The following is a 72,089-nucleotide window of genomic DNA, read 5'->3' as shown; positions in this document are numbered from 1 at the left end:
CATATTCTGTGGGTGGGGATTATTTAAATTAGTAACATTTTGACATCATAAAATCCGGAAAAATTGTGTTGTAGTCAAAACGAGCCGTTCGTTGTAGTTCTTGAAAAGGGGATTCTGTAAAATATATCTCCCTTTAGAGTTGACTTTGAGCTTTGTAATCTTGCACTAACTAAAGTGAAAAAGCATATTAGGACCCCTTTAAAACGCTGTGTTAAAATGAAAATGCACTAGTGTGGACATAGCCTTAGAATGCTGAATGCATTAGAAATCTGTTTCCCTTGTCACTAACAAAGGGATTACACATTTTATTTATAGTGTAAATTCTGTGTTTGTTTTATTCATAAATTGTTTGATGGTTGACATTTTATGATTTCCCCATTTTCAGCCATAAATTACTTCACAAAGGCCATTCCTGAGCTTTAAATGACTCATTTTATTGATGAAACTAAAAATGCATGTCAAAGTTTTTAGTGCAGAAAGAGGGGCGCTTGGCGGACATACAGTACACATAGTATTTACTCATACACACAGCCACACACACGTCGTACAGACGCACACAATGTCCCGTAAATCAGGGCCCCGGGGGAAGCCTGCTGCTGTTAACTCCTTAAGCAATTTAATAGGCCTATTTGGGCGTGTATTTATAGAATGATTTAGCACGTGTTGATTTCCTGCGCTTGTTTACTCTGTCATCTTCACAGAAAACCTTTATGGACTTTAAAGGTTTTCGGTAGCAGTAGTTGACAGGCAAAGAAGTGAATTCAAACTTGTATGAACTGCATGTGCCACAAAAGAGAGTTTGTGGGACCGCGACATAATCAGTGTCTGTCCTCACAAGTGTGGCCAAAACCACCAACTCTTTAGTATGTGTTTGATTGCTTTTTAATTGCTCTTTATGTACATAAACACACATATAGAAGAGGATCACTATAATTAAATGCCCTAACATTTTGCGTTAAGCTGCATGAAGCCTCCACATGTAATTTTGGCCTGTGTGGTCACAACATTCCTGGAAGTTATTATAGAAACACTCATTCATACAAATACAAGTGTTTTAATTTCACATTTTCAGGGTTTCTCAGCTCTATTGATTTATTTGACTCAAAAATTAAACTGTAAATTGTTACGCACATTATGTTTGCTCTTGACCTGATTTGTCAAACTGAATAAATTACAACCAGGTGTAATTGTAATGCTTCTAGTAGGTCCCTCTTTCACTTCTTATTTTCTCTCGTTACAGAGCTGGCAATAGTGTACTGTATAGTCAAGAAGCGTACGCTTGTATGTGTGTGTTATGTGTATGAGAGGTTATTTTTGAATCTTCATTGACAGATGTTCCCAATCCAGCTGTGACAGCCTCTACCCGCTCTGCATTCCATGTCAGACACGCACACACACACACACACACACACACACACACACACACACACACACACACTCACTCACTCACTCACTCACACACACACACACACACACACACACACACACACACACACACACACACACACACACACACACACACACACACACACACACTCACACTCACTCACTCACTCACACACACACACACACGCACACGCACACACACACACACACTCACACACACGCGCGCACACACACACACACACACACACACACACACACACACACTCAAAGGAAATGCTGGTATGTAGCAGGCATGATTTCTGTTGTAACAGATGAGCTGATACAGCAGGTCTGACTCTAGTAATCCCTGAAAGTGAAAGTATTATTATTATTATTTTCATATTTTGTTGTTTTTATATTTATTGTTTTGGTTATTATTAATTGCATGATTTCTATGTCAAAGCATTTACGATGCCTCTGTGCAATGTGTTTTATTATATATTACACACGGACTGTGTTGGGCACTTTAGTGGAGAGTGGCCAATAAACACCCTTTCAATCAAAGAAATGGACACAGCAGACAGCGCTGCTTAAAGCATCCAATCATTGAGACGCAAAGTGGACAGGAGGAGCCAGTGTGTATGTTGGGAGCACACCTGCGACCACCCAAATTTATTGCCTATTTTCGTAATTGTCAGCTGCCATCAGTAGATGAGAAGAAGCTGTTCTTTTATCGGCTGGAAGTTTATGTGTGCGTCTGTATATCGTCTCTGAGCATTTGGTGCTGTTGGACCTCTGAGAGTCTGCTAGCTTTTGAAGTGACTGATTTCTGTCGGCAGTATTAGGAGAACTTTTAGAACGTTGTAAGATAAGAACTTTTGTTGGATTGCTCATCATGATTCATTCTAGTGGTCAACCCATGTGTGTTTTACAGAATGCAAATAAGACATGATAGCATGATAGCAAATGAGAATTTGAAATTGAAGAACATATTTTACACAATATTTATTCAGTATTCACAAAAAAGGTGGAAATATAAATGATCTGTTCAGAAAGCTGACAGCAATGAACTGCCATTTTTGTTAATAGGTCCGATATGTCCCAAAAAGGCTAAATATCAGGCTGACATATCTGTCTATTACTAGTCCAGGGAACAAAAGCTAATGGAAACTTGTATGATTTCAAAGGTGAGGAAAGAAGTCCTTTTGTACAACCAAAATCTGGAAGTGTAACAAGCATTTGTAATGCCTATTTTTGCTATTTCTTGCTCACACGTGTGATTTCTTTCTGCCTGGTATTGCGTTTTACTTGCTCTCTGTGCAGCAGGGGGTATTGCCTGTACTGTATAAATTTGCTTGCCAAATTTGGATCTAACCGCTCATTACAGAGTTAGTCCATCGCCTTGAGTAAACCACCATAAGTGGCTGTACTGTGGTTTTAGGTGATATAAAAATGAGCTGAAGCAGAACAATAATGCCGTTCTGGCCAATGAAAAAGAAATAAAGACCAATTTAAGAAATTAGCTTTTAATTTGCACCTCTTGATCACTTAGTTTTTACAGTTGAAATCATTGCATGTGTGATTAATAAACATTTACTGTATATTGAGGCTTTGTAAGCTTTTGATCATTGGTCATACATGTATATCCGGCTAGTTTCTTTCAAGCAAGTTTTAGTCAGACGCTTGTTGTTTATCATTGTTTCTTTGTACGAGTGTATATGAATGTGTCTCCTGTGTTTGTTCCTTGTTTGTGCCTTTGATGTGCATGATGTACACCACATGTATCTTGTCCCTCTTAACTTGTTTATCTTTGTGTGTGTGCGTGCGCGTGTGTGTGTGTGTGTGTGTGTGTGTGTGTGTGTGTGTGTGTGTGTGTGTGTGTGTGTGTGTGTGTGTGTGTGTGTGTGTGTGTGTGTGTGTGTGTGTGTGTGTGTGTGTGTGTGTGTGTGTGTGTGTGTGTGCATTCCCTTCCTGTGGGCCTCCAGACCAAAGCCTCCTCACAGTGAGAGAATAGACTGGTTTATTGGAGGCCTGTCAGGCTCAGACTGAATTTACTGCCCACAGACAATGTTTATCACTCAACAGAGGGTAATGTGAGCAGAAAGCGCTGCAACCAGAGAGGGAGGGATGGAAATAAAAGACGTGAGGGAGGCGGCAAAGCAGATCCAGAGCCGGGGAGGGCTTTCTGGCCCACTTCTCACTATAGCTCATAAATCTCCAGACCCCATCCTGAGATATGTGTACTTACAGAGAAAGTGAAGAGAGGAAGAGAAAGGGGCGGTGAAAAGCAGCATGACACCTTTCTATGCTGTGCTTTATTTTTTGCTGAAGCATGGACTATTTTTGTATCTCTCTATCGTTGCGGTGTTTGTGTGTATGTGTGTGCGAGTGGGACTTATTTTTTATTTTAGTGAGCTTGCAGGAGTATATTTAATACAATTTTAAACACCGCTTACTAGCCTTAATAGAGGCATCAATCGCACGAAAGATGCCGTTACAAGACCTGGTTCCCTTAAACGTAGAAAAACATATTACCTGTGTAGCATTATCATGTGTCCGTCAAAAAAAATGTGACTGATATGATGATCATTTTATGTTATGGCCAACTGTTGATACTGCTAATTGCTGATACTTAATGCACTATATAGAATATAATAGAATAAATTAGAAACTGTTCAAAAGTCAGTAAGATTTTTAAGGATATTTTAGGTCTTTTATGCTCACTAAGGCTGCATTTATTTGATCAAAAATACAGTACAAAATGTCATGTAAAATATTATTACAATTAAAATGTTTTAAATTTGTTTTCTATCTTAATTTATTATAAAATGTAATTCATCCTGTGATGACAAATAATAAAATGTTCAGCATCATTCCAGTCTTCAGTGTCACATGATCCAAAATATATATTGTTGAAAACAGTGGTGCTGCTTACTATTTGTGGAAACCATCTTTTTTTCCAGGATACTTTGAGTAGAACATTTAAAAGAACAGCATTTATTTGAAATAGAAATATTTTGTAACATTAAAAATGTATTTACTGTCACTTGTTCTGATCAACTTTTGATTCAGTCCTTGCTGAATAAAATAAAAAGAATAATTTCTTAAAATCTGAATGATCCCTATAACTTTTAAATTATTATATTATATTATACTATATTCATTGCAGAATGTGTCCGGTAAATCCAGCCATCAAGATGTTGTTTTTGAAGTAGGGAAGTCAGTCAACTGTTCAGTGTCACACAAAAAAATATTAGTTAAAATTAGCATTAGTTAAAGTGAAAAAAAGACTATCTGCTTCAAATCAATGCAAAATAAGACTCTTGCAGATAATTAACAAAATATGCTAATATTGTCCGATGGTCACCGATGTATTGTGCATCCCTAGTTAATCTGTTACCAATTCACTTACTGTGACATCTTGTTGTGTATTGCCATATTAAGTTCTCTGAGTTTCTTGTTTGAGTTTCTTTGTTGTGCCTGATGGCTGGTGTGAAGCCCTGTGACCCAAATGCCGTCCTCCCTCACACCTCACATTCACACTTTCACACTCCACGGCTGCTGACATTTTACTGCGGCGCAGACGGTGTGATGGCCAGACCGAGTGTGAGGTGGATCGTGGGTGTTTAGTGGAGTAGCTCTCAATGTCACTGAGGTTTTGTATGAATATTATTTATCCTTCATTTTTCCTTTTCTTTGTAATTTCAAGCTTAATGTGTGCTTTTTTCTCTGATATTAGCCTTTCTGCTGCTCAAACAGTAGAGCATGAGGCTAACAACACCAAGGGCATTGGTTCGATTCCCAGGGAAAGCAAGAACTAATCAAATGTGTACCTTGATGTCAGTGTAAGTTGCTTTGGATAAAAGCATCTGCCAAATTCATTCATGTAAATGATATTAGTATTAATATTTTTGTTTATGCCAAATATGCATACTGCATTTTTAACATGCAGTTTCATTGCCTACTTTTCCAGCTTATTATCTGTTTGTATTTCCACCTGTATCGTAACCTTGTCTAGTTGTAATGTAAACTCTCCCTTCACTCTCTTTCTCTCCTCCTTCGCTTCTCTGGCCGTAGGGCTCTCGATCCACTGAATAATGAATGGAGGTAGGCTGGGTTGATTAAAACCACACATCAGTCTGACCTCATTTAGTGAAGGCATGACTCAATGACAGGAACAAGCAGTGTACTCTTAATGACAGATTACTCCTGACTGTGTGTGTTACTGTAAAGGGATAACAATTTTACGCATAAACTCACGCACAAATATAAAAGTATATTTAAAATACTGTCCATGTGAAGCAATTAAACTCATTGAAATATTTACTAACACCTTTGTACATATGCAAGCTAACCTCTAACTGTTTGGATCATCAAGTGAAAATTAAGGAAGTTATACTGTGTCCAAAATCCTGGTACCAATAACTCACTTTTTTTGTAGAAAAGTTTTTAATGATGCAAGAAATATGTACAATATTAGCTTCAGGAGAACTTGTGGTGGAAAAAAACCAACAACTTGGTTTATTTTCTCTTGCACGTGTTGCATAACGATTTGCTTTATAAATATTCCTGACAGTTTTAAGCACGGGGTGTTCTGAAGCTGGATATTGAGGAGTAAATGGTGACATTTCTGCTAGAGCTAACTTGTGTCTCTGCTTGAACTTGAAGTCACTGGTGCGACAGCAGATACAGATTTGTCAGCGGTTGACAGCAATAAGCTGTGAATTCCTCAAACAGCTGATTGTGACATCAAATCCATCATTGATTTCTGCTTGTATTTCTCATGCATTCAGAAAATTTCCATTTTGAATATGGAACGAATGCCCATTCCATTTTCAATTGGTAATGAATGGCAATGTGACGCCTTGATTTAGGAACAATTTCATATAATAAGCGGCTGGTAAACCTATTGCCAAACCCATTTGCCACCATGTCTTTATCAATCCTGCCAGTCCAGCAGCTCACTGGAATGTACTGGAAAGAACCGAATGAGGAGGCTGTCAGGAAAGAGGGAGGAATAAGCCGCCTCTTTCGTCTACATCAAAAAGAAAAGTTCATTTGCTAATCATTCGTGGCACATGGAGCGAGTTCCTTTTCGCTAATTGTGTCCAAGAGTTGCTATTAGCATATCTGCTTTGATTTTGTGCTCTGCCCTTAGGCAGCTGACAACGGCTGTGCTTCTTCTTTTTTTTAAATTAAGACTGACAATTAGAAACTGCTAAAATAAAAGTGTACAAAATGACTAATTTACATGTACTTTGGGGCCGAAGTCTGAGATTATTGAATGCGTGAAGCTTGTGTGAATCTAGCTAATTTTTTTCACAGGTCAGGACAACCAAACTGTACATTTCAACATCCAACACAGATTGAACATGCATACATTTTAATAGTGGTTAATAGTTTGGGGTGAGTAAGATTTTTTTATTATTATTATTAATACTATCATACAGACATTAAATGAATCAAAACTAGCAATGAAGACATTTAAAATGTCACAATATATTTCTGTTCTTTTGACATTTCTATTTAACACAGAATTCTGAAAAACAATGTATCAGAGTTTCCACACAAAAAATATTAAGCAGCACAATTAATAATAATAATAAGAAATGTTTCATCATAGAATGATTTTTGAAGGATCATGTGACACTGAAGAGTAATTATAACACTAAGAGTAATTATGCTGAAAATTCAGCTTTGACATCAAGGGATAAATTGCATTTTAAAATAAATCAAAATAAACCATTATTGGTTTTATTTTTTATTTTGTTGTCACATAAATGCAGTCTTGGTGAGCAGAAGAGACTTCTTCCAAAAACATCTAAAAAAATCTGAACAACCACAAACCTTTAAACTGTAGTGCAGCACAGATGGGTCAACAGAGAAATGTTCTCAGTAGAGGCCTATTAATCTTTTGAGTTTTGCAAAGCACATGCAAATATTTAGCTGTTCAAATTAGTTATTGTTGCTCAATCATATAATGTACTGAAAACCTTGATTAAATCACATAATCACAGGAAAAATCAAACTGATCTTTGGAAGTCTTGTATTACAATGTATTGCATCAATCCCATCCTTGACATCATACTGATTCATGGCCAACTGATTTAGTCATAATTGTGCCTGTTAATTAGTTTCAACTTTTTTATTTTCGAAAGCATACCAATATGTATTGATTGCTTGAGCGTTAGAAAACTTTCAGGTACTTTTTTTGCTGAGCAGATACCATAGTCTGAAGAGTTAAGTTTACTGTAAGTTCAGAGATATCTGAACCTTAAAAAGTCGAAGGAAGAGAAAAAGTCTCTGCATGAATTTGCTAAGCTCAGCCCTTTTGAGTCTCAGTGTCTTGGCTTGAAGACAAAGTAAAAATTGTGTATTGACATTTACAGGAGTGTTTTTCTGTGTTTTGGATCAGGGGGAATTGGGAACGTTGATGTTTTGTTTTTGTTCATGTGCTTTCTTCCATTTATAATTAGTTGAGAGAATTCATGTGTGTGCAGTGAGTAGAAAACTTATTTTTTTTCCAGAGCTCTTATCATCATGCTAAATATTTCCTGAACTTTTAATGAATTTGATTAGGAAGTCGTGTACTCATTCACAGATCCTAAACAGAGATGCTATTGTGCAACCTTATTATCATAAGAGGCTAAAAAATGAACACAACTCTCTTCTTTGTGCTGATCCGTGTTCAGGAAGGTAATGTAGAGATTCAAACTGTTACTTGACCCTAAACAGAACAAGGGTAAAGTTAATCAGAAGAATGCTGTGGTGTTTCACTTTTAGTTTATTAAGTGTATTAAAGGGATAGTTCACCCAAAAAGGAAAATTCCTCATTACCCTCATGTTGTTCCAAACCTGTATGACTTTTTCTTTTGTGAAACAGAAAAGGTAATGTTTTGACTGGCACTGTCAAGATTCAAGATAATTATGAAAAAGCGCCAAAAGTTAAATTGCTAATCAAATGTGGTACCTTTTAATGTCTCTGTGTAAGGTTTAATGTCAACGACGTGTGGTCACAACACGCGTAAGAACCAGTGCCAAATGGTGTTGACGCATCATTTGCTGTCCATTTCAGATTTGCAGAAGCTCTTGTATGACTTCAGAACATTTAAAATGTAATGTAGTCATATAGACTTCCATATTTGTCTTATTTGTCATTTGGAAGCTTGACCGACACTGTTCCCATTCACTTTCAATGGATATTCTTTAAAAAAATCATATGGGTTTGGAATGACATGAGGGTACATGAGTAAATGATGACGAAAAATTGATCTGTGAACTGTTCCTTTAAGGTTTACAACCTTTTTATTTTCCAACCGTTAGTATTCCTACCACATTTTCCATTGTTAAAACTGTCATTATGTTAATGTTGTAGTAACAGACATTTGACTGATTTTGCCTAATTATTTAGTTTCCTCAAGCTGTCACTACATGTTCTTTAACAAGAAATATTGCATAGAAATGCGTTGCATGTGTATGCATTTGCATGGGGATTAAAGGGCAAATCTGTTTTTATTGATCATGTCCACTACATTTGTTGACATTACTAGAGACAGGCTTGCCATTAAAAAGGCACTGACAATAAGCCATAACTCTTGTTTATAAGTGGACTATAGAATCACATGCAGCGTCCAAATAAAAAATTAGCTGTAATTATTCTGATGAAATATAGTGTAGCCCAATGCACATATTCTCCAGTCCAACTTCCGTCTCATCCAAACGAAATCTGGTCTGCTGTTTTCTTAGACTGGAGTTTGGAGACGGGAAGTGCAGTGGCTTTCGGAATGGGGATCAGAATGGCTGGCCAATTGGGCTGGGGGTCAGTGTGTTTGTTCCTGTTCATATCCCACCCTCCCAACCCCCACATGGGTTGTTTGCAGCTGCTCTGGAGAATTAGGGGGAATCCCAACCTAACTAATTGTATAAACTGCTGGACTCGCATGAAGGAAGAAAAAAAGGGCTCAAAATAGAGCGTGTCCTGATAATGATTGAAGATTGTTTTAGAAATCTCGAAGAATGTGACATCTGCATAAAACATGTGAGCGTTGTGTGTAAGCATTGTTTGAGCACTTTAGACGGTTGACTTAATTAAGTGATCTACAGTGTCTGTTATCATGTTCGAATTGTTTTGAATGAGGTCAGCGAAGTTGTGTGTTGAAATTCTTTCCACATAATGTAAAAACAGCATTATTCATTTGAAGGCAAATGTGAGTTATTCCTTCAGAGGAGGACCCAGATGTGAGAGCTGGACTGTTGATGAAGGGGGGTGGTTCCAGATGGTCCACCCGGGTCTGGTTAAATATTATCAGTCCACTGGCCTCCCCCACTGCCTCACTGAGCCTGTAATCCATCGTAACTACCCAGCCTTCTTTCATCTCCTCTCTTTTTCCCCCTTTTGCATTTCCCTCAGAGGAGTGGATTATAGGAGGTGCTCATTCTGCATGCAAGAAGCACACTCGAAATGGGTAGAGCGGGAGATCTCTTTATATCATGCTGTCAGATACAATGTGAATTTTGTGAACATTCACCCGCTGCATGTACTGCAGATGTGGAAATACATTGTCTTGTTAGTTCCAATGTAACATTTGACAAACATATTTTATGCACTGACTACCAAAATGTTGCCATGTAGGCTACCTATTTATTAACAGTTAAGAATGACTTGTCTTAACCCAGAAACCAAGCACCTAAAAATTAGATGTCCGCCTTCATAATATATAAAAATATTTTCATGTAAGTTGATACGATAAGTTTTCTTCTGACCATTAGAGCACTTTTAGATATATAAGAATAAGAATAAAATAACTGTGATACATAAACCACTCTTTAGAAAGCAGCATCAAACCATAATAATGTCAAATTCTATCCAATCTATCAACTTATTTTTTTATTATTGCACCTTGTCTAATAGTAATAACAATAATTAATTATTTAATTAATAAATAAAGAATTATGTGTGTTGTTGTGCTTGTTTATATATTTTATTTTACACTTTTGTAATATTTATTATTATAATACAGTATGTATGTCTTTTTTTTTTTTTTATGTTTACACTTTTTTACACAAAACCTAAAAGTTAACCAATAGCCAAATCGCTATAGGCATTGTTTTAGCAAACTCTCATTCAGTCTAGCTTCATTCTGGTAACAGCCTTTTTTCACGATCCAGTTGAAAGTCCTGTTTGAAATACGTCAAATAACAGAATTAAAATGGGTTGCAAACAGCAATTCATGCTGACTTCTCTGCTTTATATCACTGTGACATAAGTAGCATTTCTTGCAAGTACATCTATTCCATGCCTTAATTTGATGTCCAAACAGCTCATTAACATTTTCTTCTCTGAACCTAATCTCTTTGTGGTTGTTCTGAAGCGCTCAGCCTCTCAATGCTCCGTGAGTTGCGGTCAACCCACCCGTTCGCGGCCCCTGTCTGCCCCTGTCTTCCAGTGCAAGTGCATGAGAGCGCTTGAGGAATGCTGTGTCTCTTTTGTAATTGTATCAAGGGGTGGGGGAAAGATGGGTTAATTACCCTCTCAAAGTGGCCAGTGCACTTGGAGAAGAGGGTCAAACAAGTCATAATGGCGCATTTGCCAGGCCATTGTGAGGGTACTGTAGCAGAGCGACTAGCTCTTGTTCCTGCTTCAGAACGCTTTAGGGGGCTTTCGCTGATTAAAGGGGGGATTTGCGTCGGTTGCTTTCATGGGTCCTTGGCTAGGAGAATCGATATGTCAATAGGCTCAGTATCTATATGCAAAGCAGGGGTTTGGCCAGCACATTCAGGGCTTTTTGATATGCATGGAGCTTAGGCTTAAGCCACTGGCAGTAAAGACTGAGCATTATCACAGAGGCCGCTTGATGTTCTTATGTGTGGTGATACGGGGTCCTCCGTGGGGAGTGGGTCTGCTTTGATAAGATAGAGAGCTGGTGGCCTGGAAGGCTGGTTGTGGCTCTGGTCTGCCGTTGTGCGTGTGATGACTCAGAACTCCTTTAAACGGAAAAATCACTGGCTTTTGTTTTGGCCGCCCATCTATGTAATGTACCAGATTCTTCCTGCCCGGGGCCCATCATCACAGCGCAGTCCCACTGAGTCCTTTGTGTGTTTTTTCTCCATGTGAAAGGGAGCCGGAATGAAAAATCAAGAGCGAGAGTGTCGGGGGTGAAGGTCTTTCCTCTAGGGGGTGTCAAGGTAATGGGCCTGTTTAGAGAGAAGCGCCCTATCTGTCTCTTGGCCTCTCAATATCTCCCTGTTGTGATGGGAGTAGAGATGATGGGGCTTTCTTTCATGCCGTTACCATCCGCAGAAGATGGAGTAGTGTTGGGACACTGGTCGGGGTCAGCGGACCTCCCCCACCCTGTACTCGACTCCACCTCGCTCTTAGCCTCTTTGAAATGGTGATGATGATGGGGTGACCCCCGCTGCCCCCTGATGCGATACCCTCAATGAGGCTTGGGTTTGGTAGATCATTCCACTGCCCCCGCTTTTCCCTCCCCAGAGCTCCACAGCAACCGCTGCCCCGGTCTCGGACGCATTTGTCATGTCCAGACCCTGCAAGCTGCACCTCTATGGGGCTTTTGTTCCCCAACCTGCTGGCTAAGCAGGGGATTTTAGATGGACCATTAACATTTGAACCAGCTCGGCACATTTCCCTATTACATTCGATCTGCGCTCGGGCCATTACTGGTGAAAAGACTGAGAATTCTACATATAGGTCACTAAACATTGCAAAAGACCAACGATATCACGATAGGAGATGTTAAATGTGAGGTTGTTAAGGAGACTATAGACTGTAGATGACCTGTTGATTATTATTATAATAATCATACTGTACTACAGGAAAAAAAATTTATGTACACATTACACAAATAATTTTTAGACAAATCATACTCATATCTTCCCTGAACATACTCAAATGACCCAATACAAATAGCCATATGTGTCAGTGAGCTGTTCATCTGTTGTTTGAGTCAGTAGGGGTCAGTAGGTCAATAGGGTGTTATGATGCATAGCAGGGGACAGGTGAATTCGACTTGATCACTCATGCCGCACTTTAATCTAAGCAGATGTCCGAATAATATATCACATTTGTTTAGAAAATAGAGATGCATTAAAGGGATAGTTCGCCCAAAAATGACAATTCATTTCAACTGTTTTTGTTCATATACAAAACATAAGCAAAGCCAATGGGTCCAAAACATCAATAAACACATTTTGTATGGAAGCTTATTTATGCCACATAAGATTTTTTTATATATTTGGTAAATCATAATTATGACAATATTAAACTGAGATACTAAGTCATAATTATGAGATGAGTAGAACAAAATTAGACTAAAGGTCAAAATTATGACATGAAAAGTAAAACAGACATTGTATGTCATAATTTTGACATTTTAATCTCATAATTTCACATTTATCTCTCTTATTATTATGACAGTATCATAATTGTAACTATCTCATAGTTATGTCATAGTATCTCATCATTTCAATTAAGTTTGTATATTACTTTGTGTCATAATTATGATATACCCAATAGGGGTGTATGTATCAACATATCGTGTCACATTATATACCGCAATACAAAAATGCAACATGTATCGTGGATAGTGACAATCTGTATTATATATAGTTAACCCAAAATGAAAGTTTACAGAGTTTTAGTGTGTCAGCACTACATTAAACTATATGCTATATATAATGTTGAATATAATGTATAATAATTCAATGGGGGAATATTTGTGGGTCCTGATAATGCCAAATGTCTTATGTTATCAGTAAAAAGTGGCCTACATTATTTTAAATATATCTAGTCAGTGACAAAGTGCAAGCATATTCGTCTAAAATAATTCTATATTTTCAGCTTCAGAATCATGAATATTTTTATTCTGGTGTCACCATTGTCCGGTGCATTGGGTTACCAGCACCAAGTCCAAGCTTATTAAACAGTCATTTTTTTGTTAACCTTTTACCGTGTGTCTTTGGATATCGCAATAATATTGTATCGTGAGATCAGTATCGTGATGTACGGAATCGTTAGACGCCTAATTCCCATTATTTTATTTTCTTATGTGGTGGAAATGGGCTTTTATACCTTGACTCTCATTGTATGGATAAAACATCACTGAGACATTTTTCAAAATGTCGTCTTTTGTGTTCCACAGAAGAAGAAAAAAGGCATACAGTTGAAATAACGTGAATTTTATTTTGAATTATCACTTTTAAATCTGACAAAAAAATGATGAAAGGATTGGATTGTGTTTAAAATTTCTAATGTCTGTAAATCTATAATGACAATGTAAATGTCCCACATACTCACCCTCAAGTACATAAACCCACATTCACAACAAACAACTCACCATAAGGATAGTAAGAGGCTGGATCTATTCTCATCACTTAATCCTTGACCTTGAGCCAAGAGTAATGAGACGGGACTGCTCAAGCAATCAGGATCATCAGCGGCCCTGCGGACCAGTCAGTAGCCTTCACCCGCTAACATTACACATCTGGCAGAGCGGTTCACGGTAGCTAATCTCCACCATGTGTTTTACCACAGATGTAAGCATCAGCTGGCAAATAGTAACAGCATAAAACCTCTCAATGCATTTATATAGGACCATAATTTACAAAGAGCTACGCCGTTTGATTATTAATGGCTATATAAGGAATAACCCTCTCCAACTCGGTTGCAGGAAATTGCTTCAGCAAGGTTCAAAGAAGAGTTAATAGTGTGCATGTCCGGAGATTGCGATCAAGGTTATGTCACTCAGATTAAGCGCACTGCCTATGTGATTGCATTTTATAGGAAAATGGTTCACTTTGTTGCACTTTATATGCATTTTTATACAGCTGGAGTTCAGAAGCTGTCACTGTTGAGAATGTTGAATGGTATCATCTCTTGACCTTTGTTGGTGTTAATAGCATGTGGCACATCCATACTGTGCTTACTATATAATGAGTCAGCACAGGCGCTCATTGTAGCAGTATTGAATGATAGCCCCTCCCTATCAGACAGATTAAAGGCATTGTGAGTCAATGCAGACACCCATCTGTTCATCAGGGCCAGGCATTCTGGGACAAACTGGGTCATGTGACTGACGGAATAATAATAAGAATTTAAGACTATATTCTATCAGTATGCTAACACCTCCCAAACTCAGTCTAACTGCATTGACATTGTGCTATATGTTCTCTTGAGGCAGGCATCCGCTCCTACCAGCATATATCATGCACCATTGATAAGAAGTCAAGCTTAATAGAAAATGAAGAAGCTTTTTTTATGCGTATTTAGAGGAAGTGAAGTGGGGGAGGTGGATTGAGGGTAATAAATAGCCTCACACTTTCAAGTTGCCAGCAGGTTTGCTCATGCATTTCCTCCTAAAGCCCCATAAAGTCTTTGAATTCCTAGCAGCCGCCATACAACCCCCTCCTCCCCTGATATACTGCCCTTCTCGACTCCTGCGGTCTCAAGGTATTGCGAATCTCAGGTCATTTGCCTCCATTGGTGACATATGCAGCTTATTACACTCTCTTTGTTTATTACACTCACTCTGTTTAGAAGAATCAAAGTTGTGACTTCTTTTCTTTTGAAATGTCACACAATTCTGTTTACACAATCAGATGTCTTATATTGGTGTACAATTTAAATCAATTAAACACATCATATAGTAGTACATTCAATGCTGTACAATCTTGATAATGTAATATTTAGTAATAAATGTGTAAATACCTTTGTTTAAAGGTACGGTCATATTAGTGGAAATTTGCGGGCAAAAAATGGCCATGGTCTGTATTGACAATATAGCGATGTATGAAGCACCGATCACACAGAGGTATCTTTGAAACCAAGCAGCTTTCTGTTGGTCAATGTGGTGAATTCGCATGACCAACTGAACCCGATGCTAAATCTACATGGGTAAATCTTTCGCCCTCACGCAAAATTCCCAGTTGTGTGAATTCCTATTGAAATGACCATTCTGCCAGCGAAAACTCACTGAACAATAGTAAATGTGACTTTGCCTTAACAGTATTTACTGTTTATATGGTGTTACAGTCACTTGACCTGTAGCCTATGTGGATGTGTTATGTCTTGTGTGAAACATTTAAACTGCCACAAATGTAAAGCAGTCTTACTTATAGCCAGTCACTTCCCCCCTTGACCGTTTTATAGCCAGATTTATATGGGTCTGGTTGGATTAAAAGGACTGCCCATTAATAAACGTGTATTTATTGAATGAGCGGCCTTTTGTGTGCAGGCTAATATTTTAGATGGTGAAAAATCAATACAGTACCTCTTACGTGTCAAGGACAAAAATGCGAGGGCTGAAGCCGGAAAATAAGGGGAGGCTAATACGTCGTTTCACTGATGGATGGAGCCATCAGCGGATGGCAGCAACCTTGGTGCGTTGAGCTGACGGATGCTGTAGGGCTGGAGCCCGAGTGTTCATTGCCTTGTTATGAGCACTGCTCTCCAGACAGCGTCTATGGATTTTGTGGTGGGAAACTAGATAGTGTTGCAATGTGTTGTTTACCTCAGTTTGTATTGATAAAGCAGTCATGGGGTCAGTGAGTGTCTGTTTTTACAGAGTACAGGTTAACTGGAAGGTGATCAGTGCATATGCCTATTATTATTAAATACAAGTTCTGCTAATTATAATGCTACATTTCAACGGATTTAATAGACTGGTAAATAAATATTGAGATCAGCATGTTTATTTATTATACATTCATAATGGCCATTATTGGTTTTTTACCATTAAACCATGAGCAAGATGTCACCATGATAAGCAGATTTTTTCCTCATCTCTATATTTTGAGAGTCTGTCTACTTTCTTTAAATGGCACAAATAATAAACATAAACCAATTTACTAAAATAAGATTAAGGGATGCATACTATTTCAATTCATGCAAAAGTCATACAAGTTATTAGATGATGTAGGCCTATTATCTGTTTGTCCATAAGTTGAACATTTTGTGTCTGTATGAAAACTTCTCTAAAAAGGATAAAATAATTGTATAATGTAACAAACATACTTATAAGAATTAATGTTTTATTCAAAAGTTCTAAAATCCAGTTGTAGTAATGTCTACTTTTTTCTTTAAGAAAAAGGCAGTCGAATAAATGTAAACCTGTGCTTGTAAAAACTTTATAGTTCAGCTTGTTATGGCGACAGGTCCTCGTTTATTGATGGCACATTGATAAGACTGAGATTAGGTTTATCGGCAGCCAATGAGAGAGCGGTACAGTCAGAGTGGGGGTTTATTGAGGCGGAGCTTATGCGCAGCTGCTGACACTCGTCAAGAATTGCTGTGTGGGATAGCCTGGAAAGTGCGTGAAGACTAGAGTTACCCTGTCGAAGAGCGCTTTTGTTTTTCAGGGAGAAATTTCCCAGAAGTATGCGAGGGCTTCGACACAAGATGCTAAAGACATTACTTTGAGTTCGCGTCTTTGCAGGGTCTGGAAACACTGGAGCAAGTTCTTCCCGTGTCTGACCAGCAGCTCTCTAACGGGATTATTCACGAGACGGAGCCGCTCTCTCATCGATGCGGACGGCTGCTTGTTTACAGAAAATATGCGTCAAGACGTCGGTCTGTTAACGTATATCATTTAGAAAACGAAACGTTTGTGACGGAGTGGGGTTTGTGAGCTTTTAAAAACAATCGCTCCAGTTTTCGACCGTTTCCACGGACTGCGCGCGGGATCCTGCTTCTACTCATGTAGCAATTTCACATCGATCATTGGGTCTCATACCGAGCCACAGTTTCAACAGCACGCTGTTGTAACAACTGGAACAGGATTTAAAAATCTGAAGAATGTAGTTCATTCCCCGTGGACAGCGCGAGCTTCTGCTGAACTGACTTACATAAACACTGAAAAGAGCACCGTTTCTCTTCAAGTTTTATGTAGGCTATGGTACGAAATAGCGTTTTATCGTAGAGACGCTCCCATTTTATTGTTTTGATAAGGGGATTATTTTGTGTGTGTAACGTTATATATATATTAACCCAACATTTCCCAATATAACGTTTCGAGTCTTTTGCTGCGAGTTTAATAAGGAAGGAAACGTTCACTTTTGGAGAATATTTGCTTGCGTTTCACGATGTACGAGAGTGTGGACGTTGTTGGACTGACCCCTAGTCCGAACCCGTTTTTAAGCATGGATTACTACCACCAGAACCGAGGCTGTTTGATCCAGGATAAAGGCCTCGTGTCGGGAGTGTCCCGCGGATACAGGACCCCGCACTGGAGCGGCTCGAATCACTGTAGGTGGCCTTTTGTTTTCTTTATCCTTAACAGTCTCTGATCTAACATTATGCGGACAATTTCATTCGGAGTTCCTCCATCGACTGCTGAATGTTTGGGGTGGGGGTCACTGGGGCTCTTACAGGGGCAGCAACTACACGTCAGCTGATGAATGTGGGTATTTTCCAGCATGTATACATGTAGGCCAAATCTAGTGAGCTGACTACCTAGACAGCTGCTAATACACTTAAATATAACCTATTGTAGTGCCTGTTATGGTAGAACCAGGAACCAATTTGACTATTTATTTCCAGCTAGTACTGCCATGAAATGATAGTAAAAGCACTGTGACTATGCAATGTTACATTTATGGGTTGTCATCGTGTTCACAGCATGACCTGTATCTCAGACCAGGCACCGAATTTCCAGTAGATGTCTTGTAATGAATGAGTTACAAACTAATCAAGTTAAACGTGGGTTCAAATTCCTTAGACGTGGGAGGGTCAAAGGTCATTTGAGGCAGTTTCTTCCAGTGATCACTACTCACTACATTGTCATTGTGTCAGTTTATTTTTTGAAACCTTAACCTGTTTCAGTTTTGTAAAAAAAATGTTTTTTGTCTGGCTGCAGTAGTTTGCATAACATTTAACTTCTTCAGTAGTAGAAGGCTTTTAATTTTGGGTGTAAGCTGGGAGCACGATCTCAGAAGCATCAGCAGCAGCTATGAAGCTACATTTGAATCAAAGCTACATGAATACCATCAGTTACTGTCTGCTTATTTTCCTACTGGTTTTTGTTATTATTATTTTTTATAAAGCTTGACATTCTTAAAATGGAAAGAATAATTTGTATTTGCGAAATGAAAGGTATGATAAGATTAGGTGGTTTTTCCCAGCCACTGTATTTAAAAGGATTAAGTACCTGATGATCTTATTCTTTTTCGTTGGTTCTTACCAGGCAGAATACTTGGAATTTAATCTGATTTTAGATGTTATATTTTTAGTTTAAAGTCTTATTGAATAGGCGATTGGCTGTTCTATATAATATTTCTGTTAAATGTTGAGAGCATAATGGGAAAAAATGTCCTAAAAGGAATAGGGAATGCATGTAATATCACAGCTTGTACAAGGCCGCAAGAAATCTGTGATGTCTTCTCACAGCGTATGGTATGTGTTTGCAACAGGAGCGTGACATTTCAGGGGACCAGAGTCTGTCTGGAAACATGGTCTCCAGTGATTGTTGGGGCATGTCAACAGTGCTAATCTTGTGTAAGCCTGTTTGAGGGATGATTTGTTCTGCAGCTCAGCATCCTTTTCTTATGGAGAACAGTCCTAGCAGCCAAAGTATTTATGGTTCTTGAAAAGGGCACGTAGAGCAAGAAGACTCGTGGTGCGTCCATGTGCAGCTCAACCTCAGAGGTGACAAGATCTAAATGAAGTCATACGAATGATCAGTGGCGTCCTAGATCCTGTGAACAACTCAATTTTTATTTATTTTTTGTATATAAGGGGCATGCTAGGATGGAATACTGTCAAATGTTCTCCTTTTCCCCCTGCAGACCTCATTGTGGGTTGTGCTTTTTTAAATCCTAGATGATGTTTTCTAGTACTCCAGATTTCTGCAGCAGTGACTTTCAGAGGTGGCACATAGGATTGACAATGTGCTTTCTTGTTTAACCCATCAAAGTTTCCACTTTGCAGAGTAAATCACAAAGAGCTATAAAGACTCTTGAGAGCGATTGACTGAAGTGCAATGAATTCCATTGCTCTTTCAGATGATAATCCTTAGAATAATTAAAGTCAGACAGTAGCATTTTTGATGACCACAATCTTAGTCTTGCTTAGTCAAAGTCATGAGACTTTGCGTAATAGAAGGTTTTAGAAGTGACACTTCAAGTGAAATGTGCTGTAGTTGCGTTTTTTTTTTGGTACTTGTATTATCTTGCTTTCTTCTGAAGCGTGCCGTGTGATTTGGTTCTTAGTGGCCTCCAAACATGAGCACCTTCACGGCCATCAGGAGCGGATTAAGCCCTCCACCTCCCTGACCTCTAGGCCTTGGTACCTCGGCGCAGTGAGAGGCTCTGGCGCTCCGTGTCTCAGGGAGGCATCCATCACGGTGTGTTTGAAAAGCTTTCCATCATTCTGAAGGCTGCCTGGGACCAAGCAGAATGAAAGCAGGCGGTCGGATCTCTCTGCTGTTCCTCCCCCACTAAAAGACTGTTAACTTTCTATTCACAAGCGTCCTCGTGACATTCCAATGTATCTCTTTTGTTTTAGTGGAGAGCTTGATGTCTCGTGAACATGTTGTTGAAGAGCATGTGCATCACATTAGCCATGTTTCTGTCCAAATTGTAAATTTGACAATCAAAATATTGCAATAATAGCTAGCGTTTTCATCACATGGTTAAAATAACAAAATTGTCACTTCTGGGGATATTGATACAAAATATAAATGGAAGTTCTATGCCACTGGGCAAACCACTGTGGCTCTTTTACTAAAAGTGATACATTAACCAAAACACTCCGATAAACATTGCTTGCAAATAATTGCGACAAATTACTTAATTCAAGGAAAGGCACATTGTTATACCAATCTGAGATGCTTTGTGTCCATCCAGCACTTTTTTACCCCTATATTCCAAAATTCGCATTAGGGATGCATGATATTTTGTAATCATATCATTATATAATTTAAATCAGTTGTGGTGGTGGTTGTTTTTTCATTGGTATCGGTTGATGATGCTTGTTTGCTCTTTGTTATTTTTTTTACATTCAGATTACCTCTGCAAGATCTAAATTGAAATTAATATCCATTTTATACTGTACTTGCATACTGTACTTTATAATGTTGTGACGGCTAAATTCACCTGTAGCACTTAAAATGTTTGATTAGTCTTAAGTCTGTTATATTAGTCTGTTACTTTTATTTAGTTTGTTTTAAACAAAAGTTTTTAATTTCAGTTAGGCTATAACATGAAAATAATTATTGGCGTATCGGGGCATCCATAATTTGCATAAAAATGTCAATGCCAGCCAGTAAAGCATTCATTCATGTTTTTTTTTTTATAAGTGGCTTGATGAGCCTCACATGGAGCTGCGGTGTGGAAGCCCTAACTAAGGAAACGCATGTGGCGTTTTATTGTTTCCCATGAACAGTGCTGTGCCGGTGGGAGCAATTGCCCGGCCCGGTTGCAGCTGGGAGGGGATGGAGAGTGGAAAAAAGGAATTCCTGCAGAATGAGGGGCGAATTAGAGGAGTTTGAGAGGAAAAGAGTAACTGCCCTGGTCCGTCGGTTAACCGAGGCTTTCTAAGGACTGGGGTTTGCCTGAACTCCAGACAGCGTGGCAGGCCTGCTGCTGAGCACAGACCGGGAGAGCTGCTAGTTTGCATTTTGCCAGTGGCCCTTGTTGGCAAGAGCGGCGCTTGTGTTGCTGTGGTTTTGGCTGGCTGACCGAGTGTTTATTTCTTTTAGCCTTAAATACAGAGCAGGAATTGCAATAGATACTAGGCCTGCTGGCACTCTGGCAGCACACATCCAGGCAGAGAAGCAACTCGCACACCCCTATGTGCCATGTGGACCGGGGGGGGAGGCTAAGGCATGCGCAAATGTGACCAGCTGGTGGTGTACCATGAATGGTTGTGGCCTGGACTCTGGATAGCACAGTTAAAATGCATGAATTTGTTTTCAAGTGCCTAAAACAATAACTGGAAGAGGACCCGAATGGAAGCATAGTGCTTCAAAGCCCGATAGTCATGTAACATTGATTTGTGCATGTTATAGTTTAGAGATGCCCAATATATTGGAATAAGATTTGATCTGAATAATCTGGATCCTTCATCTCTTAGTTTCACTCCATTTCAAGATTTATTCTCTGTGATGAAGTGGTAAATGTATCATTAATGACGATGTAATGTATCATAAATGTGATCTGTATTAGTTTAGTACCAAAGAATGACCCATGACCGGTTAATAGTCAAATGTGTATGTTGGGTATACAGCACTCTAAACATCACCCATCTGTTGTCTTGAAGTTTCAGATCAGAGAGACGATTTTTACCCAAAGGCTGAACATTAGCAGAGCTGCTCTTTAATCATGGAGGGGAGAACAGTGAGGTTTGTACCTGCACAAGGCCATAGGGCAGGATTTTGCAACACATGGCGCCCTTCCAAATCAGATGTGCAGCCCTCCAGCTGTAATGGCTGTTGCTTGCTTTAAAGTGCCGCCATGTGCTGTAAACCACAAGCGCTTTTCATACATTAGATCTCTTAGTCATGTGCTATCAGGTTATGCTGCATTTCTTTATAGCAGTAGAGTCTGAGAGCAAACCTGCACATGAGAAGGTTACTGAGGGCAACGTTAACAAGTTTTTTGATTTGCATGTTTTTGGTTTAAATCAGTACTCTGAATGTTTGGAAGTCCACTCTTCTTGTGGTTTCTTTCTTGCTCTCTTTTTGTAGACTCGGCGCAGTTTAAGGAAGCAGTGCTGGAGTGGGCCGCTCTATTTATGTAGCGCTAAGGCGGATTTGAAGGGCGCCGTGCCCAAACATATTGACAGATTTTGGGCTGAGGCTAAAGCTGCATAAGCCATGCTGCCCGTGCTTCAGATGCTCTTTGACTTGGGCGATTATATTGATTTCAGATGGATGACCACATCTGTTTTACTTCCAAACACACCAGCATCAGTCCAAAACGAGTTCGGAAACTCAATTTGAGCAGTATTGCGTATCTCACAGCAGCAGTTGATAATATATGTGTGGAAATAAGTGAGATAAGAAAGTCTTTCTTTTCTTTTCTTTTTTCAAGTTGTAGGAGATGAATGTCGTCCAGCTGTGCATGATCTGTTTCAAAAGACTGTGCTTGACCCATTGTAGTGTTTCCTGATGGCCAGTGACATCAAGTGAATTCCTGAGGGCTGGATTTCGGCGCAGAGAAAAAAGAATTTGTGGACGAGGGACTTAAAAACTCAGACAGAGGGGGATGAAGGGCGTCTTTTATATTGCACGCCGTAAAATGTCAAGCAAAAGAGGGCAGAAAGAGAAACCAAGACGAGCTATAAACACAGGCAATAAAAATAAGGGAGGCCTGGGGGCTAAAAACCTGCTCTGGCAAGGGGCCCGTTGAGAAAGGGGTTGGGTAGTGCCTCACAGGGACCATTGGGCTGGGGAAGGTTAAAGGAAACGAAATTAGCATGTCTGTAATGTCCAGCCGATTTTTTTGTGTGTGTCTAGTCCTGAACGTCCCAGATGGCCTTTCACTTTTTGCTTAGTTTCACATAACAGCATGATTAATGCCTTGGAATTTTGTTTTATGGATCACGTCTCAAATTCTTTACATGACGGCGACATGAAATAATGGCTTTTTATGCGTAGCTTCATTCTTTAATCTCATTTTTTCCCCCTGGTGAGATCTCAAAGAGTCAGAAGAGTATTAAACATAGTCGTGGCTGAAATATTCCTCCAGCGAGGATGCGAAATGGACCGCTTTGTCCTGCGGAGCTTGCTTTTTCTTCACTTGCTAGATTGTTAATTATCAGAATGAATTCTGTAGGGTGCCGCAAATGAATATAGTGGCTTAATGAGGCGCGTACAGTTAATAGAGTTGTGGGAACGACTGCTCTACTCGTCCTGTGATTATCTACATCTTACTGATGGGAGAAATAACTCCTGGTGTCTGATGGCCTTTGGCTCGTAGCTTTAATAAAATAAAAGACAAAAATGTCAAGAAGTGATTAAGCCACCTCTTAGTATTCATTCTTTAACACTAATTAAAACAGCCGTCACCAGAAAAGGACCAGAGAGTTGGGTGCGGTACTTACCGATGCACATCTAGCGTTTTATACTCTTCTGAGTTGTATTTGACAAGATGAAGGGCCGTTTGTAGGGTCGAATGGCAATAAAGACACTGTAAATGGATCCTTGACAACTAAGCAACTCTCTAATCCTACTTCCACAGCGTCTGACATCTGACCTAGTTTGATTGCCTTTACCTGCTGCTTTGCTTCCCTGCCCTCTTGGCTTTATCTCGCTCTTTCATTATCTCCCGGTACAAGAGCTTTAGTTTGCAATGTCACGGCGAACTGTAGCCATTCTTCATGGACGAAGCAGCTAGGGCTGCACTATTAATCAAAATAAAAACAAAATTACGATGTCTTTGTGCAATTATCAAATCGCAAAGTCTTCGATTTTTAATCAAATGTTTTAGCGTGAAGTTTGGCACTGTTCTTTTACACGTGACCAACTTGTGATGAGCTTTAAGGGCCCTGATTTTGAACACAAAATCCTTTCCACGTATAATACGCTGCTTGGGCGGTCAAAGTAATAAAAAAATAATAATACAATTAATAGCGAGTGGGTCGTGGGTGGATGAGCGAGAAATCATTGTGTTGATTTTAATAAAGACACGGAACTCATTACAGGGTGAAACAACGAATGTGCGTCACTTTTTTACTTTCGGTTTCAACAACAACGTGTAACTCTTCAGGGAAGACCAATCAAGGAAAACGTATATGCCTAGAGCACCTCCTAGTGCACCACCTCGTTATATAAAACAAAAGAAAAAACCTACGAGAAATTGCTTCACTTAACATCCTTAACTAAAAAGTATAGAAATTGTTCTGATAACTGTTTTCCAACATTGGAAATATTACAGTTTTTTTTGTCAAGCACTACCGTATTTTCCGGACTATAAGTCGCTCCGTAGTATTAGTCGCATCAGTCAAAAAATGCGTCATGAAGAGGGAAAAAACATATAAGTCACACTGGACTATAAGTCGGATTTTTTTTAGAAATTTATTTCACAAAATCCAAGACCAAGAACAGACATTTAATCTGGAAAGGCAAGTTATTCAACTACACAATAGCACACAGAACAACAGGCTGAATAGGTGTCCGGCATGTTAACGTAACGCAGGGTTTCCTGTAGCACTTAAGCAACACAAAAAAATTTATATGAGCGATATCCGCCGTGTTACTCTGTCCTGTTTAGAGCTTAGGTTCTCTGCCCGAGCCTGGGCGGTAATGCACTCACTCTGTGTGTGCGGGCTGCGGGAGAATAAAACGATTACCGGTTAATATAAATATCTATGAATAAAACAAATAAAAACTAACATTGTTATTCATCTGTTGCAGAAAAGCAACAAGAACAACTAAAACAAAATAGAAACGATTTACAGGCCAGAGTTTATATTTGTAACATGTTTGCAGCGTTGAGCGATGTAGCCAATCACAGACATATGAGTTGATTTCTTGAACGCAATGGCCAATCAGAAGCATTTAAGATAGAATCCCCTCACCGCTCAAAACTGACTTTTTGTTCAGTGCTGAATTCTGCATGCTGGCAAATCCTCTGATTATAACAAACAAAGTGTAGATATTATGAAAGTTTTATTGTGCAGTCAGCTTCATTGATAATGTCAAGTCATCTTCATTTATATAGCGCTTTTAACAATGTTGATTGTTTCAAAGCTGCTTTACTGTGATAAACGTATAATTTAAGGTAACAGATTGTTTTGGCTTTATAGCGGTTCTTGAATAATGTTATTTTCCAGCTAAAGTTAGTTTTGATTGATTCACTTTCATCGAAATGATAATTTGTTATTAAATTAGGGGCTGCTAAGACGACACCGTTCTCTCTAAACAGACTTTAAACGCGAACCTGTGAGAATCAAGAGTTAATTCTATAGTTATGTGCATTTGAATATATGTGTGCAGGTTTGTAATTCCCTACAAACCAAGCCTAAACAAACTACTTGTCCTGCCTATAAATTTGATACCGAATTTTATTTTATCACTACGGGGTAGATGCGTGAATTTTCCACAATGCTTTATCTGTAGAATGGTAAAGGGATAACAGAGATGTATGAGATCGCTATGAACTAAATCTAGACAACTTCATTATAAAGAAAAACAACAAATCAAAGAAATATATGATCGTAATCCATCCATGACAAAAATGCTATTATAAACTAGATTAGTGGATAAAAGTAAAAGTTACTCTAGAAAAAAAAACATTTAGTGGGGAACAAATGAGACCATGAGCGTAGCACTAAATCTGGTAAAACGTTACACATTGCTATTTGTATTGTTGTAAAATGCATTCATGAAAAACAAGTAACTATAAAATGAAGACATGTTTTAAATGTATAGCGCAGCTGTTTAATGAGGCAGCAACATATGATAGATAGGACCGAACAAGAAAGGCTATTAATCTTTCATTGCGCAAAAGTATTATAATATGAAAAGCTCCAATACAGTGCGGCAGAAAGCGCTTATGCACATACCGCTTGAAGCAACATGGAGTCACAGCGCTTCGAGTCCGCATTGAAAAGCCCAAAGCACAAACAGAAAGACATATTGATGCGTAGTGTATTATACAGTATCGATCTATGAAATAATTTGAGCCTTATCTTTAAACAGTTTTAAATTTCAGTTACTGTGCACGTGAAGAACAATTATAGTGCTCTCTACTCCAGTGTTGTTGTGATCTAACAGACACCCGGTAGAAAGTAACATGATTAAGTTACAGCAATATAGTCCAGCAAGATAAAGTTGTTTTGCAAAACCATTGACCTTTACCAAAATCGTGTATCCCTAGAACAGGGGTCGGTAACCTTTTTGTCATGAAGTGCCATTTTTAAGTTTCTGAGTTTATCACTGTGCCATAACCCCACCCCAATATGTATTAAATACACATACAAATTTTAAATATTCATAATGGCTAACATAGAAATAGTGCAGAACTTTATATAGGCCTATTTCTGAAAAAAAAAAAAAAAAATGTTTTACTCTTGTCAAAATCCTTTAGGTTGATTGTTTTCAGTTTTAAATTACACTTTAAATAACAGATTTCCAATTGGTCTGTTTACGCCTGGTCATTCATGCGTTTTAAATGATCAGATAGGCTAGCTATCCGTTTTGTTAAAACTGTTCCATTTACACTGGGCAACGTAACTGTCTCTGCGAAACGAATATATATCTAATCTTTAATTCCTGCACTATATGCAAATTTAACAGCGTTCACGTCAAAGAAAGCAAGATCAAAATCAAAGCGCGTCGGCTTGCTGAAGAGGTAGCTCTGTCATATTTGGGTACCGGGAGCCGCTATAAAACGCTCTTGCATGTTTCGTTTTTACCATTTTAGGAGTAAAATTTACATTTGTGGCTTCAACAAACAGATGCAATCTGTCCAGTTTTATCTGGAATGCAAATGGAGCGTCTGGCGCGAGTGATTTCAATGTTAAGTCAATTTAAAGGCGCGTCTAGAGGTCCTGTGGCGCCAATGAGGCGTTTAGCTTCACGTCAATTTCGCTTTGGACTTTTTGGAATTTTGACGCTCTATTTCGCGTTTGGTGTGAACGCAGCATAAGCTGTCAGTCAGTAATGTGCACGTGATGTGCAGTGATCGCACCAATGGTTTGTCAGACCTGCACGCTCTAATTCTAACACTTTAATAGTATGTGTAACTCCTACCTTAATATAACAAGCTGTGTTACTATGATGAACGATTTCCTCAAAATGTAGATCTGTATGCATGTATGACTACGAGGTACTTTATCGGAATAAAATGCATAAGTCTCTCTCACTTTTGCTTGCGTGTCAGCGATTAGGCCTAACCCTCAGCGTGCCAGTGTTGGCACGCGTGCCATAAGTTGCTTACCCCTGCCCTAGAAGCAGCAAACCACCAAGGTGAGCAGCTTTCTTTGGTTACTGGAGCTATTAAAATACTTTAAATAAAGCTTGTTGCTTTTATCCATCTTTCGTTTTTTCTCCGTCCATAGTTTATTCTCTCACTCTCTGACGTAGACATTCTCAGGCCTTGCTGGGGTTTAAGAGGCTGTTGGCTTTATAGGCAGTGTAAGAAAAGTACTTAACTAGTGCTAACAGTCTCACAGCCCCTCTTTTATGTGTAGTCCCTCTCTACGCATTCACTGAGGCATGGGCTGTTGCAGATGAATGTAGGTCAGCGGCTATTAGTGGCAGATCAGGGGTTCCCTCAGCTATGACTGAGCCGGCCCCCTTCACTAGGCCCTTTTGTATGTCCACAATATGCTGAGCACGCCTGTCATCGTATAAACCATTCTCTGGGCATTGGGGCTCGTGTGACAGCCCAGTTCGGGGTTGGTTGAGATGTGCAGGGTGCAGTGGGACGTAACTGGATCGGTATATGGAGGGCCAACTAAACAAGCTATTTGGAGACAAACTGTAAGCCTTCAAGATAGGACTGGGTGGTATATCGAGTTTGTACGATATATCGATATATTTTTTTTAAACGATATGGCAATACCGTTTTTATCGATACAGTAGTTTGATACGAGCACATCTGAAAAATAGCCGAGTGCGCAGTGTGAGCTGCTGCAGTGAAAGAACAGTACAATTTGTCCTAAAAATGACAACTATATCTTACCAGTTATTTTGAAGTCCTTTAATATCATCTTAACATGTTTAAAGCAGCTTGCCCTGTCAAATGCTCTGACAGAGACTTGCTGACTGACCGATAAATACCGGTACTTGCGCTGTTTAATGCGTTTGAGATGTGGTGCCTTCCTCAGTGTTTAACTTGCATTTCACAGGTATATTCTCCATCTGTAAATGTTAGAAAGTCAACCAAATATGTCCATTTCACTGTCAGGAGAGGACGAGCTTCTGCAAATGAATCTCCGCTACAATTCAAGTTTCCGTGAATGAGCGTGCCAAACAGATGGAGCACAATAGAATAGTAGTGCAATAATTCTGACTAAAATATACATATTGCTAAAATATCTGTTGTTGGAGACAAATGTGCCATATGTGGAATTTTAAACCTACAAGTATATTTTTATGAAAGTGACCATTATTATGGGGTAATCAAATGCAGGCTAATATTATTATTATTATTTTTTGCCTTTTAGTCAATTTAAAAACAAAAGCATTATTTTAGTTTTTAGATTAATGTTAGAATGTAGCCTAATGTGATTTTGACCACCTTTTTGCACATAATATATTGCATAGCCTACATTACATTCACTATATATGTTTCCATATCCTTCAATATCAACATTGTTTGTAGGATATCATTCGGCTGGATGTGAAATACATTATTATTATTTTTTTTTTTTTAAATTACAGCTTTTCTTTATCCAAATATAATGGTGTATATCGCCATTTAACCCAAAAATACAGAGATATTATTTTTTCGGCCGTATCGCCCTCCCCTAATTCAAGATCCTGATTCCTGTACATTACGCACGTAACTCCGCCCATGAAGATTTTAGCGAAAAGCTAATCTCATTACTGACCTTGATCTAATTAAATCCCTTCCCTCTTTGCCTGCCTTTTGTATTTTATTTGCCTGGTTTAAGAAGACAGTCCCGTGTCTTGAGACGTAACTGTAATAAGGCTCTTTGGGAAATGCTAATCTTGTCTCCACGTGCTGCACCACACTTATTTGTTTGTTTTCAGGGCTTTCCTTTTCCCTCTGCTGTCCAAGGAACCCATAAAATGTGGCTTAATTGGAAAATTGCTACCTCTTGGTTTTGACCACAAAGAGCCCTGACAAGCGTTCACGCTTCACCCTGCTGAGTTCAGCTGCCGTGATGAAAAGACACTGCTTCTCTGTTACACTCCACCGTGGGCTCGCTAGCAACGCTGGACCTCAAATCAGCCATTCGCTGCTGTATTTATAGGAGTGAGGCTGTCACTGATTATGTGTTACATCTGTACTGTCAAAATGAATGATTATATGGGGCGATGGATGTTAAATACCCATCTCTGCTATTTTTGTCAAATCCATCTTAAACGGGACATTAAATCCATGCAATTTCGAATGCTACTTTTATACATTTTATGATGTCACTATTTTGGAAATAAATACCAATCCAGGGTGCAGTAGTGATTTATTTTTTATCTTTTTACCTGTTGGCCCAAGTGGGATTGTAGTACAAATTTGTATTTTCCCTGCCAATATTTATACTTTCCCTACCACAAAAAGACATGTTGTTTTTGCCAAAAAAATTCTATGCAACAAATAATTTATAGGATTCCATAATCGCTTATACAGCTGCAATTAAAATTATAGCTACAGTAATGACTGCTATACACATTTGACTGGAATGTGACTGCAGACTGTGATTTATTGATTTATTTCGACCTGTTCTAACTAGGGCTGCACGATTCATCAAAATGAAACTGCTTGTGATTTGGAAAAGGCTGCGATGAAGTTTTTTTTTTTTGATACCGGTGACAAATCGATACTTTTAAAACTGTACCTTTACCTAAACGGTTTCTGAACTGATCCTTAAAAAAAAAAAAAAAAAGAGCCTCAAAACGACGGTAAATGACATTTAAGGAACGGCTTTATTATTGAAAAAATGTATTTAAAAAAATCTTAATTTAATATATAAAATTAAGGTGATATAAGTAGTCTAAATACGAAACGCAACAAATTTACATAACAAATTCACAATAAAACCTAAGCCATCTAACCCAACTACAATAATTTAACACTAAATAACAGTTACAGTTCTAATAACAGCAAAGTAGTCTGTATTCTTGGTATGCTGCAAACTACAATTCTGCTACAATTCTTTTCACATTTTTTGCCTTTTCTTGCCAAATGCGACACCTCGCCTAATTTATTGCATGTCCTGCACAAGGTGAGCGTTATTTTAGAATGCATCACCATAAATGCCGTGACGCGAAACCCCTTGTGGAAGGAGAACGTTTACCACTGTGACAATGAGTGCTCATCAGGATCAACTCAATGCTGGATTTTTGAAAGTATGTGAAGTTTGCGGCTCTGTTGTTGCAGTAAACTTGCATAATGTTTTATATTTTGTGTAAAAAACTCACATGTTTTAAATGTGAGTGTTTTGTCAGTAAAGAAACCTTTATAATGATCATGATTCATGTTAGTTGATTTATAACGGGCACCATACAGCACCGCAGTTCAGAGAATTGTATCTGAGATTTACAACACTTAAAGTGATCAGAGAAGTGTGAGAAGAATAGTCAATTTTATAGTTACCTACACTATGGCCCGGTTTCACAGACAGGGTTTAGATTAAGCCAGGATTAGGCCTTAGATCAATTAGGACATTTAAGTAGCTTTTATAAACATGCCGTAGAAAAATACATTACTGGTGTGCATCTTGAGGCAAAAAGAATGGAACTGACATATTTTAAGATCTGTTAGTGGAAGTTGCTTTCAGATAAAACAGCTCAAACCTGCATTTTAGTCTGGGACTAGCTTAAGCGTTGTCTGTGAAACCAGGGGAATGTGTATTTGAGTCATTGACGAATAAGGTTTTTAAAAGTGTAAAGAAACTAATTTTGAAACCATTCTTTAGTTTACCTAGGTGTTAACAATAAGATTGTGGTTTGTACAATCAATTAACACTGCTTTTGTCATTTTTTTTTTTTACAGGACTGACAAAATTTGTAACCAAAAAAGTAATTCGGTTTAACCATGAATATATTTAAAATTATTAATTTGCAGATAATTGTTCATAAACAAACCTGATTAGACATTGATGTTGAGATAGTATATAGTGTGTGTACCATGCAAGAAATATTTTTAAAAAATCATCACTGATCTCATAAATGTAATCATTTTATTGTACTACTCTAAACCCTCCTACATATTCAAGTAAAACTTTGCACAGGGAAATGAGAAAAGGGTAAATGTAGGGAAAAAACCCTAATCTGCTTTATATTTGTATTATTGTAGTTCCTTTAGTTATTAAAACAATATTATTCTATTATATTCTAATATTACAACAATATTTTCAAACATTGCCAACAGGCTGATATCTAGCTAGATAGCCAGTTACCTGGCTAGCTAGCAAAAAGACAATCAGACATTTTATAAGTTTTTTTAAATATAACAACATTTTCCTTGTTTTATAGCGGTTTTATCGAATGACCTGATATTTCGGGACATGCGTATAAGCAAGTGAAAACATGAATTTTTCAAATAGTTATGAGTGAGTTACTTTACTTCACGACCGTGTGGTCCCCATGTCACATCCTGTCACATGATATTGGCCGCATGACTTTATCCAAAATGGTGCCTTTATATTGGTTACTCCGAATTACATCAATGAAATTTATTTTTCCGGACATTCTTTCTCATAACAAAGCAATGACTTCTACACATAATTTTAATACCAATTTGCACTATGTTGATATATAATGTTCTAAAATCATGCCAGAATCAAAAATATATACATTTATTACATTTTAAGATATTTTAATCACAAATGAAATGGCTGTATTGGCCTTCGGACGGTTAAACCGAATGACCTTTTGACACTTCAAAATCTTTCAAATACCTTTTATATGTAGTAAAATATAATTAAAACATTTTGTATTCAATAGAAGAGGTCAAGTTGTAATACCTTACATACTTTGGATATCATATCTTTGTTGACCCGTCACGTTATTGACCCATTTAAGACGCCAAATTTGCCCCGCCGCAGAAGTAGACGACACACGTCATTCCAGGAAATCCCTATAGGCATCATACTATAGCTGTAGCTGAATAAACAGAAGATTGGAATTTAATATTGATTTAAAGATTGATTTAAGAAATGTTGTCTTTTGTTGGACAAGAGGTTCATAAATGCTTATGTTTTGGAAAGATGTTTCAAATGCACGTAGCACGTTATAAGCGACTCAAACTCGCAGTGCTTTCAGATGGAGCTGCGCCCTACGTCACTGATAAGCTGTGCATGCAAAATAATCGCAATCCAAATTGGTTTAAGCGCGATTTTGTGTTAATTGCGATTAATCGTGCAGCCTTCTAATTGATAATAATTTTAATATATACAGTTAATTTATAAGTGATTATATTATATATTAATGCATGGACATTAGTAGTAAATTAACTGTCAATATATGTAGAAGTGAACATTAGTTAGTGCATTAGGTATCAAACAAACATTTAACAACATTTTTTACAGCATTTATCAATCTAATGTTAAAAGTATAGTTCACCGTAAAGCGAAAAAATTATTAATTTACTCAACCTTATGTCGTTCAAATCCTGTAAGTTTTACTTTCTTCTGTGAAACATGAAATATATGTTAAGAAATGTTGTTTGTGATGTTTTTGTTTTTATGATAGAAGTCAATGGGCATTAAAACTGTTACCAACATGCTTCAAAATATCATCTTTTGTGTTCCAGAGAAGAAAGTCAGGCAACTGGGTTTCTCAAATCCTGACCTGAAGTGCCACTGCCTTGCAGTGTTTGGCACAAACCTGATCAAACAGAGATGGTCTTATTATTAGGAGATTGTGCTCTACCATTGGAGAAAGCGTAATGGCTAACTTGGATCACGTGTGCCTTGATGTCACATTACAGCATTGACGGCATTGACTTTCGTTCAGAATCATGCCACGAATAGCCTACCGTTTAAATTAATGAGAAGTGTCGTAAACTGAATCATACCTGTTGCGCAATTGTCAATAACTTATCTTATAAAATATGTTGGCTTTTTTTGGGTGTGAACTCTTAAGGGCCTGATTTAATATACAGGGCAAATAAGCGTGAGTGCAATTCCAAAAAAGTGCAGATGGGACTGACGTGGTTGTAAGAGAACTAAACTGAACTATAAAATATAAAAAAATTGTTAAAAGTAAAAAAAAAAATCAAATTAGTCAAATGTCAATTTAAAGTGATCATATTCTGCCTATTATTTTCCAGTCAGCATCTTTTTTGACAGAACAAACGCATATGACTTTATTTTGACTCCAAACGTAAATGGACTGTAAAAGTCCCTGTGATTCAGTCCATTCACCAGCTGACTGAAATCCACACAAGAGAGCATGTGTTTGAGATGAGAGAAGTTTGAATTACTCTGAGCATTCAGGGCGCTCAATGAAAGACATTTTATTGTGAAGATTAGAGAAGACTTTATTACTTGAACAACAGTACTGGTTTGTGGGCAAATGCTGTTCCCATGACCTATTGTGTGCTGTGTAAACAATGACTCATGAATCAGAGCATGAGATCTTTGCTTGTAGTCTAGTGCCTGGGAGCTGCTCACTACCTTTTAAAAAAAAAAAATGTTATCCATCTAGGTTTCTCACTTTTGCAGCTTAAGTCATGACTGTGTTGCGAAATGGAAATTGACCATCCAGCAATGTCAATCTGTTTGTGCTGGGCTAGTGACTTTTCTGAATTACTCAGACCTTCAGTGCTGCTCCTCGTCGACCGATAAAGTTTGAGGCTTTTGCAGTTAAACATTGTCTCTGTGCACTGTCACCCATATAATTTACCGGTGTGTGTGTATATATATATATATATATATATATATATATATATATATATATATATATATATATATAAACCCTGTTTGTAGAAAGTCTGGGCCTGTGTAAATCCATCTTTTTGTGTTCATGTATGAAGTGGGCTATGTTAACAGTAGTATATCTTATATATGTAAAGCACATTTCTATCTTCTGTTACATGTATAAAAATATGTGAGACTGGATACCAGCACAAGAGGTATGAGTAAACTAGGCCTATTTCATCAGTTCCCCAACTAAAATATGTGACTATTGGGGGGAAAAGGCAGCCTGTCACGTTCTCATTGACCAATAGCAGAGAAGAGGCAGAGCTTAAAGGGATGAGTCACGCGACTGAGCTACTGATCCAGGCCTGTGACTCACCGGCACTCTGGTGCAAAGTGACCTACATCGTAGTCTCACATGAGTGTGTGCTTTTTATCCTGCACGCTCCTTCATTTTTCTCCAGTGTCTCTATCTCTCTGTGCCCAGCAGCACTGTCCCATTACCATAATGGTGTTGGTAATGATGAGGCCTTGATTCCATTTGTATTCATCCCTCTCTTACTGGGTTAACTTTGAATAACACAAAGAAATGGGGCTCATTTTTTATTGAGTGTGTGTCGGGTAAGTATAGGGAGGCTTAATAGTTGTACCAGGATCCGCTTTCCCCCAGAGAGCTACCGCCAACGCTGAGAGGTATGCAGCGTTTTCCTTTCATGCTCTGCCCTATTTTTCCTCTCTTTCTCACACACGCTCTCTATCTTTCTTGCTCTCTCACACATAACTCGCAGTCTCTCCTCTATTTTTCACACTTAGACACACACCCACAAGCTCAAAAGACTTTCACACTATAATATTTTGCGCACTCTGTGTGCAGTAACATTATAGTCTGATTAAACTAGGTTTACTACAGAGAGCTCCAATTGCTGACTGTAGCCTGTATTGACATGTCCTGTGAAATGTCAGTATATGTAGTGTACATCTACGTGAAATAATATATCCATGTGGGAATATGGTAGTGGAATATTAGTATGTGCATTGATTGGTGTAATTTTTTTGTATAGCAGTTTTTAAATACTCAAGTTTGCACTTCATTTATTTTTTTATTATAAAAAATAATCAAAGAAATCAAAGGCAACAGTGGGAAGGAAAACCCCTAACACAGAGATACCCAAACCGGAGTTGGCCCGTGATGACCTTTAATTTGTCATGTCGTATCACTAAAGGGTGAGAAATGGGGAGGGGGAAACATGGCATGGAAGCATATCTTCATTTCTAACTTATTTGACTTTTGTTTTATGATTGTAGAAAATATAAGTGAATCAGATTTTAAAAACTAATATAGTGCAACATTTACTTTCAGCCAACAGCCCCTCATAGTAAAAAGTTTGGGCACCTCTGCCCTAAGCTACAAATCTACATAAATGATCTATACAGATTTATACAGAAGTAGGCCTATGCATTATTATAGTTTATTTTAAAATGGACCACTTATGCTGATTATCATTAACGATTTTGCTCTTAAGATATAAAATTATGTGATTAAAAGATGCAATATAAAATGTATGTGGTATATTTTTAATATTTATTTTTTGTAGTATTTTTATAATGTACAAGTTTTCAAAGTTTGTTTTGCTCTGTGTGATGATTTGTCTTATTTCATTAATAGACATGGGTCAGGGCAGTTCATTGAGTTCAGTTAACAATCTGGGGAAGGGAAGTGAGATACAAGAACCTCTTTCTCCCTCTCAACTGCTGCTTCTCTTCCTTTGAGAGGACGTCAATGCTGGCTGCCATTAATGCCATTATTAGGCATAGATGCCATTTTTGTCCTCTTGGGGTTTTAGACCCTCACAAACTGATAAGAATGATTAAGATCATTGAGAACGATATTTGTGCTCCAAAACCTAGAGAGCTGCCTCTACATAGTTTCTATGCATTCTGGGTTTGCCTCTTTTATGAAGAATGCCTACGTTGCTGCCTTATATTGTAACTAAAAACAGTGTTTTAAAAGACTGCATACTTGATTTAATATGTGATCTAGGTTGTCAGCTTGCAAGGTTTTGGAACCGAGCCTATGTCTTGGCAGTTTTAATGTGGGATTTAACCATGGAAAGACGTGGGGTTGTCAAACTGCTAAAGAACACCTTGATAACTGATGTTTTCCGTGCACACAAGGGCCGTCTCAGACAGGTGATGAAGCCAACCCGTTTCTAAAGCCTCACAGCGTTTAATGTAAGGTTACCCTGTGTCGAACCTCTGGGCATAATTAAACCTGATTTCAGCGCACGGTTGTTCTGTAGTCTAGAGCTACAGGCCAACTCAACAGCCATGACTAAGAGGCGTCGTCTCAAAGATGCAACAGTGCGTAATTAGAGCGTGCCACCTGATCACAGCTTCACAGGAAGCCGCTCGTGCTACCAGTTCTGCGCTTATTCAGGGTTATTCGGGTTCAGGAAAGCAGGTTCCAACCGTTTCACTTATATTAGAGTGGGGATTTCTCTCAGTTCAGTTCAGCAGTTAAATTTTTAATTTTCACTATTTATTATTAATCGGATCAAGTTTAAAGGAAGTTTGAGGAACTGTGGTGTGGGCAAGAGAAGATGAAGGCATAATTTCACCCACCGCTGGAGTGTGTGCTGTCAGAAGAGCAGTTCTCATGACATTGTCCTGGATCTGCGCTGAGCTCTGTCCCTGTTATGGAAAATGTGCCACTCATATCAGAGCTGTGCAGCAGAAAGAGGTCAGACGGCGCTCTAGGGAACGAGTGAATGGCATAGAAAAAGCGAGTGAGATTTGCTGAAAGGGAACAAGTGCAACAGTGAGAATAATTGTGGGAGAGAAATTAATTCTTTGACATCTAATATCAGTCTCACCTTCTCGAAGCTCTGGCTTTCATGAGAGCAGGATGTGTTATGCCAGCCGGTAGTTTTTCTCACTTCCTGTTCTCTCTTTGTGTGAAAATACAAACTGCAGTACCTTCTGTGAATGTTTTGCACAGAGATGCCACTGTGCTGTAAAAAAAAAGATAAGTTATTCTCATTGACTGAGACCTGCAGCTCAAGATTTCAGATTTGGTTAAACTTTGTGCAGATTTAGAGAAATATAGATAAAAATTATATCAATTTTAATTAAATTAAAACATTCTTGTAGTGGGTGTCGGGTAAGTATATTGAGTGGTAAGGCAAAATAGTTGCATTAATGGACAATAATAATAAAAAAATTCTAAGCTTTGTTACATTGCTGCTGTTTTCAGAGTGGTTGAGGAGATTCCCCCCTTCTATATAAAGCGCTTTGTGTCGAGAAAAACGCTATATAAATGTTATGAATTATTATTATTATTATTATTCTGCCAAATTACTTCGGTTCCCATTTGTGGTCGACCAATATATTGGCAGATATTTGGCTTTTTTCATTTTTTTATTATCAGCACTTGCTCATTTCTTATAGGCAAGAGATGGATCTTTGTGCGTGTCATTCCTGTAAAATGTTTTTTATTTTTATCCTGTGATTTAACTGGAAATGTCATGTAAAAGCATTGGTGAGAAGGTGTAGTCTGTATATTTGGGGAATAAATGTGTAATTCTCCATAAACTTTCCCTTTATGGCACTCTTCTTTTGTTTTCTTCCCACATTTGATTTGTTAAATATAACCCTTTAGCAGCTCAGTCTCACCACACTGCATTGAAGTCGGTTGTGTTAGCGTTTGATCGTGTGTTGGGAAACATGTTTGCGTTTGTGTGCACGTTTGCTGTATGTGTGTGGAAAGAGATAAGAACTCGACATCCTCATCCGACTCCGTGATGGTGCCAGGTTGCGTATTTTTAGCTTTGACTGCTTTTTCTGAACACAGGAAATAGACGCAGACTGTTGCCCACTGGCTCAGCAACAGTGCATGTGTAGTGTGATGGAAGTGAGGCCTCATTTTCTCCTATATCACTCGAAATAGACAAAGATGTGCAATATCTACTTAACTCGCTGTTGAGCTAATGTCACCAGTTTTCTTATAGTTAAAGAGGGAAATTTCTCATCATTCAGGCATTTGCATTTGTGATGTTGGGGCTGTGCTGTAGGTGGACAGTGTCACCCAGTGCAGACACGGTTTGATTCGATTTCTGACTCACTGGATTAGTGTAACGCAGACCATGCTGTCTGTCTCTACCACATAGCTGCTACAGATTGCTTTATCAAGAGATAAGTTGTAATATGTCTCATGATTCAGATTTTTTTTTTTTGGCTGTAGTTTTACCTTTGGTGAGCATAATAGACTTTTTAATAGATTTTTTGTTTTGTTTTACTTACAACCCCAACCATTTGCACATTGGTGTATATCCTAATGTTGACAGAATTAGCTTTTATAGCCTACAGATAGGCCTACTTTTATTTCAATTGTGAAGCTATTGGCTACTTAATAAAAAGTCCTGTTTTTATCAGAAATCATTTATGATGACATTACAACATTAACCGCTTAAACCTTTTAAATAGAGTTAAGTCACCTGTACCTGAAGGTTAGGTCAGTCATAACAGAACTCATAAAAGTACAGTAGAAAAAAAACATTCAAAAGGTCAGAGAATGGAAAATGTTCATGTAAAAGTAAATGAAAGTTTTCTTAATGTTCAAATTTGGCCCTTTTCAAACATCTATGAGGGCTTATTGAAACAACACCTGAATCTTTGTGTAACTCTGCACCCACATAGTAGTGTGCTTCCCTTCACTAGCAGTATCTCTCTTTATCTCTTATTTTCCTCCACAGCATAGCATTTGGGAGGCAGCGGGAGAGGAGGACGGCAGGGTAGAGACGCATGAGGGTTGCGGCGTAAATGTGTCTGTGTGTACGTTTATGGTTTGAAATTATGCCGGTGCCATTATCACCACCATGCAGAGTCGATCATTTACATGTGGGCATATTCATACAGGGGTAACATCAGTGACGTGAAGAATTTCAGCTATTCAAAATACAGCGTCCTTGTCGTTTTGTGCCGTTGACATGTGGAGAGGGCAGGACATACTCTGTCATGGGTTCCCTTCATATTCTGCTATTTAAATTGCATTGTTGTTTCGTGAGTTCCTTGGTCATGGCAGCCCAGTGACAGTGCCATGTGGCTCGGGCGCTCCCTCCACTCAAGCACAGCGTGCGGTTTCTCCCTCCACACCCCGGCTGGCTGTCATGACTTTATTAATTAAGGCTGGCACTCGTCCCAGTTGGTAGCAACTGAAACCAGGAAGAAAGCAGAGTGAGTGTTTAAGGAGAGTGTGGCACCAGCCTATCTGTCTGCTCGCACCAGGAATATAGACGTCCTCCTGACAAGCATGACCTTAGCTGCTCATCGTGCATGCGTGTTCCCTTACTGAGCCTTCCTGGGGAGCGGAGGGATCTTTTTGAAGGTTGAAGGTCTCTGCAGACTGTTGCTAAAAGACAAAACAGTTTTTCTTTTTTTTTCTTTTTTTCTTCAAATGAACCTAATAACCCCTGTGAGGAAATTATGGCACATTGAGTCAAACTAAAGACTGTCTCTGTTCCCTTGTAGCTGTGGAGACCCAGAGCACAAGCTCGGAGGAGATCGTACCCAGCCCACCCTCTCCACCGCCTCCCCCACGGATCTACAAGCCTTGTTTCGTCTGCCAGGACAAGTCCTCGGGCTACCACTATGGAGTCAGCGCATGTGAAGGGTGCAAGGTAAGAATCCATACCACCCTGGTTTGCAGGATTGAGCTGTGGCCCTAAAATGTTTTTGGACCGTTAAGTCACATTTGTCTAAATAAGACATCCAATATCAGCTAAGTGGCATCTGCAAACAAACACCACAAACTAATGGCCAGGCAGGTATATGAAGTCAAGTATATATATCTGTTGCTTTTTGAAAGATGTTTTGCTAAAAGTTTTTTTTTTTTTTTTTTTTTTTTAAATGAGTCGCACTTGTTTTTGATTTTTACGCAAGAACTTGTCCGGAGTTTTACATCAGTCAATGACACGTTCGGTGACAGTGAGCTACATTACGCACGATTGAAATGGTGGCTACGAAGAGATCTTTAACATTAATTTTGCTCATGGCTTGTCTTGAAAAACGAAGACAATTTGATGGACAAATGCCAGGAGGACTGTGAATCAAAGCTTCTGACACTGCCAGAATTTTGTCAGAGGTAAAATGTGATCGCAATGGTCATTAATTGGCTGTCGGTGGACATGTCAAACTAACGATCAAAGACTTCAGATTTTATCAGAAGAATCTTTTAGGATTTGCAAAATTTGTCTCAGACGGTACAATGTGCACCTGGCTTAACACTCACTTGAAGTTACTCTTCAAAAATGCTAATAATTTAACAGTTAAATGTGATCTTTAGCAAATCTCTAATTGAATATTAATTTTCCACACTGAACATTATAATATCATGATGCTTAAATAGTTGGTTTTATAACTAAACTAAACAACTGGTTTTGATTTTTATGATTGAAAATGAATACTTCTGGTATCCTATCTTTGCCATATCTGGGGTTCTATCATCCCATGTTGCTAGTGTTGCCACCGGTGACAACCTCCTATTCTGACGTTAATTTCTTTTTGGGGGGAGGAGACCCCATTGGCTCAGCGGTGAATCCCTGCCTTTTATTTCTTTGCTACTAAATAATTGAAAACTAGTTGTGTATACATTTCTATGATCTACACAGTGTCTCCCTGAGAAAGAGAATCACAGGGGTTTAGAGTTAAACTATGATGGTTACAAAGCCCCCCTATCTGAGTGCAGCCGCAGGGAAGCGTGGGTGGAGAGCTACATGTGCGCACGCACACACAGCAGTGCTCGCTGAGAAAATAAACATAACTTCATTAAATTTGCATGTGCTATCTTCTCCCTTTCTCACTGCTATTGAATGTTAGGAGGACATATCAGCACTTGTCTTTTCCTTCAAAAAGCACCCATCACTCCTACAGCCTTGTCTGTTTTGAGATGAACAAAGAGCTTTTGAGTTATATGTCCTTTAAGGGGTGGTATAATGCCCTTTTCACAAGATGTAAAATAAGTCTTTGTCCCCTGAGTGTGTGTGTGTGTGTGTGTGAAGTTTTAACTCATATATAACTATATATTTTTATATAGCTTGTTTAAATTGTCACTTTTTGAGGGTTAGCAAAAACGCACAGTTTTTGTGTCTCTCCCTTTAAATGCAAATTAGCTGCTGCTCCCGTCACAGAGGGCGGAGCTTCAACAGCGTGTGCCCTGTTACCTCACACAGACATGCACTGAAAATTTCAAAAACTTTTAAGCTTTTATGTTCAAACCAGAGTCAGACAATGATGGAGACACTCAAGAAGTGACAACATGTAGAATGCAACTGGACATTTCTGAATGGTTAGTTGAATAATTGATTCCGCTGATGTGCAGTTAACTATCTTCTAGTCATTGATTGGCATATTCTGTCATGATAATCTATAAATCGTGGTCTGGGGGCGGGGTTTATGTAAATTTTAGGGGGGGAATGACGTGTAGTCCCTACCAGCCGTTTGTTGTAGTCCTTAAAATATGATTTCTTTAAAAGCAAATATCTCCCTTTGAGCATTGGAAATGTGCAGATGTTGTTTATGCTCAAACGGCAACATTACACACTAACTAAAGTTAGAAAAGTTAAATCATAATCAACCACCCCTTTAAATCAGAAATGTGTTTGAGACCTTTTTTTGCATTTCTGTTAAGACTAAGTTACCCTCAAAGGTGGCATCCTAATTTAAAATAACTTATACATGACTTATTTGAAACACTCTATGCGCTTTTTGATTTGGTCAACACCAAATTCTGTGTGAAGATAGGATGCTGTATGCCACACTGAACAAGTCTGACCTAATCATCAGTAGAAATGGATTAACCTGGTTAAATTTACTAGTCAAGTCACCTTTATTTATATAGCGCTTTATACAATACAGTTTGTTTCAAAGCAGCTTTACATTGATAAACAGGAAAATAACTTGACAGCAGTCATTATTCAGTTAAAATTAGTGCTATAGTTAATTTATAGCATCAAATAAACATGAATGAACATAAGAAGGAATGTTGTTTTAACCGCCGAAAGGTGTCAGTACACTCCGATTTTCAAGTTCAAATCCTCTCATGTTAATCTACCAACTCTCCTGCCCTGACTGCTTTGTCGGACAAAATGGCGAACGACGAAGTTTGATTGGGCAGATTGCCTGTCAATCAAGCTCCCTGCGAAAGGGTTGTGCTAATCCAAAAACAACGGGGGTGTTCTGAAGACAGACTGTTACCTGTGAATCATGGGGGCTCTGAACCCCCATCCCCCTCCCCCCCTCGAAAAAAATCGACCAATCAGAATTTTGCTCGAGCCAGAACGTATCGACCATAAATCGACTAGTCGACTGGGAGATTACAGCCCTAGTACAGTTAGATCAATCATATTGTTGAATATTAAGTGTCCCCAACTAAGTAAGCCAGAGGTGGCAGTGCAAGAAACTCAATCAGTGACAGAATGGAGAAAAAAAACCTTGGGAGAAACCAGGCTCAGTATCCTCTGGCCATCAAATGAACACAGTGTGATTATGATTCAGGCTGCATCACAAGTCCGATTGTAGATCAGAACATTTCTGCTTGAAAATTAACCACCAGTATGAGCTGTGACTGTCACACTTGTCCGTAAAAGATATCCTGCAACGGTCCACCTGAACTGTTTGTCAATCAGTGTGTGTGCAAGAATGATCAACCTTTGAGGTTTTGGTTAGCTGTGCTCCAAACCCTAGTGAGCTGCCGGCTGCTTAGCATGCTAGTTAAGCCCAAAATACACTTCAATTTCAAAGCGATTATGCGCATTAGCTTATGCGTACAGCCTGATGCACAGCCTTTCAATGTATACTCCATTCGATAGTGTGTGCCAACACAGGCACTCTAGAAAGTTTAATCTTTGGCTAGTGTTTGCACAGTTTATCTCCAGAAGTTATGAGCGATAAAACTCTTTGTACTCCTTTAAACGAGTCTTGCACTGTGTAAGTAGTTTGCAGGGTTTGAAAAATCTGGCTGAACTCATACAACACATTTAGGTGACTTGTCCTTTTCGTCCCTGTCACAGTGGGGGGCATTAATCACACATTAATACTATGACTCTATTTTGTGAAATTACTTTTATTATGACACTGGACTGAGAACATAGGCTACTATGCATACATACACTTTTAATACTAACATAACATTTGTTTTGCACAAATTTTAACACCAGTTAACGCAGATATGTGTGTCAATGATTGTGTATTGTTTAAGTGCTGTTCCTGTCCTCTCCATGTCCTTTTTCTTTAGTTTAAAGTCCGCGTGAACCGGAAGTTGCAAATGACTTTTCTCCAGTGTTGTGACGCATTTCCGAGTGAAAGGGAATATTGAACAGAGGGCAGGGTTTTACTTCAGCGCTCCTCCTCTCCATCTCTGCCCATAGCAGAGTAACGGTTTGAGGGGAGGGGTTAAGCGATTAACCAACCCAAGTCGTCAAGCCTATGTCATCAGAAAAAGAACCATTCCAGACCCGGAAGTAACTTTTCAGACTTTGATTAAAGATAACTTCGGCAAACTATTTTTTTCCGTGCATTAACTTGCACGGATTAATTGTTCACCACAAGACTAGTAATATCCGCTAACAAAGTAAAGGGTCAATTTTGATTTCATGCCGACTTTAACATTTACGGAGTCATTCATTTCACTATGTTGATTTATGTATTGTGTTAAGAATTCAAACAAGACCGGTTACCGGGGTAAATGTTTATTGTTTTCAATTAACCACGTGTATAAAATAAATTGTCATACTTGCGTACTGGAACATTTTCCCATACCAAAAAGACAAAACCTGGTCACAGTAACTGCCACCATTTTTGAATATCTCTTTCCCGCCAATAGAAGGCACAATTAATTGTTGTTCATGTGTGAGGGGGAGATTGGTTTTCTGTTTGATTTTTCGTTAAACATTGTTAAACATTAATAATTAATTGAATTTGTTTTGTTTTCAATGTTTATATATTTTTGTATTCTAACAGTTTATCTCTTTGTTGTTACTGTTAAATTATTTTCTCTTTTTTTTTCTTTACCTTTAATTACTTAATGGTTTTGTCCAAGTGGGAGGGGCTTATACTTTTTAAGAGGGCATCTCAGTGTTGGTTGCTCTGTTTTTGGGTCAATTTATTGGCATAGCCAAAAGGTTGTTTGCAGTTAACTTTGAACAGTTGTTTCTCGTTTTTTTTTTCTTTTCTATAAACACTACATCAGCACGTCACTCCATTATTTTTTTTACGCCTACATCTGCCAGTACATTCAGAGCAGTGGTGCTGCTACTGTTTGAACATCTTTGGGGCCTCTTTGTGGCAGTTGGCACACCCCTGTCTCTGTTACAGTCCCCGATCTTTTATTCACAGAGCTTGTCGCAATGCATTCTGTGATTTCAATGTGTAAAGGATGCTTGCATTTTTGTCTTTAATTTTTGGGAAAATCTCCGTTCATTTTGCCGTTTAACATTTGAGGCGAACTTCACTTCGGGAGCACATCTAAGGCTGCGTTTACACTTGGCATTAACATGCGACCTGTATCTGGATGTTGTCCACATACACATTGAAAAGACAAGTGTAAACGCGCTTCTGAATGTTATCCGATCAGCGTGTCCTGTTTCGGAGGTAGTCGAGGACGCATTGTGATCGGATCTCAGTGTAATGTAAATGCAATCCAGCCATCGTGTCTGCATTCACAGGTGGACGTCATAAATCCCCGCCCAGTCTCCCCATGTGCTGTCAGAAAATAATGGCCAGACGCAGTTTAGACAATACATTAAATTTATTTGAACCTTACAATAAACGCCAATATTTAAAACAGTTTATTTAGACTTACATGATACTGTGTGTGTCATTTTTCATTTTAATTGTGCAACATTATCTGAACGAGGTGATCGCCTGTACAATCACAGCTGTGATCATGAGATCTTAATGAAGAGCGTGCGCTGCTTTGCCAGAGGAATAATAGGAATATTTGAAATGTTTAAAAAAAAAAACATTTTTGAATGTTTTTGTTTCAGCATGTTTATTAATCTCCCATTTCTGTTAATGTAGTCATTGCATGCAATAACCTTAAACCCCGATGATCGATGATGTGACTTAACCATTGTTATTTTTGTATGATCAACTCAATATTGAAGGAAATATTCCTTCATTCAAAAAATTTAATTTGATTTAAGGATGGAGATTGCACAGAAAAGTAGAGTGAGTGAAAGCAATTGGGACATTGCTTAATTTGTATAATCTTTACTCTTATTGGTGTCGTGCTACAGACCTAATTTAAATATTATGCAGGAAACAGAAATCTGATCTGTTATCCAGATTTAGAGGCTACTTAATATGAACAAATGTAAACGCACAGTGTCCTGATTGGCTAATGATTTGATCTGCTTGATCGGATCATGGTGATCGCATGTTAATGCCAAGTGTAAACGCAGCCTAAAAGTGTTCCCTAGGTAGGCAGCTCACTGAGATGGTTAAGCAGCTGTTATAAAACTTAGTTTGAATCTTCACAGCTACGAAGCACAAATAGCTATCATACACACGACTGCTTAGTCACACCAAACAGACAGACGACCTTATTTTGATCTCATGGTCTCTTCAGTCTAAATCCATTGGAAAGAGAGTACACACTTGATACAAATACACGGCTGCTCCTCCGTTGTCTCAGTGCGCCTGGGGGTTTATACTCATGTCCAGGATTAGTGGAGACACTAAAGAGGCTTAGCGCTCCTGCCAAGAGGAGCCACAGCAGACCTCAAACCGTTTCCTTCCTGCCCTCTTCTGCCACATTCCGCTCACAGGATCTCCCCGGCAGGTCAATCCAGGGTTCGCAGAGGTCAGGTGATGCCCAGCGAGAGATTAGGATCACAGATCAGCCCTTTTATGCATCTTTTATGTCCTCTAACTCCTCCATGTCTCCTTTTACTCTGGTCATGGTAACATTGCTTGCTTGTATAAATTATCAGCCAATTTCAATAATTTTGTCAATAATAAGAAAAAAACCTTATTCATCCTTATTTAGTGTTTTCTTGAATAACTACATTGGAGAAGTGAAGCAGTGTTTATTGAATTTAAATATTTTATACTTAAACATTTACATTACCGTTCAAAATTGTGGGGTCGTTATCCGTGACCACAACCGCACGCAGAGAGAGAGGCGCGTTATAGCACTCGAACACCGAATTGATTCCTCTTTTACTTTTCCTTAAGACGAACTCGTCTTAAATGCTCTGCAAGTATTCTCTCGGTTTTGTCATAGTTGGAAAAATAAACCAGATGTTTGTAAAAAAAAATCTCGGTCCGAGCAGAAACCCAATATTCCTACTGTTGTCTGGGGGGGATTTCTATTTTAGGCAATTTCTATTTTAATATATTTTAAAATGTAATTTATTTGTGTTATCGCAAAGCTACGTTTTCTGCAGCCATTGCTTCAGTCTGGATCTCTGTTCGTCTGCCTTCCTTTCAATGGTCCACTGCTGCAGCCCCTAATCCAGTGGAATTACCCAGCTGCCCCTCTCTTGCCAGAGCATTTTTCACACCTTGTGATGATATTGAGCTTCATTCCTGTGGCTTTCAGGCCCGACCAACAGCGGCACAGAGCAGAGTGAGTGAAGCAGGATGAGGAAAAGAGGCCTTTTGATTGTGGACCGGTGTGACTTTTGTCATGGGTTTGTTATCAATGAATCAGCTCTCCAGGTGAGACAGCAGTCACTTGTACAAAGGGTACCGTCCGCCAGGATTAATGGAACATTTGGCTGCTATTGATCTAAACCTGTTTTGTGAGAAAGTGTAGAGCTCTTATGCTTTTTTTTTTTTTTAATTTTATTTTTTTTAGCCCATGCAAAGTCAATTCAAATACTATTGCTACAGCTGTGAGAAGTTTCTGCAGTATTTTATGTGAGTGGTCTAGTTTTGAAATTCAAACACATTTTTTTAAATGTACAGCTAAATTTAAATGGTTTCACTGTGAAAGAAAAGGTGGAAGAAGCCGCTTACAACTTCATACAGTGTGCATCTACGGCAGCATCTGACTTGCAGATGAAACGCTTCAATCTGAACCAGTATCGGCATCTACCACAATGACCTCCAACAATGACCTCCAGAAGATTAGAGCTGGCATGAATAAAACATGGCCACTGAAGGAGAGCTCCAATGTAGGGAGTTCAGGCCTCTGGGCAGCGCATTAGAAAACCATTTCGGCTCGTTCACTCGAGCACACGTTCTGTCACACATCTGCCATGCTCACCTTTTCCTTTATTACTTTTTCATAGCTGAGACCGAGTGTGAAAGGGGCACGTCCTTTCAGCATGCGGGACATGTCCTTGGACACACGCTCCTGCCGAAATGACATGAGTGTTTTTAGATGGCAGCCACTGGACAGACCTGTCAAAAGCACACACACACACACACTAAAAGCTTCCCTGGGTGCCCTGACTGATATGTTGAAGGCTTTTCCACTAAAAGCCCTGGGGATTATTGTTTTTAAACCAGAGAGGGAGGATGATGTTTTTTTGCTGTAGGCTTGCTTTGAAAACTGTAGCATATAGAATGCATACTCTGATGAATACAGTTCATGCATAGATAATAATATCAACACTTATTCTTTTAATAATTGTTATTATTATATCACAATGTGTAGCTTATCGGCCAATATTATTAATTGTAAAGTTTTGGATATATAATTCTGCATACTCATTTTCCCTGTTTTTACATTTAGATTACCTGTCATTTAACGGCTATTTAAATGTAATCTTTAGAAAATAATTTAAAGAGAACTTTTAGCAAATCTATACATGTATAATATTTTTCTAAATCAATTTTTTTTCTTAAAATAGCATTTTAATGGTGTCCATTTATCAGTTATCAGCCGTAGTTTCAGCTCATTGGTATCAGCTATAATTTTAGTATTATGTACCCCTATTAACGTGTGAATGGGGCTTATCCAATTGTATTTTAGATCAGGACCAATCTGTTAAAATGTTTTCACCCTGTTTGTCCGGTATAAATCTGCAGTATGAAAGAGTGACTCTCATTTCTCTTATGTAGCCCCGCTGAAGCATTGAACCCACATACTGTTCATGCTCTGCTCAGTCAGTGAATCTTGCACAGAGCGCCACTAATACCCACGTGCCCAGCGGCGGTCACGAGTGAAGCTTTCACCGTTTAATCCTCTGCCAGAGAGTCGTGGTTGCAGCACAGCAGCGGAAAGCCCTTGCACAAGCCTACACCGTCACTGTTTGACATCTGCTCTCTCAGTGGCTTCAGCTGCATCTTTCCTGATTTTGCTGTGTACGTTCATGACCTCAGTCTGACTTTCTGTCCTCGAGAGTCTGACCAAGCAGTAATTAAGATCAGAAGAATAATGTGAAGATCTGATTTGCATCCCTCCACTTGAGTCTATGTGGGTTAAGCTCTGCTGAGTATTAGCCAATGGGAACCTCTGGGCACTTGGACTGGAAGATAATACCCGGCAGCCATAATACTACCAAATCTAAACCAAGCTCAGCCTGCCAGTGTGTGTGTTTGTGTGTGTGTGAGAGAGAGAGCGCTGTATCTATGCCGCGGTTGTTTATGTTTGTGTATGGCGACGATGCGCATAATGTGAATATATGAATATCTGGTGAATCATTAGTGACTTTATATAACTGTTCCGCCTCGGCCTTTCTGAGGTTCTGGGGGTTGGTGTTAATTTGCTTGCGTGTGTGTCATTTGTAAATCTTCCAGCTTTAGTAAACCACCGTGCTTGCTTATCTCCTCAGGGCTTTTTCCGAAGGAGCATTCAGAAGAACATGGTGTACACCTGTCACAGAGAGAAGAGCTGTATCATCAACAAGGTCACACGAAACCGCTGCCAGTACTGCCGACTGCAGAAGTGCCTGGAAGTGGGCATGTCTAAAGAATGTAAGTGTCTTTGTTACTATAATACATTTACTAAAATCCAATAACCATGGAAACCATGATTCCATGAATTGTCCCTTTGTGAGAGACCCTTCCTAAATATAAAGGCTCATATATACATTTTCATGTGTAAAGACCCATTTAAACTGTAAAAAGTGTGTAAAATATTATCTGGGAAATGTTTACGTTCCCACCACAGTACTGTTAGATGATTATTTCTATGGACCCCCTTCCAATAAAAGGCCCCTTTTATTGTAGTCTATTATATGTGTGTAATACATTATCCTAGTGCCTGATACTCTCAAGGGACTGTGGAATCTAATGTATGGTAAATTTATATATCTACTATCCAAGATGTACATTGCCATTCAAACGTTTTTGTAGCAAATAAGCATATTGAATGATTTTTGAAGGATCATGTGACACTGAAAACTGGAGTAGGAATGATGCTGAAATAGTTTTCTAGCATTATTGAAACACATTTGTGATTTTTGTCATATTTCACAATGATGTTAAAAGGTATGTTTGAATGACATGCTTGTGTACAAGCATATAAAGAGGTTTGCTGTCTTAGTCATGTTCTTGTGCATTTGTGCTAGGACAATAAGTAAATATGATGAATATTAAAGCTAATATATCAAAGCTAATATCAATTAAAGTTAATATAAAGGGAGGTTTAAAAATATAGTCAGTCATACAGTAGCACATTATTATTATTGTTTTGATATATTTGTCACAATGGGACTTTTAATTTACCCTTTAGTTGGATTTAGTTGCTTTCGCTTTTAAGAAAAAAATGTTTCTGTCTGTTATTAGCATGACAAAATGTACACTCCGTGCAGTACTGAAATGTAGTTTGCTTTTTCAGTCAGAGCAAAATGAAATCTCTGCCCTAGATTTGTTATTTTACATATTTCATTTGTTTCCGCCCAGATATGATGGTGCGCTCTTGTCATCATAAAGTTGTTTGCAAGCAGGTTTCGTCTTTTCGCACATGTCGTGTCGTGAAAGATTACCTCCCTGCGTTAATAGTTCTTTAATGGCTCCATTAGATTGTGTTTTCTGAGCCCACGCTGGCACCCAGCTCCCTCTGGAGAAATGAATATGTGGCTGTGGGGAGAAGTGAGTGAGAATCATCCTTTACCACCCCTCTCGCTCGCTCTCTCGCTTCCCCCAGTGTGCGTGTGGAGGAGGGAGAAGAGCCACTGAGTTATCTTTAGACAAAGGAAGGAGTCCTAACCAAAAACAGCAAAGAAAACGTGAGATAAAGGAGTGATTGAGGCTCTGAGTACAAGAAAAGAGAAAGATTGTGAGGTTCCAGGAAAACGGAGAGAGGGAAGGAGGGAGGAATGCAGGCGCTGAGGGAGAGCCCGTTTAAAGCAGCCTGATATTTGTCATGTGACATGATTAGATTAGGTTGGATTTTAGTGAAAGCAGAGGTCGTTTGTCACAGTTATTAACAACCACCAACACTTATTTCTCATCACTTGTGTGTGTGTGTGTGTGTGTGTAGGTTAGTTTAACCAATGGCATGAAATTAAGTTGAGACTAGATTTGACCAATCAGTGGCATGAGATTGAGTTGAGACTACCAATCAGTGGGACACTATAGCGGCGCAGAAATGACACTTCATCTTTGATAACTTTATTCGATCAAAAATACAGTAAAATTTTAATTTTGTGGAATATTATTACAATTTAAAATAAGTGTTTTCTATTGTAACATATTTTCTAATTAAATTTATTTCTGTGATGGTAAAGCTGAATTTTCAAATGATACTTCAGAAATCATTCTAATATACTGATTTGGTGATCAAGAAGCAAATACATTTTTTGTGGAAATGGTGTTTTGTTTTTTGAGAATTGAGCATTTATTCGAAATAAAACTCTTTTGTAACATTATAATGTCTTTACAGTCACTAATGGTCCTGTTAATGCGTCCTAGCTGAAAAAAAGTATTAATTTTTATTTTATTTCTCTTTTTAAACCTTACTGAACCTTAGTGTAGATGCCTTAAACAGTGTCTTTCACCCAGTGTCTTTTTGCTAAACAGTTGTGTTAATGCAGATGTATATTGGATGCATGTATAATTCCTCTTGTGTTCACAGTGTGCATCTCTTCTCTATTATTGTGTTATTTACTCCGTATTTTAAGGCAGGTATACCACTGTATACATGTTTCCAGTGTCACAAATAGATGAGAGTAATATCAAATGAATTTGTCCTCTTTTTCTGCTTGTTTAGCAATTGAGAGTCTCTTACCTAAAGCTCTTTTTGAACTGTCACATCAAAGCACTCAGTTTCTCTCTGGAAATTCTGCAAGGAATGTATTTCTATATCCCTGTTCCTTTCCTACATATTTTTATCCCCATACATGTCCGCTTGGTCTCCCACTTAATCCATCTCCTCCTCTTTTATTCATTGTTGTTTTGAAGTAAATTAGCTGCCAAAATGATTGAATCACAAGAAGAATGTGGTTCTGAAAGAGGTTTAACTGTGCATGATGAGCTGTTTTCATCAGGCAGAGAAAACGAACACTGGATTTTACTGCCATCTTGTGGCAGATGTTGTCATGTTTATTATCATTTGCCACTTTAGATATAAAGCATATTAATCCACATATGTTTATGTATGATATATATTGGAGTGGAATGCCAGGTGGTTTGAATACTGTTTTCATTTGTCTATGCAGCGGTTCGAAACGACCGGAACAAGAGGAAGAAGGACGAGAAGAAGCAGGAGTGTTCAGAGAGTTACGTCTTAAGTCCTGATACAGAGCAGATGATCGAGCGGGTGAGGAAAGCCCATCAGGAAACCTTCCCCTCCCTCTGTCAGCTTGGCAAATACACCACGGTAAGTCTGAGGCAGAGCAGCTCTTAATGGTGACGTCCTCAACCGAATCATGACCTCAGTTATTAAACCAACCAAACACGCTCTTTGTCTTGTTCTTGAACAGAACAACAGTTCAGACGAGAGGGTCGCTCTGGACGTTGACCTGTGGGACAAGTTCAGCGAACTGTCTACCAAATGCATCATTAAAACCGTCGAGTTCGCCAAGCAGCTGCCCGGCTTCACCACGCTCACTATCGCAGATCAGATCACTCTCTTAAAGGCCGCCTGTCTTGACATCCTGGTGAGAGCATGACACACTCTCACATGTGTTCTAGTGTCCAGATCTCACACACCTTATGTAAAGTGCTTGAATAGTTCTACACATTTGCAGTGGTGTGTAGGTTGAGCGCTCACCTGTGTGTCTTGAATTGCTTCCTCAGATTCTGCGAATATGTACACGCTACACACCGGATCAGGACACCATGACATTTTCAGATGGTCTGACACTGAATCGCACGCAGATGCACAACGCCGGCTTCGGTCCACTGACAGATCTGGTATTCGCTTTCGCCAACCAGCTCCTGCCTCTGGAGATGGATGATGCAGAGACTGGGCTTCTCAGTGCCATCTGTCTGCTGTGTGGAGGTACTGCAGATCTACTAAGTCAAGTCAAGTCAAGAATATTTGTATAGCGCTTTTCACAATACAGATTGTATCAAAGCAGCTTCACAGTATTAAATTAAAATAATAATAAAACGTCCATGTTTGGTAATGCTAATCAATAGTATTATTCATTGATTCATTAATTGAATATCCCCAACTGAGCATGCCAAAGGCAACAGAATTCAAGTATTAGAAACACTTTTTAACATATTTTGGTTTGTGAATGTTGTCTTGAGTTTTCTATGTAGTCAGTAATCACATAACATTGACTTTTGCTTATTAGCTGTATTTTTATTGTGTATTGTGGTTGTATTTAGCCATTCTCTGGTGCTTTTACTTTACTTGTATACAGTGTAAAGCCTAAAAAAATGTAACTATAGTAAATAAGAGGAACTTACAGCTATGGGTGCACAGTATATTTGCCTCATAACTGTTGTCAGACAATATTGGCTTTTTTGTTTTAGTTTATTTGTTCTGATCTAATATTGGACTATTTATTTACAAAAAAAAACATTTTGGTTATTCTGGATTTATCTATTTTTTAATTAAACAAATGATAATTTCTGTGTAAGCCATTTTTTTTATTGTTTTATAGATTAATCTGCCATTTATTATTAGCAGCTGTAATTGTCTAATACAAATATATATATTTTTCCATTTAGACATGACTGTCTGAATAATATAATTTCAACAACGAGTCTCTAAAACTCATCAAATAGTTTTTCTGTGCCATCTCCTCAAATGTTTTTATTATTTAATTGTTTTTAATGTATATTGGTGTCTACAAAAACATTATATTTCCTGCTTGTGTGATTCTTGGTTAGCTGATGTAAAACTGATGTGCACTTGCGCTCAGATCGGCAGGATCTGGAGCAGTCGGATAAGGTAGATGTGCTTCAGGAGCCGCTGCTGGAGGCCCTAAAGATCTACGTGAGAAAGAGGAGACCTCACAAACCACACATGTTCCCCAAGATGCTGATGAAGATCACAGACCTCAGGAGCATCAGCGCTAAAGGTTAGATTCACTGTCACTCTTTGAAGATCAAGCGCGATCAGCCAGAATCCAATCTAACATCTTATTTCTCAATCAGGAGCGGAACGGGTAATAACGCTGAAAATGGAGATCCCCGGCTCCATGCCTCCACTCATTCAGGAGATGCTGGAGAATTCGGAGGGCCTGGAAGGAGGCAGCGGGGCGAGAGGAGGAGGAGGAGGAGCTCCACCAGGAAGCTGCAGCCCCAGTCTGTCTCCCAGCTCGGCACACAGCAGTCCCTCCGCTCACTCCCCCTGACTCTCACCTCCAGACAGGGATCCGTACGGAACCAGAAATAAGCCGCAGCAGACCAGCGCCAGAGACCAGAATTCCGGTAGACTTTGATCCGGGGCGACCGGACCCGAATTGAACAGTAAACCTGGCTGGCTTTTATTAGCTGAAGACCAATTGAGTTACACGCAGGCCGAGCCTGATCAAAACTCACACCGTCATTTAAACCCACCAGTGATTCAGTGACAAGCTTTTTATGGCGGTGGTTCAAGAAGACAGCAGAACAAATGCCCTGTGTGTGCAGAAGCAGCTCTTTACTGTGTCTTCCCGGCTCTGCTCCCACCACACAAACTGTGAAGGACTCGTCTAAGGGGTTTGCGCTCTCTCGGCCTGTGACGTTATTTTATAAACGCAAGCTAAAGGAAATTAGGACGTCAAATGTCCACAAGTCAGGGACATTTTGAACTTTTCCAGCTGTTTTGATTCTTTGTTTTCTTACAAAAGATATATGAATATATGAAATCTATATTGACAGAAATATGAGATTTGAATTTTTTTGTCTTAGGTGGAATGCAGAACAATTCTTATCTTTTCTCTCACTTTTCTCAAGAGTTGAACACGATTATGGTCGACCCACTGTTGCGCTCACTCCAAGATTCACATCATGCTCAAGGGCACGTCGCACTAGCACTGAAAATGATGCGTGTACTTCAAGACGTGAAGTACGATGATGGGGTTAAAATGCAATTTTGTCCAGATGATTTGGAGCTATATTAGACTTCATCAGAATGATCAACTTGGCAGTTTGTGGCAATGAAATGAAGTATGTAAACAAGCAGCTTGTGATTGAAAGATGTGTATGAGATCTGTTTTAAAGGAGCGGTAAATGCCTTCCTGTAGCTTTTTAATATTGTTTCTTAATTTACTTTTAATCTTGTAATTGTCAACTGTGGAAAGACACAGATACCCCCTTCTACACAGTATTAGCAGATTATAAAATAAAAAAGGAGATATCCAAACATGAAGACTCACAAAGAACACAAGATGTACTTTTAGCTAAACGCTCATTTCACAAGTATTGAGAATGTTGTAACTGAGCATTTCACACAGAAGTTCACGCCTTTTTTTTCCTGCATCTCAATTTCGAAGCCGTTAGTGGTAGGTTTGTTTCTAATCATCCGTCACATGTGCTGAGATGCTTGCACCACCGCGTCCTCCTCCTCTGTACCTTACAACATCACTGCCTCTGCTCTCCTGCAACAATCATTGAACACTTGTCAACAACAACACTGCCTCTGTGTGACAATCACTTTAAGTAAAGCTCACAAACAACTCTGCCTCTGTAACGCACTGATCCCTGCCAGACATCTGGATTCATGAGACCGCTAGCATTCACTGATGCGTGTACATCTGTCCCCGTATCTGAAACTTTATTAGGCCTAAAAAAAAAAAAGAGGACAGAATGCACAATTATGAGCTTAGTTGTCTAGAAATTCTATATTAAAATAAGACATTCTTGTATTGGCGTGATCATTTCTAAAAGATTGTAATTCTTTTGTTTTACGTAGTTGTTTTTATTGCCAAAAGTGAACACTATTTGGTTTTTAGACACCGTCCAAACTAAAATAAAATGTATTTTACTCAACCTCATTGTGTTCCAAGCTTAGATGTTTGAAACTACTACTTTTTTTCCATACTATGAAAGTCAGTGGGGTCCAATGTTGTTTTGATCCCCATTTGACTATCATATGAACAAAGACGATTCATTCTTCAAAATAGAAAGAAATTCACACAGGTTTGGAACAACATGAGGCTGAGTCAATTATACAATTTTCAATTTTGGATGAACCGTCCCTTTGAATAAAAACAATATATGAAATGGACCAATAAAATGAAAGGGCATCTCTCCATGTGATCCAGTTATGGCGGGTCAGTGTCAGCATATCATTATTGTACCAGTTTACAACAGCTCTGCCTCTGCATCACTTCTGCTAAACCCGTCGCATGAACCTTTGGCCAGTGCTGTGGGCCGAATGATTTCCTCTTTAACAAGTTCATCTGAGAGTGGGGTGTGAAGCGTTTCACTGCAACTATGCACACGACATGCACAGAGCTCGCGTCTATTCACTTCTATCTACCTGTTGTGAAAATCACAAGCCTCTTCCAGTTGCTCAGCACTGTCCATTTCATTCATTTTCTGCATTTAGTCGCTGCCCAAAGGTTCATCACTATTGAGCCATTCTGCGTCACAGAGCGTGTGACGGGCCTCTTTTCTCACTCAAAGGATGACAAACAGAGATCTACATGACGTACAGCACAAACCCTGTTCTGCTTTAACAGTTGTTATACAGTCAAACGCACAAAAATGTTTCTGTTGTGTCAGGTCCCTGGATGATAAGAGTAATGTTTAATAAAGACTTCTGTTTTGTGTGTGTTTCTGACCATGGTGGGTTTTTATTTGTGATTTTTGTTTTTTGTGGTGAATTACAAAGCTGCCATTTTTTGTTCATTTAAATATTAATAACAACCTCAGGGTGTGACCAGTGACCACATCAACATCGTATGTGTGTTCAGATGTCTCACTCTAAAACGGGAGTTTTTTTTCTTACTGCATTACATTATTCATCTGTTTGTGCATCGCTATACACTTAAAAATAAAGGTTATTTATTGGCATTAACGGTTCCATGTAAAAACTTTAAAATCTATGCGACCTTTTCAATGCAGAAAAGGTTCTTAGTGGAAAAAATGTTATTTACTCAAAAAAAAAAAAAACACAGTACTTTAAAGAAATATTCACTGAAAGGTTCTTCTACGGCATCGCTGCCAAAACCACTTTTGGACCCTTTTATTTTTAGAGTGTATTTTGCTGCATCTTCCTACAAAATTACAGCTAAATTTGGTACATCTCTGATTAATATTGATACACAAACTAATATTTAATTTACTTTTATTCAAATAAATACTCAATGGATGCAATTTTTCAAACAAATTTGAGGCGTGATTGTTGAATAAAGCATAATAGCCATACAGGAAAGTAGAATAGAATGTATGAGGCATTAATATAGCGCTTTCATATGCACTACTGTACACCCAAAGCGCTTTACAATGATGTCGGGGTCTCTCCTCAACCACCACCAGTAAGAGGGAAATGTTCAATGGCTTTGCAGGCTGATACAAAATAAATTAGGGAAAACATACTGGTGACCTTCTACCAAGCATGAAAACTGTATTTCCATATTATCTTGTCTCACCAAAAAACGTACTCGGTTACTAACGTAACCTCGGTTCTCTCTAGGAGAGGGAACGAGTACTGCGTCGAAAGACGCTACGGGAAAGATATTTCTTTTTCGAGATTGAAGCCTAAAAATTAATCCTTAATTTTGTAAAATATGTAAAACGCTTTTCTGTAGCATACAACCTTAGGCGGAGCCAGTGTTGTGGGTAACGCGTTATAAAGTAACGCGTTAGAGTACTCTAATTACCTTTTTCGTGAAATGTGTAACTTAACGCGTTAGTTTTGTGCGTTAAGTAATCTGTAACTTCGTTATTTTTTTTAAAAAGTAATCCGTTATTTTAAGGAAAGGAAAATCCCTAATAAAAAAAATTCCCCAGGATCAAGACAGTGTTTCTGCGCTTCAATACCCCACCACCCTCCAGCGAACCCGTGGAGAGGCTTTTCAGAATCGGGAGTCTCGTTTACATGCGCTTCATTAAGGCACACGCGCGCGGTCTCTTGCTCTCTCTCTCTCCCTCTCTGCTGTGCACGCGGTACACGGTTTGGAGCACAGACTCTGTCTCGCGGGCGCGCTCGCTCTAGATTCCGGGAGATTTTAACTAATTCCCGGGCCGCTATCAATATGCGGGAGACTCCCGGACCTTCCGGTAGACTTGGGATGTTTGCATTTCTATACTGAAATAATATCGGCATTATAATTATTGATTTTTTTATTGAAGTAATAGCCCATCCGCGCATCTCTAGTCTACCCGGGCTGGGAAGGTGTGAATTTTGATTAATATGTTCTGTGATAATAAATAAATAAAACGCTATGTGGAATAGCCTATTGATGACTGTCTTTCCTGTTATTGTTATCCTGCAGTGTTAATTTAGTCGGATGACTGACGTTATTCATTGCCAGGAGTCACGACTTCTAGGTGCATTTAAAGGGGGCCGTGTCTGTCAATTAAGCTGCAGCATGTGTGAGGCGCTGCAAACGGCTTTTTATTTTTGGTAACGCATGAGTACTCTAACGCGTTACTTTTATGAATAGATAACGCTGTAACGTAACTGATTACTTTTAATTGATGGTAACGTTGTAACCTAATTAACTACTTTCCAAAGTAACTATACCCAACAATGGGCGGAGCAAATCGCGCGCCCATTGGCTGCTCCGCCAGAAAAGCACAGCCTATGCGAGGCCAGTGACGCCGACCAATGAGGGCGCCTCGCGCCCTCTGCGTCACCTCCCGCCGAAACGGGCGTGGTCTAGGCCTATAAATACGAGCATAGCTGTCTCCACTCTGATTTTCGTCACTGAAGCGACACAGTGTGGGCACGCACGGCCTGAGACGCAGTACTCGTTCCCTCTCCTAGAGAGAACCGAGGTTACGTTAGTAACCGAGTACGTTCTCTTACGTAGAGTTCTCTCGTACTGCGTCGAAAGACGCTACGGGAACCCCTGTAACACGCCGTGCGTGCTCTTGGACCGACACAGACACCCGAGGGCGCGCACGCCCTGGTATACAAGCGCCTACACCAAGAATGTATAGGGAGAGCGGCTAAAAATTAGCATCATCCCTCTATAGTAGTGCCCCTAAGGGCATAATAACATATATATGTAATAATAGATATATATGAGGGGTAATAGCATGCTCATGGGACACATTGTCAGTGAGTGATGCTTAAAACATAGGAGTGACCTGGGCCGCAGTGCGGGGCAGGAACACTATACATAGTCTTCTAGACCGAGAGCAGTTTAGCCTGCAACGCAGGAACCTCTAGGTTATAGAACCTTATAAATGTAGACGGGGAGGCCCAGCCTGCCGCCATACAGATATCTTGTAACGAGATTCCGCTATACCAAGCCCACGAAGAGGCCATGCCTCTCGTAGAATGTGCTCTAATGCCCAGAGGGCATTCCAAACCTCTAGATGCGTAGGCTAGCGCAATGGCGTCCACTACCCATCGAGATAGACTCTGTTTCGTCGCAGCTCGCCCTTTAGAGCGCCCACTGAACGAAACAAAGAGCTGCTCCGACTGTCGAAAAGCAGCGGAGCGGGACACATAAGCTCTTAATGCCCTGACCGGGCAAAGGGAGCTATTTCCGTCCTCAGAGGCCGGCAGAGCCGACAGGGAGATGACCTGAGCCCTGAACGGTGTGTTGAGGGACTTAGGTACGTACCCATGCTTCGGTTTCAACACGACTACAGAGTTCGTTGGGCCCGAACTCCATGCAAGAGGCTCTAACTGAGAGCGCTTGCAAATCCCCTACACGCTTCACTGAAGCGAGAGCCAAAAGAAACACGGTCTTGAAAGACAGGTGCTTCATGTCAACTGAGTGAATAGGCTCAAAAGGGGCCCCTTTCATAGCGTTCAACACCGTAGAAAGGTCCCAAACGGGGACTGAAGGAGGCCTCGGAGGATTTAACCTCCTGGCTCCTCTAAGGAAACGGACCACCAGGTCGTTTCTGCCCAGTGAATGGCCAAGCGTTGGATTAACGAACGCTGATATGGCTGCCACATAGACTTTGAGCGTGGATGGGGTTCTTCCCTTATCCAATAGCTCCTGCAGGAAGGAGAGAATCTCCGTTTCCCCGCACTGAAGTGGTGACAGACCTCGGTCTGAACACCAACCAGAGAACACCGACCATTTGGAAGCGTAGAGCCGTCTAGTAGACGGGGCCCTAGTCTGCTCGATCGTGTCTAACACTCCTCTAGGGAGGTTAGTGGGTACCCGTTTATGGCCCACACATGTAGGGACCATAGATCCGGGTGAGGATGCAAAATCGAGCCCATGGCCTGCGAGAGGAGTTCCCTCTTGACTGGGATCGGCCACGGGGCAGTACTCTTCAGCCGCATCAAAACTGGGAACCAAGGTTGATTCGTCCAGTATGGTGCGACAAGAAGCACTGAGCATCCGCTTTTGCTAATTCGCTCCAGCACTTGAGGCAGGAGTGAGACAGGTGGAAAAGCATAGAGCGGACGGCGGGGCCAGACACTGGCCAGCGCGTTCGTGCTCTTCGAAAAGAATTCCGGGCAGTGAGCGTTTTCCTGGTTTGCAAACAGGTCTATTTCCGCTCTGCCAAACATTTTCCACAACAGACGCACTGTCTGTGTGTGTAGAGACCACTCTCCCGTCGGAACGTTGTTCCGTGAGAGTCTGTCTGGTCCTACGTTCAGATGACCAGGCACATGCATTGCTCTCAGCGAGCGCAGGTTGTGCTGGGCCCATACCAGTATGCGTTCCGTCAACCTGAAGAGGTTCCGGGATCTCACGCCACCCTGGCGGTTTATATAGGCTACTACCGACGTGTTGTCCGAACGGACCAGGACGTGGTGTCCCTTTATCCGAGGACGAAAACGCCTCAGAGCTAAGTCCAGTGCCATCATTTCTAGGCAGTTTATGTGCGGTAGTTCGACTCGTTCCGCCCACTGGCCAAAGAACGGTCTGCCTTCGAGCAGTGCTCCCCAGCCTGAGGTGGACGCGTCCGTGGAGACCACCTTCAGGCTCGAGGAAGTCCCCAGGCTTACACCTGACCGGTACCAGTCTGACGCTCTCCATAGTGTCAGGGCTGAAATGCATTCCTGATTGACCTTGAGGCGATAACGACCGTGAACCCATGCTCGGCGCGATACGCGCGCTTTTAGCCAGAACTGCAGTGGGCGCATGCGCAGCAGGTCCAACTGTAGAGCTGCCGAGGCTGAGGCCATGAGGCCTAGCATTTTTTTTAAATCTCCTGAGCGGCACTATATGACCGCTGCGGAAGGATTTCGCCATCTGCAGGGTGTTTCGCCTGCGCTGTGATGACAGCTGTGCTGTCATAGACAGCAAGTTCAGTTCCAGTCCCAAAAGGAGATCCTTTGACTGGGAAAACAGTGAACTTTTTCTCCCAATTGACTCTCAGACCTAAGTGCTCGAGGTGATCGAGTATTAGGGTCCTGCGGCGAATGAGTTCTAAAGGCGATTGAGCTAGAATCAGCCAATCGTCCAAATAATTCAGAATTCGAATGCCTCGGAGTCTCAGGGGTGCCAGCGCCGCGTCCATGCACACTGTAAATGTACAAGGTGCTAGAGACAGGCCGAATGGTAGGACTGTGTACTGATATGCCCGGCCCTCGAAGGCGAATCTCAAAAATCGCCTGTGACGTGACGCAATTAAATACGCGTCTTTCAGATCTATTGCCATAAACCAGTCTCCTCGGCGAATCTGCGCGAGGATTTTTCTGGTCGTGAGCATTCTGAACCTTCGCTTTGTTAGCGCTTTGTTCAGATGCCTCAGATCTAAAATGGGTCTGAGACCCCGTCTTTCTTCGGTACCAGGAAATATCTGCTGTACAAACCCCCTTCGCTCTGAGCTTGAGATAAAGGCTCTATGGCCCCTTAGCTCAATAGCTTCGCTATTTCGGCTCGAAGTAGATGTGCTACTTCTGTTTTTACCGTGGTTTCGACTCTCTCCGTGTGACGGGGAGGGCGTTGATAAAACTGTAGCGAATAGCCTCTTTTTATAGTTTCTAGCACCCATTCTGAGACCCCAGGAAGTCTTTCCCATGCATCTGCACGCGTGACTAGGGGTTGAATGTAATCTGGGCCCTGGTAGTGAAATGGCGGCGACACGAGAGCAACCGTGTGCTGTAACATGGACGCCGTGGCGTCTGAGGCGGGGGGCATGCTTAACACAGTGTGCATCCCGCGCGCGCTCGACTCTCTGAGTTGAGAGAGAGCGCGCGGGGCGAGCCCCATAGGGCTCGTTATATTTGTGAATAAATGTGGGCGCGTGGTAGCGGGCACATTTATAACACCGGGAGTACTGTGTTTGTGAACTGACTGACCGTTCGTTGGTTTAGTTTTTACAGAAAACGCGGAACGTGCAAGTCAAGTCAAGTCAAGTCATCTTTATTTATATAGCGCTTTTTACAATACAGTTTGTATCAAAGCAGCTTCACAGTGATAACATGAAAATAATACAAAAAATAATTTCATCATCGTCCACCTTTAAGGCAGATCTATAATATTGTTGAATATTAAATGTCCCCAACTAAGCAAGCCAGAAGGTAAGGCAACAGCGGCAAGGAACCAAAACTCCATCAGGTGACAGAATAGAGAAAAAAACCTTGGGAGAACCCAGGCTCAGTTGGGGGCCAGTTCTCCTCTGGCCAATGAGTGAACAGTGTATGAAGTTCAGAATGAATCAGAGTATTTGTCCAGTTCCGGTTGGTTGAAGTCGGAGTGGAGAGGAGGAGAGACTGGTTGACACTTCAGGTCAGCGGCGTCGTCGTCGTGTCCTGGCGCTGGTCCTTCATCAGATCTGGATACGGCCTGGTTCCGGTGGACAGCAGTAAACCTCGGGATAGACAGAGAGACTAATATTAGCGTAGACCCTATCCTTCTTATGATGTACCAAGTACATCAGGATTACGGGAAGTGTTCCCGGTCCCGGCTGTTCTAAACTATGCAGCCTAATTATATAAGTCTATAATGTGTTATGTGTATGCTAGGCCGAAGAGATGTGTTTTTAGTCTAGATTAGAACTGACAGAGTGTGTCTGCTTCCCGGACAATGGTAGGAAGACTGTTCCAAAGTTTTGGTGCTAAGTAGGAAAAGGATCTACCGCCAGCAGTCGATTTTGATATTCTAGGTATTATTAACTGGCCGGAATTTTGAGGTCGCAGTAGACGTGAAGGACTATAATGCGTTAAGAGCTCGCTCAAGTACTGCGGAGCTAAACCATTTAGTGCTTTGTAAGTGATCAGCAATATTTTAACATTTATACGATGTTTAATAGGCAGCCAATGCAGTGTTGACAGAACGGGGCTAATATGGTCATACTTCCTGGTTCTAGTAAGAACTCGAGCTGCTGCGTTTTGAACTAGCTGTAGTTTGTTTATTAAGCGTGCAGGGCAACCACCCAGTAGAGCATTACAATAATCTAGCCTTGAGGTCATAAACGCATGAACTAATTGTTCTGCATTATTCATTGAGAGCATATGACGTAATTTAGATATATTTTTAAGATGGAAGAAAGCGGTTTTACAGATACTAGACACATGACTTTCAAATGAAAGATTGATATCAAAGAGCACACCCAGGTTCCTAACCGACGACGAAGACTTAACAGAGCAGCCATCAAGTGTTAGACAGTACTCTAGGTTATTACGTGTGGAAGTTTTTTGTCCAATAATTAGAATCTCTGTTTTTTGTGAATTTAGTAGTAGGAAATTACTAGTCATCCAATTTTTTATATCAGCTATGCATTCCGTTAATTTTGTGAATTGGTAGGTTTCGTTAGGTTTTGAAGAAATATACAGCTGAGTATCGTCGGCATAACAGTGAAAGCTAATTCCATGTTTCCTAATGATATCTCCTAATGGGAGCATATACAGAGTGAACAGCAGCGGTCCTAGTACTGAGCCTTGTGGTACGCCATACTGAACTTGTGATTGATAAGACATCTCTTCATTTACTGCTACAAACTGATAACGGTCAGATAAGTATGATTTAAACCTAGTGCAATTCCACTAATGCCAACATAATGTTCGAGTCTATTTAAAAGGATGTTGTGGTCAATAGTGTCAAATGCAGCACTAAGATCCAGTAATACTAATAGAGAGATACAACCACGATCGGATGATAAGAGCAAATCATTTGTGACTCTAACGAGAGCTGTCTCGGTACTATGGTACGGTCTAAATCCGGACTGAAAATCCTCGCAGATATCATTTCTTTCAAGAAAAGAACACAGTTGTGAGGATACTGCTTTTTCTAATATCTTTGACAGAAATGGCAGATTAGAGATCGGCCTGTAATTGACTAGTTTTGTAGGATCAAGTTGCTGTTTTTTAACAAGCGGTTTAATCATAGCTAGCTTAAAGGTTTTTGGTACGTATCCTAGAGACAAAGATGAATTAATGATATTAAGAAGAGGATCTATGACATCTGGAAGCATCTCTTTCAGCAGCTTAGTCGGTATAGGGTCTAACATGCACGTTGTCGATTTAGATGATTTGACGAGTTTGCAAAATTCTTCCTCTCCTATAGCAATGAATGAATCAAATTTTCCCTCAGAATGCACTTCCTGATGCGATACTGTCTAAGACGGTTGCATAGTTATAATTTTGTCCCTGATATTATCGATCTTATAAGTGAAGAAGTTCATAAAGTCATTACTGCTGTGTTGCTTGGAAACTTTTGGGCTTGAAGCTTTCTTTTTCGTTAGTTTAGCCACTGTTTCAAATAAATACCTAGGATTATGTTTATTTTCTTCTAATAGGGTTGAAAAATAAGCAGATCTAGCAGCTTTTAAAGCCTCTCTGTAAGCAATCGAGCTCTCCTTCCATGAAATCCGAAACACCTCTAGTTTTGTTTTCTTCCAGTTGCGCTCCATTTTTCTGGCTGCTCTCTTAAGGGCCTGAGTGTGCTCGTTGTGCCACGGCGTTGGACTATGTTCTTTAATCTTCTTTAAGCGCAGCGGAGCAACTGTGTCTAAAGTGCTGGAAAAGAGAGAGTTAAAAGTTTCTGTTGCAATATCAAGTTCTTCTAAGCTATCCGGGATGCTGAGATGATGAAACTGATTAGGAAGATTATTGATAAAGCAATCTTTAGTGGCAAAAGTGATCGGTCTAACAAATTTATAACACGGAGTCGGCTTTGCAGCCTTGGCTAAATGTAATTTACACGAGACTAGATAGTGATCTGAGATGTCATCGCTCTGTTGCAGTATTTCAATGGCATCAACATCTATTCCATGTGATAGTATTAGATCTAGAGTATGATTACGACAATGAGTCGGTCCTGACACGTGTTGTCTAACTCCAATTGAGTTTATAATGTCTTTAAATGCCAATCCCAATGCATCTTTTTCATTATCTATGTGTATATTAAAGTCACCAACAATTAGTACTTTATCTGCAGCCAATACTAATTCTGATAGAAAGTCCGCAAATTCTTTTATAAAGTCTGTATGGTGCCCTGGTGGCCTGTATACAGTAGCCAGCAGAATTTTCAAACGTGATTTATCGTTTACACTATATATTTTTACATTAAGCACCAACACTTCAAAAGAATTATATTTACAACTAGATTTCTTAGTGGTTTTGAAAATATTACTATAAATTACAGCAACACCTCCTCCTTTGCGTTTCAGACGAGGTTCATGTTTATAACCGTAATCTTGTGGGGTTGACTCATTTAAAGCAATGTAATCGTTTGGTTTTAGCCAGGTTTCTGTTAAACACAGCACATCTAGGTTATAATCTGTAATCATATCATTAACTATTAGCGCTTTTGAAGTAAGAGATCGAATATTCAGCAACCCAAGCTTTATCATTTGCTCATTTGTATTATATCTGTTTTTTATTTGTTGAAGATCAATTAAATTTTTAACCTTAGATGGGTTTGAACGTATTTTGGATTTCCAAGTTCGGGGAACAGACACAGTCTCTATATGATGATATCTAGGTGAAAGAGGCTCTATGTGATGGGATTTATCTGACCTTGGTGACGTGAGGCCGCTAGCAGACGGTCGGTTAAGCCAGTCTGTCTGCTTCCTGACCTGAGGCCCAGATTGTCATGTTTTATCTCTAAGACTATGAGCCAAATTACTAGAGAGAATAGCAGCACCATCCCAGGAGGGATGAATACCATCTCTTTTCAACAGGTCAGGTTTGCCCCATAAACTTTTCCAATTGTCTATGAATTCTATATTATTTCGTGGACATCAACCAGACAGCCAGCCATTGAGTGAACACAATCTACTAACTATCTCATCACTCCGGCGAACAGGAAGGGGGCCAGAGCAAATTACAGTGCTTGACATCGTAATTGCAAGTTCACACACCTCTTTAATATTAATTTTGGTGATCTCCGACTGGCGGAGTCGAACATCATTAGTGCCGACGTGAATAATAATCTTAGAGAATTTACGTTTAGCATTAGCCAGCACTTTCAAATTTGCTTTGATGTCAGGCGCCCTATCTCCCGGCAAACATGTGACTATGGTGGCTGGTGTCTCTATTTTCACGTTCCGTGTAATAGAATCGCCAATAACTAGGGCACATACAGAATAATTCTCAGTGGGTGTTTCACTGAGCGGGGCAAATCGATTTGTTATCGGAGCGGAAAAGTGTTTTTTTGATCCGCGACTAGAGCGATCTCTCACTGTCACCCATCTGCCCTGCTGCACGGGCTCTACTTCAGCCGGAACCGACTCATGTAAAGAGTGCAGTGTGTAGTGGTTGTGGGCACTGGACAGTGGGCACGCCGCACGCTCACTACATGTAAAGCACAATCGACATGAGTCGATTTTATGTGTGAAGACCCTGTGTTGTACGGGGCTGTGCTTGCACGGGTTGAAAAACCGGGCTCTGGTCGCGAAATGGCGGCGACACGAGAGCAGTCGTGTGCTGTAACATGGGCGCCATTGCAGCGTATGATGCGGGGGGCGCGCTTAATCGAGCGGGCAGCCCGCGCGCGCTCAGCTCTCTCAGCTGAGAGAGAGAGCGCGCGGTGCGAGCCCCGTACGGCTCGGCATGTTTGAGAATAAATGTGGGTGCGTGAACGCGGGTACATTTATAGCACTGGGAAGTACTGTCTATTAGAACTGACTGACCGTGCATCGGTTTCGTTTCATAGAAACCGTGTGACATGTAGCTTGTAGTGATTGTGGGCATTTGAAAGCAGGCACGCTCACTACATATAATGCACAATCGACATGAGTCGATTTTATGTGTGCAAGCCCTGTATTGTGTGGGGCTGTGCTTGTGTGTACGAATGGGCACTGGGTCGTGGGCATACAGTTACACACATTACATCATCGGCCGTGGCCGGGACACCGTGTAGCACAGAGAGTACTGTCTATCAGAACCGACTGACCGTGCATTCGTTTCGTTTTTACAGAAACCACGGGACATGCAGTGTGTAGTGATTGTGGGCACTGAAAAGCGAATGGGCACTGGGTCGTGGGCATTACGGATACACACATCACACCATCGGCCGTGGCCGGGACACCAGAAAATACATTTTCAGATTTACCTGGGGCGTCGTGAAAACGGCGTTTGTGTGCAGGCAAACGGGCATTGATGCCGATTTGGTGACTGCAAAATACACTGGCACGGTCGCGTATGTTGGGACTGTGCGAGCGAGACATTTTAGTGAAATCCGGCCGCGGCGGGATTTTAACACTGTAGCTTTCCTCGAAGCAGAAGTGCGCATCCTGGCTGAAAACGGGGCTTTCCGGGACTCCGCGATTTCTTCGTGAATTCAGGAAGAAAAAGGCGCGGGTCGTGAGGACGGTAACGTACGTTCCTCTGCAGAAAAGCAGCCATCCAGCCGGTAAGCGCATCGATGCTGGTCTTTCTCCGTCGACGCTCACGAGCGGCGGGGGAGGGGAGATCCTCGGAGCTCGCCCATCCCTCGCTACCCGAAGCGAGGAGAGAACAGCAGTCGTCCTCCACAGACGCGGCTTCACCTTCCTCGTCCATGACGGACGCGGCGGCACACAGCGGCCCTTGTCCGTCGGTCAGAGAGTCCAGCGAAGCGGGCGGAGAAGCTGGCGGCAGCAGCGGCGAGCACCTCGTGGTGGAGGGAGGTTCCGGGCTCCGCTGAGCACGGCGCTTTTCACGGCGCGGCACTGCAGCGGGCGGAAAGATGCAGCTTCAGTAAATGAACCCCAGGCGAGTCCGCAGAGTCACCGTAGGCATCAAATCACAGTGATGGCAGCCGCCATCGACGAGAGCTGAAGCTGCGTGATCCTCACAGGCAGGAAACACAAGCACGTGGTCCCCGTCGCTGAGCGGGGCTCTACACGAGCCACAGGAGGTGCGAGGCATCTTGAAAAAGACGCTCGGCTCTTTTAGTGGTGGAAAAACTGTGTGACGCGACGGCGAACACACAAACAAAACACACACACATAATGTAAAGGATATTCCACGCCGGAGAAGCGCAGCAGGGAACGGCGACTGAAGGCGGCGATGACCAGCGGCTTCAGGTAAGAGGCGCGTCCTGCTGAGGTGCTTGTTCCAAACGGCTGTGGTGGCTCGAATCCGGTCCTACGATGCGTGTAGCTGCGTGAAGAATAGAAAATCAGAGTGGAGACAGCTATGCTCGTATTTATAGGCCTAGACCACGCCCGTTTCGGCGGGAGGTGACGCAGAGGACGCGAGGCGCCCTCATTGGTCGGCGTCACTGGCCTCGCATAGGCTGTGCTTTTCTGGCGGAGCAGCCAATGGGCGCGCGATTTGCTCCGCCTAAGGTTGTATGCTACAGAAAAGCGTTTTACATATTTTACAAAATTAAGGATTAATTTTTAGGCTTCAATCTCGAAAAAGAAATATCTTTCCCGTAGCGTCTTTCGACGCAGTACGAGAGAACTCTACGTAAGAGAACGGCATCTTCCTGTTCAACAACCCCTCCTTTTCTGACACCCAATGTTGCCATAGTAGTCCTACTGCAATGTTGCTCAGCACTGATGTCATTGGTAGACCACCGCCTCTTTGGTAAATGTGACTACAGCACAGCGGGTACTGCTTGAAGTGTGTGTCTCTATGAATTTGAGAAAATTCAACTGCAAATTGCAATCAGATGAACACAAATCTGCAGCGACACATTTAGAGCATTCTTATTTGAAGAAACAAGATGTGTGAAGCTGAAAGGAAATTAATTATTTGCACAAAAATGCAAGTCTAGTGCAAACTGATTTTTTATTTCAAATAAAATATAAACAAAAAGCTTCAAATTAACTTGTACTCTCCATAATGATGATTTAGGTTTTATCTATGCTTGTCCAAAAGCATAATTTCTCAAATGCTTCACAGCTTTACCAATGTGTTAACTTGCTCTTCTGTGAACAGAGCTATTCTCTGAATCCATACTGATAATTCATCATGATTGGGTCTCACAGAATGCTAAACTTCAACTCTATTTCCAAGTACTGTATATCGGAGTATATTTATGGCTTTAAGTTAAACCGTTTCACTTCTGTTGCAAAAACCATTCAATGGTTTCATATGTAGTGATGTTTCCCTTTTAAGTTAGAGTTTTTAAAGAAACATAAACAGGAACACGTCGTGTGGGGCATCAGCTTCATTCCATTTTCCCCTTAATGAAGAAACATATATTTTTCCACCATAATGGTGTAGTTAGCATTTTTTTCTTTAAATAAACATTATTTGTTTTGTTTTTTCATTATTTGTTCATTATTTTCTATTTGTGGTGTGTCTCATTTAGGGGCACAATCGATTGACAGTTGTAGTTGTAGTTCCTGATGGACAGATCAGTTCCTAACACACACACACGGTGTGAACGATAGGTTCTAGTTTCAGTTCTTAAAGCACTATCAACTATCACTTATCTTGAGCAGGAGGAAGTACCCTCTTCATGGGCACTTTGAAACAACCGAAAACAACGGAAGGACTGCAATGGCAAGACCTTGTCTTCTCATTTTGATATTGGGTAAATTCTATTTTCAATTCTTGCACTTTTTTTTATTACAGATTAAAATGTGATAATTATATAGGCTTGTAGATATTATATATATCTGCTTCCCAAATTAGGATAAGTCTATAAGAAGTTTTTTTTTTTTTTTCGTTGGTCGATTCATTGTAATTCATTGTTAACGTATTATGTCTTGTATGTTCATTGTATTTATTATATTTTGTATTCTATGTGGAACTTTTATTGCGGCTTTCTTGGCCAGGGCTCCTTCGCAAAAGAGACATGTTCTCAAAGGATTTCCCTGGTTAAATAAGGGTTTAAATATATATATATATATATAGTAGGCTACTGCATGTCACAATGTAATCTTTCATCCTTAATAAAACAGTCTACTTAAAGATTATGAACTTTAAAAGTCTAGCAACAGGTTACATCTTTTTATAGTTGTTCCATCATCTCTCAGAGGTTTTCACTTATTTTTTAAGAGTTACCTTAAACTGAAAACATCGATTATCATTATGTTTGAGTTGATTGATGATTGATTTTGAAAGACATTCACCAACAACTCAACTGCTCTAAATAACTTTTAAAATTACCTGTTCAATAAATTGAAATAAACGGGCACTAACAGAAATATATTTCTATAACCTCCCGCACCTGAATGCAGATACCACAGCAACTGAAATGAAATATTGACAGTTCCAAGATGGTGGATTCAGCGACATGTATGAAGCAGTCGAATATAGCATCTACCTATAGCCTACATATCTTTGGCAAGGATGATGTATTTTTGTTGGCCAAATCTCAGAAAATTAGTTTAAGCACTTCTGGTTCCATCGTTCTGAAATCAATAGATTTTTTGAATATGCCTGTGGTTAAAACAATCACAAAATATTTTCACGTATGACATAAAATACATCAGTAATACCCTCTTGTGATTTTTTTCTTTTCTTGAAAAAAGCAGTGGCTAAATGGAGCGTCATCAGCCAAGCAGAAAAACTTGTCATTAGTTTACTTTCACAGCAGCCCCGTTGTGTTTGTTATCATGCTCTTGTAAACTATTTCAATTTGACATTTCCAAGTCTTTCAAAGACTGAAAGTATTGTTGGAAACTTGATGATGACAGTAAAGTGAATTATAATATCTAATTGTAAGAACAGTGTTTTTAAATGTCACTGTTTTTCATCTCAACAGCCAGTGCTCTAACTTCTGGAACTGGTAAGTAACAGACTTTTGTTACTTTTTTTTTTATTTACATCACATGAGATATGACTGTTTTGGCTAGTCTGCAAGTCTAGCATGTTAAAAGATGTGTGTATCATAATGGGTTTTTTAGGTGGATTTAGTATCAGGCTTGTGAATGGTAGTAATGACTGCTCTGGGAGAGTTGAGATCCTTCATGATGGCCGGTGGGGAACAGTGTGCGATGATTCCTGGGACATTAAAGATGCTGCCGTGGTGTGCAGACACTTGGGATGTGGAAGAGCTGATAGTGCAAAATCTGGTGCTTATTTTGGCCAGGGAAGTGATTCGATCTGGTTAGATGATGTGCAATGTTCAGGAAGTGAATTATCCCTCACACAGTGTCCACACCGTCCTATTGGAAAACATGACTGCGGTCATCAAGAAGATGCAGGTGTCGTCTGTGTACAGGGTAAAAGTATATATGTTTTACCCAGATCTAAAAGGGCATTGTATATTTGCTGTTTTGCTTGTGATGAAAAAAGTACCAAACTAATTAAAAACAACATAAGCTTGTAGTGTTTGGCCCCAAATAATAATTGTATAAAAAAATGAGAGAAAGCAACGGGGCTATGCACGTTTGGTGTCAAACGCATACAAATACTTACAACATCGGTTTTAATCATATTGTACTTGTGCTACCAGACATAAGATTGGTCAGTGGCTCTGATTCATGCTGTGGAAGAGTGGAGATCCAGTATGAAGGCCAGTGGGGAACCGTGTGTGACGATGACTGGGACGTGAATGATGCTGCTGTGGTGTGCAGACAGTTACAGTGTGGCTCAGCCATCAGTGCTCCTCAACGTGCCGCCTTTGGTCAAGGCCAAGGATCGATCTGGCTGGATGATGTTGGATGTTCAGGTGGTGAAGGAAACCTCACACAATGTTCACACAGAAGACTAGGAAGTAACAACTGTAATCATGGTGAAGATGCTGGTGTTGTTTGTTCAGGAGGTAAGTCAAATCTTTTGCATCTTAACTTATTTTTATGGGATAAATTAACAGAAATCACATTAAGGTTCATGTATTTCACAATTTTCATCACATCTTAAGAAGTAATTTTAAATGGATGTATATTTCTTTTGCAGGTGACCTGGAGAAGCCCACTCTTTCCCTGATCTCCACACATGCAGTCGTTTCTCCTGGAGAAAACATTCAGTTCAGATGCACAACACCTACATCAAGATGCAATGCTAATGCTGAATTCCACCTCTTCATAAATGGATCATCTGTGTCCTCCGAGAAACATGTATCTAGTGCGACTTTCGACCTTGTTAATGTAGGCGTCTCACGTCAGGGCATCTACAGCTGTAATTACTCCTACCAAAACACCACTATAAAGTCGCCTCGGAGTAACACTGTTCAGATCACTGTAGGTAAGTGGTTAATCTTGTCACATTGCCTACATTAGAGTAAATGCATGAAAGTGAATTAATTCTGTGTTGACGTCTTATTTTTGAGTTTGTGCTGCTGATCTTCCTGAGAAGTGTATTGCTTGAATTTGTTGTTTTCTAGTGTACCTGCATCAGCCCAGCTTGCCCCGCATTGCTCCTATTGGGCGGTTTGACGTGGGGCCTCAGGGGCCAGTGATCACCTGGGGCCACAGTTTCACTATCATCTGTTCCACTGAATCTCAGTATCCTGGAGGCTCCTTC

General features: G+C 40.0%; 2 protein-coding genes across 2 annotated transcripts in view; both read left to right on the top strand.

Moving 5' to 3' along the window:
- The first annotated feature begins 16,584 nt into the window (after positions 1–16,584).
- On the top strand, positions 16,585–55,981 carry rarab (retinoic acid receptor, alpha b). The gene is made up of 8 exons (XM_079618255.1): positions 16,585–17,623; positions 39,398–39,546; positions 48,652–48,793; positions 51,481–51,641; positions 51,745–51,921; positions 52,061–52,265; positions 53,140–53,298; positions 53,375–55,981. The coding sequence occupies exons 1-8, from the start codon at positions 17,461–17,463 to the stop codon at positions 53,572–53,574; spliced, it is 1,356 nt and encodes a 451-aa protein (XP_079474381.1). The 5' UTR covers positions 16,585–17,460; the 3' UTR covers positions 53,575–55,981.
- A 13,142-nt stretch (positions 55,982–69,123) lies between these two features.
- LOC307010102 (scavenger receptor cysteine-rich domain-containing protein DMBT1) overlaps positions 69,124–72,089 on the top strand; it is a 34,239-nt gene continuing 31,273 nt past the window's right edge. Inside the window, exons 1-6 of the mRNA XM_079634492.1 lie at positions 69,124–69,210; positions 70,387–70,410; positions 70,529–70,846; positions 71,080–71,388; positions 71,523–71,810; positions 71,950–72,089. The exon at positions 71,950–72,089 is cut by the window's right edge and continues 181 nt beyond it. Of these exons, the coding sequence (XP_079490618.1) occupies positions 69,177–69,210; positions 70,387–70,410; positions 70,529–70,846; positions 71,080–71,388; positions 71,523–71,810; positions 71,950–72,089 (1,113 nt within the window). The 5' untranslated portion in view covers positions 69,124–69,176. The remainder of the gene's footprint in view (positions 69,211–70,386; positions 70,411–70,528; positions 70,847–71,079; positions 71,389–71,522; positions 71,811–71,949) is intronic.

This window comes from Phoxinus phoxinus, assembly GCF_949152265.1.
Source record: "Phoxinus phoxinus genome assembly, chromosome: 1".
Taxonomy (NCBI): Eukaryota; Metazoa; Chordata; class Actinopteri; order Cypriniformes; family Leuciscidae; genus Phoxinus; species Phoxinus phoxinus.
This window is presented reverse-complemented; position numbering and strand designations above follow the sequence as displayed.

Coding starts and splice junctions, on each gene's coding strand:
- rarab (XM_079618255.1), top strand. CDS start 17,461: ATGTACGAGAGTGTGGACGTTGTTGGACTGACCCCTAGTCCGAACCCG. Junction 39,547..48,651: donor GCGCATGTGAAGGGTGCAAG/GTAAGAATCCAT, acceptor TTATCTCCTCAG/GGCTTTTTCCGAAGGAGCAT. Junction 53,299..53,374: donor CAGGAGCATCAGCGCTAAAG/GTTAGATTCACT, acceptor TTTCTCAATCAG/GAGCGGAACGGGTAATAACG.